This window comes from Phyllostomus discolor, chromosome 2, assembly GCF_004126475.2.
Source record: "Phyllostomus discolor isolate MPI-MPIP mPhyDis1 chromosome 2, mPhyDis1.pri.v3, whole genome shotgun sequence".
In the NCBI taxonomy this organism is placed as follows: Eukaryota; Metazoa; Chordata; class Mammalia; order Chiroptera; family Phyllostomidae; genus Phyllostomus; species Phyllostomus discolor.
The window spans coordinates 201,610,811-201,675,197 of NC_040904.2; the positions used below are offsets into that span (position 1 = coordinate 201,610,811).

Sequence of the window (64,387 nt, forward strand, 5' to 3'; positions counted from 1 at the left end):
AAAAAAAAAATAGAATGGAAGAATAGATGAAGTGCTTCCCAGATAAGGTCAAGTTAAAGGAGTTCATCCTCACCAAGTCCTTATTATATGAAATGTTAAAGGGATTATTCTAAGATGATCAAAACTATGAACAGTAAAATGACAAACTCATAACTATCAACAACTGAGCCTAAAAAAAACAAAAACAAAAACAAACTAAGCAAACAACTAGAACAGGAACAGAATTACAGATATGGAGGTCACATGGAAGATGGGAATGGGGGGGAGAATGGGGAAAAAGGTACAGGGAATAAGCAGCATAATTGGTAGGTACAAAATAAGCAGGGGAAGGTTAAGAATAGTATAGGAAATGCAGAAGCCAAAGAACTTATATGTATGACCCATGGATATGAACTAAGGGTGGGGAAATGCTGGTGAGAGGGAGGGTGCAGGGAGGAGGGGAATATAAGCAAAAAAAATGGGACAACCGTAATAACATAATCAATAAAATATACTTAAAAAATAAAACCAGACGAATCAGTAGTAGAGTAGGAAAAAAGAGCAAGGGAAAAGAAGAACAGGGAGGTGTGGTTTTCAGAACTCAGAAACCTAGGTAGAGATGTACAATGAAGCACCATGGATGATAGCTTTTGTGGTGTTATTTTTATTTTCCAATTACAGTTGACATTCAGTATTATTTCATATTAGTTGCAGGTGTACAGTACGGTGATTAGACATTTAATTTTCAAAGTGATCCTCCTCACTTATTCTAGTACCCACCTGGAACCATACATAGTTATTAGCTCTTGTGATTTTTTTAAAGCTTTATTTTAAAGCTTCTGCTTCATTCAATATGATGCTTACTCCCCCCACAGCTACAATGATCTCCTGAAATATGAGTCTATCCAAATTCCTACACTCTCCTTACTTCCAAAAACCAAACAAAACCAAAAACAAAGACACACACACAAAAGTAAATTCTTAGCAGGGCTCTGGTGGCATGGCCTCTCCATTCTCTGCCCTACACTTATTTGAGAGCTTAAAAAAACCTGACACATTTAATTTATTTATTTTTAGAGAGAGGGAAAGGGAGGGAGAGCATAGCCTCTCACAAGTCCTCAACAGGGGACCTGACCCCACAACCCAGGCATATGCCCTGACCAGGAATCGAACTGGCAACTTTTAGGTTTGCCAGAGGATGCCCAAACCACTTAGCCACACCAATCTCGGAAACAAAACCAGCAGTGTCTTAGTCTGTGCATTTTCTCCTGTTTCCTTGGCCCAGAATGCTAGTATCACCTTTCTTTGTGTGGAGAACAATCATTTACTTTAGAAAACTTTAATATCTGTCAGGAAACCTCTGGTTCATCCAGGTACTGGCCCCTGCCTCTCAGCTCTGCCCATATCCTATTTCATTTGATTGTCTTCAATCTGTTATTTTATTTTATTTTATTATTTTATTTCTTTGGACATCTGTTCTCTAACCCCCAAACAACTACTTAATCTTTGTATCCTGTCCTCTCTTAGGGCGTAGTACCCCAAAAATGTTTCTGCAGCGAAAATGACCCATGTTTGGTCATCAATGACCCAATGACCTCCACCAAATAGACCCTGGGCTTAGAATCCCTAAACTGTATCTTAAAATCACCATGCTTGTAGGTGCCTCCAGGACACAAATCCCCTTTGCAGGATTTGAAATGCTCGCCACCATTACTCATCTTACTTCGGTCATGGCTCCAAGTCGGGACTAACCCTGATCCGTGCCTGGAGAGAGGGAAAGGGCATTCTAATTTTTAGGAAACAATTACTCTACGTCCGCTCTGGTGGAAGGCAGAACCGTGGGCGGCACAAAGGCAGTCCAACCTGATTGGAGTTCAGCCCCACCCTGACCCCTACCTGCCGCTACACACTCTGGGTTTTCAGGTAGATACTATCCAGGTGGGTGTCACCTCCCTGCCGCGCGTCCCGGCAAAGACGTCCCGCACCCTTAGCCCGCACCCCGCAGCAGAGGCAGCCGCGCTGCGGGACGGGGTGAAGGTCCTCTCACGCCGTCTACCCTCTCCCCAGCGGCAAGCGGGCGGCGGGACCCAGGAGGGGAAGCCCTGGGTGTTCGAGGCTTCTACCCCGGAAACCCCGAGGGAAGGAGGGGCGGGGAGGAGATCAGTTTCTCCGGAGTTGTGCAAGCGCCGGAGCGGAGGCGGACATTCCCGCGCAGCCCCGGCCGCGCCGACCCCCCGCCGAGTCCTAACCAAAAGCGAAAGGAGCTGCGTCCCCAGCGTGGAGTCCGCAGGGAGGTCGCTGCGTGCCTCTAAGTCGGCCGGGCCACCACTTTGTGACTTCACTCGTTTCGCAACAAGCCCGGACCACTCGCGCCCCACCCACCCTGGCCCGCTGCTTTGCCGTCCGCCGCTTCTTCCGATCCTCTCCCTCCGGGCCCGGCCTGCCTCCGCCTTCGCGGAGACTCCTGTCCCGACGGCAGCGGCTGTCTGCGCCGTGGTCGCCGCCTGGCGGGCTGGCACGTGGCGGCCCCCCGCCCCTCGCAGCAGCCCGGCGCCTGGCCCCCCAGCTGAGTGCAGCGCACTCCTAGCGTCGAGATGCTGTGCTTCCTGAGGGGAATGGCCTTCGTCCCCTTCCTCCTGGTGACCTGGTCCTCCGCCGCCTTCATCATCTCCTACGTGGTCGCTGTGCTCTCCGGGCACGTCAACCCCTTCCTCCCCTACATCAGGTGAGGGACAGAATGGGTGGAGGTGCCGGGACGGGGCAGAGGCACCACAGGGAGCACTGCTGATGCAGAGGGCGGGGAACCAGACCCAGCTGGGGCATCTTGCAGAAAGACTGAGGTCTGACTGGGAGGAGAAGAAAGGCTGCATCCTGACACTTGTGTAGGGAGGCAGGGGCTATGGAGCTGAGCAGTCCTGACTCCACCTTAACCACTGAACAGAGTGCCATCAGAGGGGTTTCGGGATAGACAGAACTACACAGAACTTTCAGACGGTAGGACACAGAATCTCTGCAAGACGCTTCTTTGGCGATGATGGATGCTATTTATTGAGTGCCAAGCTGGAGATCCATCCAGGTGTGCACTAAAACAGCTCATATATTTCACTTCCGCTTCCCAGCATCCTCATGAACTGTGTGTTTGGCTCGTTTTTCATGAAAAGAAACTAAGTTTAAGCAGATGTTGAAATACCATCAGTGTGACACTGATGTCACAAGTAGGAAATGGTGGAAGCAGAATTCACACCCAGATTCGTCCCATGCCAAAAGCAACACTCCAGGTTTTTGGAAGTCGGGCTTAAGCTCTCCTGGATGGAGCTACCCAGGACTCCTCTGGGTTGGGTGCCCCCCGTATGAGACCCCTCAAGTTGTCAACAACTTGTGACATCGGTCGTGTTGTCTGTGCCGTTTAATTTTCCATGAGTTTTGGCCTCCACCTTTAGGGTTACTTCATCATTGCCCGACACATGTCCCGATCCTCTTTGTGTGGCTCCCAGGCCTGTGCCTTTAGAATGATTCACCTTTATCCAAGTGGTGTGACTACGGATCTGTGTTGGCTGGTGCGGCGATAATGAAGTTGGTGACACCTGACGTTTGTAGAGGTGATACAGATTGTAGGGCCTCCCTCTCCTGCAGCCCTTTTGCTTTGTGCCCGGTATTCCATCATTTATTTTATTTGTTTTTGTGGGCGAGGTAGGGGAAATGAAGGTGAGGCAAGAGGAGGCTAGAGTTTAGAGACCTGAGGAAGAGAACATTATGGAGATAGGGCACGTCTGCAGTCCCGGTGGTGGTTGCTCCCATGCAGGAAGAGGTGTCCATGCACCAGACACACATTCCTACCCGGCCTTGCGCCCCTGCAGAGACCTGGCTTGGTGTCTCGTGGCTCATCTCGGTCCCAAGTGCCATTGTCTCACTCCTCTTGATTATGAAGCAAGATAGATCCTCTGAGGCTTGTGTAAAAAGCTTTTCTCCCTACAATGTGTGTGTGTGTGTGTGTGTGTGTGTGTTTTAATTTATAGGAATTCATTTGAGCCAGACTGATGCCAGGGAGCAAGATCTCAAATGCTCCCCTCCCGGCAGTGCTTTTTATTGAGAAAAAGTACCAGTTTTTGTCCCGGATCTGAAGGGACAGATTACAGTAGATACACTTTGGCCAGGTGGCCAGGGGCAGGATTTGAATCTTTGTACAGGTGACTGATGTAGTTGTGATTAATGTCACCAGAAGGTGAACTTGAAATGGAAGATATTCAGAAATAGGGAAATGAGTTGACAAGACGAGCCACTTGTGAGATAATCAAATCACAGACGTGCCAGGGAAGAGGATTTAAATTGAAGTAGGAGAGGAAACCTTTAGGAAAAGCAGAATTACAGGATAAAAAGGCATGAGATTGTTCCCTTGTTGCCCAGAGTTATCAGCCTATAAACAAACAACAGACTCATGGATTGCTTGCCCGCTTGTGCCTGGGGCTTTTAAGTTGTCTAGTCTCTGCCCACAAGAGCAGCTAGAGCTCGGGTTGCCTCAGCCCCTCCTAGAAAACCAAGTCTTTGAGAGAAGGGCAAGATGTAAACAAGAGTTAGACGGCAGGAACTGAGGGCAGTGCCAGATTTATCAGTTTTGCCCAGAAATGTTTAGCTTTATCTTCTAGAACTCATCTCTGCTGTCGGTACCTCCTACTCTTCCTTAACCCCACTTCTTCCACTTCCTCCAGCCACCCTGGCTTCCTTCCTGTGTCTGAAATGTGCCAGGCCTCCCGCATATCCAGTCTCACTGTTCACCATAGCACCCATCACCTCTAGCAATCTGTGTGATTTACTTACTTATTATGTTGACTACCTGTCTCCACCCTGGAGTGTAAGATTCATGAGCTCTTAATATTTGTTGAATTAATATTTCTTTGGCACTCACTGTGGGTATTGTTATTCTTCCCCCTAGGGCAGGGCAGATGGCTTTAGGGAAGACTTGACTAAGTCCTTGGTGATTGGAATGTACAAATGCTCCTTGACTTTGGGGCTATATCCTGATAAACCCATCTTAAGTCAAAAAGGTCTGTGTAAAGGATGTTCAAGCCTATAGAGAATTTTTTTTCTTTTAAAAAATTTTTATCATTGTTTTTCTTATGTTGTAGAGACTTTATAAGAGTTTATTTGAGGCAAATTGACGTGTTGGGAACAAGATCTCACTGCTCCTAAGAATAACTGTTTTGCAGTTTCTTTTTTTAAAAAGATTTTATTTATTTACTTTTTAGGCAGAGGAGAAGGGAGGGAGAGAGGGAGAGGAACATCAATATGTGGTTGCCTCTTGTGTGTCCCCTACTGGGGACCTGTCCCGCAACCCAGGCATGTGCCCTGACTGGGAATTGAACCAGCAACCCTTTGGTTCACAGGCCAGCAGCGCTCAATCCACTGAGCCACATCAGTCAGGGCTGTTTTGCAGTTTCTTTTATGCATTTAAAATTATGGAGAAAACATAAGGAAGATTACATGCAGGTGGGAGGAAGCAATTTGGGATTGGATTACAGGACAATTAACAAGATTGTGTACTCTCTCAAGGGTAGATACCCCCTTTCAAACAGGATTACTTCTGCTATTTCAAAGGTGTGTTAACCTCAATGCAAGGCTGGCTTAAAACCTTTCACTAAAGAAGGTTCATGCTTTTGGCATGACTACGCACCAGGAGCTACCCATTTAGGAATCTATGGTCAGAGCACCCTGGGAAGTTACTTTCCCTAGAACTCCTTTTTTTTTTTTGGTCCAAAATATCTTAAGTTGAAAATGCCTTTAGTGCACCTGGCCTACTGAACACGATAACTTAACCTAGCCTACCTTAAACATGCTCAGAGCATATACATTTGCCCTAGGTGGGCAAAGTCATATTTAAAAAGCCTATTTTATGATAAAGTGTTCAATATTGCATGTAATTTATTGACTACTCTACTGAGAGTGAAAAACAGAATGGTTGTATGGGTACTCACCATGAACCATTAACACAGCTGAAAGCACACTGGGCCTGAAGAATGTTTGAAACATTGAACTAAAACAAAGAATGCTGGCCACATAGTACACTGCAGAGTGTGGTTTGTTTACCCTAGTGATGGATGAGGTGCCTGACTGGGAGTCAGGACATATGGATTTTACAACATTGTAAAGTAAAATAATCAAAAGGAGAACCATCGTAAGTCAGGGGCCATCTGTCTTTAAGATGAACCTCCTTTTACATGATGGCGTTGTTCACCGAATCAGATGTTCCCGAACCCTTTCTGAAGGGAAGGTCTGCTGTCCAGGAGCACCTGGTGCTGAAACCCCTTGAATCTTGCCAGTCCCTGGATCAGGGAGACAGATTTGAGGCCTGCCTCTTATCTCCTGGCCAGTAGACTTCACAATAAAAGCTTTTTTCCTTTAAAACAAATAAACAAACAACAACAAATGATGTGTTTTAATTAAGAGCCAGAACCATGGGAGGACCACTATCCAGTATGACATTCAAAGTAAGTTTCCTTATCAGGTATTTTATTTATTTGATTTATTTTATTTATCTTTAGAGAGGGGAGGGGAGGGAGAAAGGGGGAGGGGAGGGAGAAAGATAGAGGGAGAAACATAGATGTGTGAGAGAAATATTGATTGGTTTTCCCTTGCACACTCCCAACTGAGGACGTGGCCCACAACCCAGGCATGTGCCCTGACCAGGAACCAAAATGACCATTAGGTTTGTGGGACGATGCCCAACCCACTGAGCCACGCCAGCCAGGGCAGCATAGTTTTTAGCAACAAGAGGCTGGAAACCGTACAATTATCCATGAGTAGAGGACTGACTAGATAAATATGCTTTATCTAAAGAAGACCTCAAACAATTAGCTACTAAATTTAACAAGTTGAAATATTTACACAGTACAGTATTTCTGGATATAAGGCTATTAGTGCAAGGATGTCAAAACCAAGGACAAACAAAAGCCAACCTAAAAGTATTAGTTTAGATTTTTACAAGGCTACACCTACATTTTTGAATCCTATCCTGGTTAATTTGTTATACAGGGGTCCCTCAACTATCTCGAGTGTTACGTTCCAGAGACCCCCGCGATAGGTGAAAATCCGCAAAGTAGCGGCATTATATTTATTTTATTATTTATATATATTTTAAGGCTTTATAAACCCTTCCCACACTCCTATAATCTTTTCCCATTCTCTTATTAACCTTTCCCACACTCTTATAAACACTTCATATGCTCTCAAACACTTTCTACACTCTTAAACCTATGTAATCTTCACAACATATAAAATTCTATATGGGTACTCACCAGTGAATTATACAGTCGTCCTCGCTATATCATGGCTCACTTATTGCGATTTCACTGTATTGCTGGCTTTAAAAAGCCCGCGATATAGCGAGGGACGACCGTAGTTTCTTATATTTCATCTAGGTCCAAATCCTTCAGGCTGTCTTGGATTACTAGTTACTTATCAAATCTTCTTAGTTGATAAGCTACTCTCTTTTACATCGTCTTTGGTTTGTGTCTCATAGTTCCAGAATATTCAGTGGCCCTTTAAAATTTTGCCAGTTCTGCATTTTGGTTGCATCCTTTATTAGCCTAGTCTCACTTTTTGCTGAGTGCTGTCTGCTGGATAGTTTGTGGTCTTGGGTCACTCCCATTGTTCCACCTCACGAGCACAGACCCTGCTTGGTGATTGGTGGCTGAAAACTGGGTCTCCTAGAATTAAGCCACTTAAAAGGGGGGACGACATGACATAGTAAACAAAGTAAAGGAGTTGAGTCTTACTTGGTTAACAATCACATGTGGTGATTGTAGGGATCATGGGGGAAGGTGGAAGAGGGTATAGGGAGGATAAATGGTAATAAAACATAACAAGATTTAGGTTATAATCACAATGTGCTAATTCTTATACAAAATTCATTACAGTGAACACTTCTTATAATGAACAAAACAAAATAAATAGCCAAAATTCTTAAAATGGACAAAAATCTTAACATGGTTCAGGTGCTGATTTCTTAAGGAAGGAGTAAGTACTTTTACAACACTGCTTTATGATTGCATGATGCGAAGTCCATGATTTCATCACTTGTCTTTTGAAGGGGGATATGAAGACTGTCATTTTTGCAGGGATGTTTTGACTTCAGTTTTCCCAATATTCATTCTTTTTAAAAAATATTTTATTTATTTATTTTTAGAGAGGGAAGGGAGGGAGGGAGAGAGGGAAACATCAATGTGCGGTTGCTGGGGGCCATCGCCTGCAACCCAGGCACGTGCCCTGACTGGGAATCGAACCTGCGACACTTTGGTTCACAGCCCGCATTCAGTCCACTGAGCTACGCCCACCAGGGCTCCAATATTCATTCTTAATCTATGGATAAAGATTTTGATCTTGTTTATTGTCTGGCTCTCACACAAAAGTTCTATGAAGGTAGCGGTGTAGGGTCTGTTCACTGCTGCTTCCCTAGCGTTTATGACAGTACCAGGCACATAGGAGGTGCTTAGTGAATATTGACTAAATGCTGACTAAGATAATTTACAACATATGGGCATGTTTTATTTATGACTATTTTATTAATCTTCTCGGCTTCTTCAACTGTTAACTGATTCTGTTGATTAACTTTGGTTGTGATTTCAGCACCATTTCTACTGACTTCTAAAATTCTCCATATTTTATAAGACTGGCAACTTCACTTTCTAATCAATTTGAGTATTATCAGCTCCTCCCAGATTGAAAGCCACTCTTGTTTATATCTTCTACTTTGTCTCTGCCTCATGCTTCCAGAATATTCTGAGTCCCTTTACATTTAAAAAATTATTTATTTATTTATTTTTAGGGAAAGGGAGAAGGAGAGAAACATCAATTTTGTTCCACTTATTTATGCTTTCATTGGTCAATTCTTTATTTTTTAAAGATTTTATTTATTTTTAGAGAGAGGGGAAGGGAGGGAGAGAGGCAGATAAACATTGAAGTGCAAGAGAGAACATCAGTCAGTTGCCTCTTGCACACCCCCAACTGGCAACCTGGCCCACAGTCTAGGCACGTGCCCTGACTGGGAATCAAACCTGCATCATTTCAGTTCACAGGACTGCACTCAATCCACTGAGCTACAGCAGCCAGGGCTCATTAGTTGATTCTGGTATGTGCCCTGACTGGGAATGGAACCTGCAATCTTGGCCTATCAGGATGGCAGTCTAACCAACTGAGCTACCTGGCCAGGGCCTGGGTTCCTTTACTTTTAAAGTTTTGCCAGTTCTATATCTTAGTTGCTTTTTAGTAGCCTAGTCCCACTTTTTGTGCAAGTGCTCTTTGCTGGATCGAGTGTGGTCTTTGGTTACTCCCATTGTTTCTCCTTAGGACCGTAAGCCCTCCCTAGTGACTGGTGGCAGAACACTGGGTCACCTATAAGTATTCACTGTGTTGAATATTTACAACATTTGGTAATCATACTGACAGGGAATATAGAGTGTTGGATAAAGGAACAACTTTAGAGCTGACAGTTTTGTTTAGAACACAAGCCCACCATATACCCCAGCTGTGGGACTTTGGACAAGTTGCTTGGCTTCCCTCTGCTTCCCTATGGGTTAATGGCACCACCTCCGTGAATTAACACGTGAGCCCACTTAGAACTCATTAACACCCTGGCCCAAGGACATAATAAATTCTCTGCAAGCAATTCTGCTAGTATTATGAAGGGGCAAGTCCACATTGGTTTGCATAGATGCTGGTTTTAAGTAGGAAAGTGTGTTTAGTCGAGGGCTAATTTTAAGTGATTGGTTTATTTGTGCATTTAACAGCTTTCCTAATTAACCTCCACTTAATGAATTTGCTGGTTTAATTGATAACCTCATTCTCTGAAAGATACACTGGCTAAGACCAGTGGACCCTGAAAACCTTCCCCAGCAGTGGCCACTCAGAGCTCCTTGCTTGTTTCATTCACTGGTTTCTTTGTACACTTATCAAATGCCATCTGTGTTTGTTCCCAGAAGTGTTTATGCCAACTTATTTTTTTATCGTAATGACATTCTTTAACTAAATATACATGAACTGTAAAATTCAAAAAGAGAATTGTAGTTTTTAAGAAAAATTGGTTGACTGTTTTGGACAGATTCAAAAGAGACAAGTCAAAAATTGCAGCCTGTGTAGTAGTGTTTATAACAAATGTAAAGGTTTATAAAAACTGTTAAAATAAAGAAACTATAAAGATTTTGCACTCAAATTGCTTCAGAAATGTCTAAGGTTTTTCTCCAAAGAAACCAAAACTGGAAATGGGGTGGTTCAGAGTAGGTGTGGTCTATACACCGAAAAGACAGACAGTGGATTTGCACTCGTGTTGGCTTAACAGCAGTAGGTGGGCAAGTGACTGTGTTTCTAAGTTTGTGGTGTGTATGTCTCCATCCAATTTCTAATCACTTCCTGCTCAAATCAACTTTTTTTGATTACTAATTACATTGAATTTTAGGCAATGGTGGCATTTGTCTCCCTGTTCCACCATAACAATGGGGTTCGGGACAATAAATAATCAGAGAATGCGGTCAGTGCCCGTAGACTCACGTGTTCTGACACGATGTTAATGACAATGCACTGCAATGGCTATTACTTAGAAAGTGTGTTTCTGGGCCACAATGTCATAAGGATGAAAAGGCACACATGCCATTTGAAACTTTTAGCTAAGAAACATATCATTTTTAATTTAAATTTTTAAAAGTATTCTTTTGAATGATAATTTATAGTTTAATGTTTTCTTCAAGAAAACATGACCCAATTTATTTAATTATAAGAAAAGCAGAATGGCAAAACTGCAGACCCCAGACTTTTACATCTTGAAAATTAATTGAGGTGATGGATGCAGTGTTCGGCTCCTGAGCCAACAGTAAATAAATAATTTCTCTGTTCGATTTAATTTTCCACAACCACTTCATTACATTAAAATCTCCCCCTCTAAATGAAATAAAACTGTGGATGTTTTTCTCCCATTACTCCTACTTTTAAAAAGATAGAGTATTGCTCAAAAGTCTTCACTGATGCAGAGCTGACAACTTTTAAATATAAGGGCTCAAATTCAACTTTAAAAAAACAATGTTCCTCTTAATAGTCCTCTTTGCCTGACAGTAATCACAGTGCACTCCGTGCATGGTGGAGTTATTGCATGCCAAGGACAACTTAGTAACGGCTCCAGAAGGAATAGCTGATGCCAACCTGGTTGTAAATATACAATACTGTATACTCCTATGGAAATACGTGATCATGGAGAGAACTGCAGTGGAGCCCAGCAGAGAAGTATTCTTAAGTCATGTCCATTGAAATTAGACAGCTCTAGATGCAAGCCCTGGCTTCCCCATTAACTGCATATGTGACCTTAAGCAAGTGACTTTTCTAAGGACTCAGTTTCCTGATCTTCAAGGTGGTGATAATGAGTACTTTTTTTTTTTTTATAAATAATGTTGTGAAGACCAAGTGAGATGTGCCAGACTGAGAATAAGCACTGAGGAGATGTTTTTCTTTTGTGATATTAGCAGGTGTAGTCCGAGCAGGATGGTGTCTGGAGACTTCCCTCAACAACCTTCTCGAATTTCACTTCTAATCACCTCTGTCTTTATTACCACTCTGGTACCAGACACTGTCATCTTTTGACAAATACTCAAATCTAATTGAAGCATATTTATGCACCATCCTCCATGTAAATAAGGCACGGTGCTGGGTTTTGTGTGTAATATAGAGATATACTAAACAGTTTGTAAGGGCTGTTTAGAGGCAAAAAAAAAATGTAAAATAAAAGGTGGTCTCAAGCTTGCGTGTTTAGCATTCATTCAAGTTACCCCATCCCCTGCTGGGTCAGGTCATACGATGGCCCTCCCTGATGGTGTCCCTGGTCTACACTTGCCCCTCTGTAATCTTTTCATAATATCCTTTAAAAACATGAAGTTCATGTCACTTCCCTGCTCTCAGCCCTCACCAGCTGCTCAGGATGCTTAAAGTAACATTCAGAGTCCTCACCACAACCACGACCCACAGAGCTGTCTGTGACCCCTATTTGTACACACACATTGTTGCTCACTCCCGACCAGCCACACCCACTCCCTTGCAGTTCCTCTAACATATTGCTGCCCGAAGGTCTTTGACTTCGCTATTCTCTCTGCTGGTCATTTTCCTGGCCCAAGTATTGCACTTTAGTCAAGTACCTTCCTAGAATACCCTGTTTCAGTGGGTGGCTCACTTATTGTCTTCTCTTGTCTCTCTCTTGTCTTCTTTTTTTAAAAATATGTAGTTTTATTGATTGATTTGAGAAAGACAGGGACTTAGACATTGATTCTTGTTCCACTTATTTATACATTCATTGGTTGTTCCATGTATGTGCCCTGACCGGGGATGGAACCTGAAACCTTGGTGTATCAGGACAGTGCTCTAACCACCTGAGCTATTCAGCCAAGAATGTGAGTTCCAGGAAAGAGTGGCTTTTTCTGTTTTATTTACAAGTACATTCTTCATGCCTACCTAGTTGCCTGTTACATAGAAAGCAATCAGTATCTATGTGTTGGGTCAATGAGTCCTTGAATTTTTGTTAGATATTAAGCTTCTTGAAGATAGTAAATTATCTTTTCATCTTCATAGCCCCATCAACTGGCACAATTTCCCACCCTTAGGCAGTGCTTAACAATTCTTAAAAAGTGTTGCATGAGTGAACCAAGAGGAAACTCAGATTGATAGAGGGAACATTGCATGAGGGCAGTGTGTGGAAAGAGCAAGTTCTTTGCATTTATGAACAGGAAATTCTTTTTACATTTAAAAATAGTTGCTATAGCTTTATAGAGCCTTTCATTCTAGAGTAATTGCCACCAAGTAAAACTGCTAAAAAGTCAATAAAATGTAATATCTTCTTATCATGCTTACTCTTTTTAAATAATGTATTTAAATATCATGAAGATAGAGGAAGGAATGGTCTCCTTTTATTAGTGGCATGTTAAGTGTTTCTAGGTTCTAAGTCTTGATTAATCTTCCAAGCAGTGGGCCTAGGATTTTAAGGCAACCAAAAAACCTCAGTCTGGGCATGCAGATAATTTTGCATCTTGTCATTTCAGTGCCACCTAATAAACCATGATTCCAGGCTTTGGAGTAATGGAATCACATGTGTCCAATGATTTAAAGAACAGATTTGACCAAGCTTAGATTGTCATACATGTCTTTGTATTATTTTCATTCTTTTGAGCATCAAAGGCACTGGCTTAAGATCAAAAATACGTTTGGAGAAGGATGTTAGACAAATAACTTGGAATTTTTCATGATGAACTTGTAGAAATGTAAATAAAGGCAATAGAGAAGGAAAGTGATTTCCTAGGCACAACCTACTCTAGAAACTACTGTGTACACATGGCTGCCTCAACAGTGTCTGAGCCACATGCAAATGAACTTACTAGTTCCTATCCCTGTTGCAATTTTCAGAAATGCCTCATTTGCAAGGTGGTAAGTGAGGAGGTAGATGGGACTGAGACAGGCCTGGAACCATATTGCCTAAGCCACGTGGTACAGAATTGGTGGTGGGAGCTGGGTGGGGTAAGAGTCTACTTCTGCTCAGTTGGGAAGGCACTGATTTTGCCTCTCGTTCTCCACTTTCTTGAATCAGGTACTGAAGTGCAGCTATGCCAACCAAAACTAGTACCTCCACCTTTGCACAATGAGATAACTTTTAAAATATATTTTATTGATTATGCTATTACAGTTGTCCCATTTCACAATGAAATAATTTAGTTTGAGCTTAAAAGAGAATAAAACAGAGAGAGGATGCCCACAGGGTCTCTTGGTGCCTCCTTGATGTTATGCTCATCTGGATTCCAACATCAGGCAGAAGATATGATGCGGTGTTTATTTATGATGTAACATGTTAGTGCCTTTTTATTTGCTGCTTGGCAAGGTTTTTTAAAATATTCTTTACAAAATTTCACTGGATGTTGTTAGGAGGTACCGTTTTGTCACTTTAACAAAAATCACAAGCTGACCACTCTTACCTGACAGCATGGGTAATTTGTGTCTCAGAGTGTGTCTAACACATAGTAGGTGTCCCATAAATATTTTGTTGATGCATGGATACATTTTATAGCTATATGTGGGGACAGCTAAATATTTATTTATTTTATAAAGATTTTATTATTTATTTATATTTTTAGGGAGGGGAGGGAGAGAAAAGGAGAGGGAGAGAAGCATTGATTGTACGAGAGAAATTGGTTGACTTTTGCATGACCTGGCCCGCAACCCAGGCATGTGCCCTGGTGGGGAATCGAACTGCGACCTTTTGGTTCGAGGGCTGGTGCTCAATCCACTGAGGCACACTGGCCAGGGCCAGATAAAAAAAATTTAAAAAGATGGTTACATTGAATCAAACAACCCATCATGAATGGATTAACACTTCCCCCAATGTTTTGTTGTCAGCACCGCCTATGTTGCAGCGCCCAGTATAGGAAAGTAGGCCCATTGGCCCACGTGCATTGATGGGAAGTGTTGTAGACTCAAGAATTCTGAAAGAAAATCAGATTTACTATGACAGTGAATATCTGTTAAGACGTTTACAATTAAATGATGACATCTGAAGAGCTTTGAGGCCTTGCCTACTTGACACCTTCCTGGTACACAGCAAAAAGCGTGATGATCCCTTCTCCCTGTCATCACGGTTCATTCCCAGGAGCCAGCTGGTGCGTGCTGCTCGGAGCCGACTGCGTGCATTTCTTCCCAAGTCCATGTTCAGTGACCTACATTTTGGTCGCTTGGGTTTTGAAGTGTTGGGAGTATTTACACCATCGAAATGTGCCACAGTCAGGCTGCCTCTAGAGCAGGTTGTTAAGCATTTACCAGCATATCAGTGTTTGTTCTTCCCCCCCCCCCCCCCACCAGGGTTCTTCTAGTTGCTTTCTTCCTCATTGCTGTTAGAGCACAGTGAAGGCAGGAAAGTGTGGGAGTCAGACATCCGGATTGGAATATAGACCTTGTTATGCAATAGCTCTGTGACCTTGAACAAGTTATGTAAGTGCGCTAATACCCCGTTTTCTCCTTAGTAAAATGAGGTTGATCTAGGACCCACCTCAAGGTTGTGAGGATGACATGAAATGATGTACAGTGAGCATCTAATGGTGCCTGTACATAGTAAATGTTCAATAAGTGGTATCTATTAGGTTTTTTTTTTGCAAGTACTGATAGTCATTCATTCAAAAAATACATATGGAATGACTATTTGCAAAGCATTTTTGATTCTGCCTGTATGGTTTGTTTTTATTTATTTTTTTAAAGATCTGTGTATTTATTTTTAGAGAGGGAGGAGGCAGGGAAAAAGAGAGGGAGAGAGACATCGATGCATGAGGGATGTTGACTCTCGCCCCCAATCAGAGACCTGGCCCACAACCCAAACATGTGCCCTAACCGGGACTCAAACTGGTGGACCTTTGGGTTCACAGGCCGGGGCTCAATCCACTGAGCCACATCAGCCAGGGCTGATTCTGCCTGTGTGATTTTAAATGTACAGATAAACAAGAATAAAACACGGCCCCGAAATTCTGAGCTTTCAGATTGCATGTTTAGTGTCACGTGGACTGCACCTCTGAGCCCTTGACATGGTCTGGGTTTGCTGTGAATGGACAGATAGTCCCTGAGTCTGGTCCCTCATCTCCTGTCAGAACACTGTTGTTCCCCAACTACCCATCCCCTTTGATATCCTCCTTACCCTTCTGTTTTCCCTTTCTCCACAAACAGGCAAACAATTTCTGGCACATGACAGATTATTCTAGACCTGTCCTTATGCATGGTTCACCTGGTAGCGGCTTTCTTATACTCTGAGGTCTAAAATAGAAGGCTTGATTTCCCTGCGAGAATGAATTGTTCTAGCAAAAGTTCTGTCCAAGGACACTGAGCTGTCACTACCTTCTTCCCATTTCTGGTCCCAGCCCCCTCCCCTCGCACGCTAGGCACCCTGTTGTGCTCAGAAGGCCGGCTTCCTCGGACGGCCTTCCCCACCTCAACATCCCTTTAGTGGGAAACATGGTTATTTTGTAGGACACATGGTGATGTTAAATTCTGAACACCTCAGATTAAAGTAATTGACAATAGAGGCATTTATCATAAGGGGGCATATTAACCTTTTTATACTCTTTAAATATATATATTTACATATATGTACATATGTATATGTGTGTATATATAAATATATATATGTTGTACATTGTGTAGCAGTTTACTTAATTATTCCTGTGTCTCTCCTAGTATAGATATCCGGGGCGGGGGCAGGGAATCTGTTCCCAAATCCAAGGCCAGCACCCACAGGGCCTCGGGGTGGGGGCAAGGGCTACTCTAGGGCTGTCTGCCCTGCACCCAGACATTCATGAAGCTTCTTGGCTCTCCCCACCTGGATGGGCATTGGGAGTGACCATGTCAGTAGCCGAGGGACTTGAGACAGGTCTCTCTCCCGTCTGTGTCTCCATCTGTTCCTCTGTAACAGCACCAGGCCCAGGCAGAGTGCAGGGATATCTGACCCCAGCAGCCTCCTGGGCCAGCAAGGTGCCTGCAGGGTTGGTTGCAGGGTGACAGGAAACCACCCCCACTAAGGGGCCCTGAGGGGCCCTGAGGGGCCAAGTGCCAAGTGCTGGGTAGCTAAGGTTGGGGGTGGGGAGTCCAGAGCAGCTTCAGACTCTAGGATGTCCTGTGGTCTGCCCACCACAGGGAGGGGTGGGGACAGTGCTGTGCCAGCTGAGGCTCAGTTATGGCCAGCAAGGAAAGGTCAGGATGTAGGGACCTGAGGTGGGTCCTGGGTCTGAGGCTTAAGGTGGGGAGGAGGTTCAACCTTGGGTTGGGGAGTGATTCAGTAATGGGGTGGGGGCCCAGGAGTGGGGAGTAGGGTGGTCAGGGCATGATGGTCCCCAGCAGCAGCAGCATAAGCAGCCCGGGGCACGGCTGGCTGGGGCTGTCAGGGTGCACGCAGTGTAGGGCTCCAGGCAGGTGGTGAAGGCCATGATGTGTGCCCTGAAGTTGTGTTCCTGCAGAGCTTGTGTGCAACCAGGTGCACCTGCGGGCCAAGCACGAACACTGCCAGGTCCTCACTAGCATGGGTTTCGTAAGATGGGCCAGCCACCTGCCATTGGTACTTGGGGTTGCTGCCTTGGCTGTTGCTGACATTGTTAGACTGGGAGCCCCTGCTGAGTGAGAAACCCAGGTCATTGCCCTAAAGGAGGGAGGTGTAGGTCTTGCCATTTGAGGCCTGCTCTGTAGCCAGCCAGAAAATGGAGCTGCCTCGTAGTGGGTAGCCACCAAAAGTGAAGATGTGAGTGGTCAGCAGTGACCAGGGTCAGTGTGCCCTTCTTGCTTGTGAACTGGCTGGCCATCCCTGTCAACGGCATCCTTGAACCTGGCAGTCTCAGTCAGCATCAGGTAAGCTCTGCCCTCGGGATGGCCATGGTTGATGAGGACCCCCTTAGGAAGGGGTAGAAGCCTCGGGAGTTCCTGCCCAGCAGGCGCAAGGCCACCTCTGTCATCTCCATCCGAGTTGGGTCCTGCTCAGGGCCTCAGTGGGTCTCACACTTCACGTCCTCTGGGTTAGAGAGGCCCATGAGGTATGTTACAGAGGGGTCCCATTCAGTTCCACACACCAGCACCCTGGTGCTTGGCCTGCCACTCCCGAAGCAGGCTCTGCCTGTCCATCCTGACTGTACTCTGTCTGGGATCACCAGGGCACTCTGGGTCTGGGGTTCCCTTGGGAAGCACGTACTTGCGGCCTCTGCCCAGGGTCATGTCGATGTGCATGTTGGAGATGTCCTGACAGCCCTTCTTCGGTCCTGGGGCAGGCACGTCGGCATCGGCACCAGTTTCTGTTCACCGTGAGTGCGTAGGGGCCTGATGGGAAGGTATGCTGCATTCTCTTGGTGGCCACCACACCCACTGACTTCCCTGCCTTCTTGGCCCAGTTCATCATAGAGGTGACCTATTGCCACGTGTTGTGTTGCCCTGGTTAAACCAGGCGGCTGCATTCACACCAATGGTCTGGTAGCTGCTCTTGACCCCACACAGGTAGGCTGTGGCCATGCCTGTGCTGTCTGGCACTTGTCTGTTCACATTGTATGTGTTGGCCAGAGCCATGTATGGGGATTGGTCCATGGTGGGCCTGTGGGGGGGATGGGGGGCGGGTCTCAGGTCCCAGTTTGCATTCATCTGTCCCTTTAGGATCCAAGCTGCTGTCATGGTGGACACCTCCATCCATCCCTCAAGAAGATAATGAGGTTCTTGGCAGCCATCTGGGTGGGCTGTAGCTTCTTGATGGTGTCCAGGGCCTAGGCTGTCTGGTGGGTCCAGTAGGCCAGGTCTTCCTCCTCAGCTGGGATGATGCCCAGGGAGAGCCACTGCAGCAGCAGCAGCATCACCCAGGCTCCCTGCATGCTTGCGGGATGGTGGAAAGGTGCTGGAGCTGGGACTCCAGAGGGGCTGGGACCTGGGAGACTGGAACTTGGGCAAGGCTGAGACACCAGAGTACCAGCCTCAGCGCAAGCTCTGCTCTCCAAATACTGTGTTGATAAAGGCTTCTGCTTTCCGGGCAAACAGGCTTCTTGTGGAATTCTTCAAACACTTCAAAGTGCATCTTCTCACTGTGATCGATCAGTCTTTAATACTTAAATTTCAGGGCTGTTTTAAAACGTGGAAACACTCAAGATGGATACGAGCTGTTTCATATTGAGAAGTCTTTTGCCATCAGTTTTCAACTGTTGCTTCATGCGGGCAGCTTGAAAATGTAAAAATTTAAACCCTGGCATTGATCAGTAGCAGACAGCACCTGTCGAACCCTACTTTCCAGCTCATTAAATGACTGAATTGGTAGGCTGCACCTGAAAAATGTTGTATGGAAATGATTTTTTTGTTAAAATAATTTATCACAATTAATGTATACCCTTAACACACTATTCTTTCCATAAAGTATTGATGTGTATCAATAATACAGTTCAGCTTTTCATGATTACATTTTCAGCACTGTAAACTTGTACACACATCAGATTATTGAAAAAATTTAATGTGTTTATGTATATTTAATATCCCAATTACAGATTTTTCAAATGTGACTTTAGACCACTTTTCCCAAAATAGTCACACTCAGTTCTTCACCACGAATGGGCACATATCAGTCAGGTTTATTGAACTTGACCATTCCAGAAACACCACTGCCATTCACTTTAAGCATTTCCTAGCTTTTTACAATTTTTTTTTTTTTTAGATTTTATTTATTTATTTCTAGAGAGGGAAGGGAGGGAGAAGGAAAGAGAGAGAAACATCAATGTGCAGTTGCTGGGGGCTGTAGCCTGCAACCCAGGCATGTACCCTGACTGGGAATCGAACCTGCGATGCTTTGGTTCGCAGCCCGCGCTCAATCCACTGAGCTACGCCAGCCAGGGCAGCTTTTTACAATTTAAAAAAATGATAGAAAAAAAAGAATTGTGGTTTTTTTCAGAGCCAAAATGAAAACATTTTAGAACAAAATCAGGCCAATTCTTGGGAATTCAAAGTGACTAAACACCCAAAAGAGACACATGATAAAACCTGCCAATGACATGGCTGCTCACAGGTCAGAACTGAATTCCTCTTTAATAATTCAGGCATTTCTTCTCTTTCTCAGCGATACAGGAACAACACCTCCAGAGAGTGGCATTTTTGGATTTATGATAAACTTCTCTGCATTTCTTGGTAAGTACACAACCATTATTATCAATAAATGAAAAATTCACAGTCTTAAAGGAAGGAAAATATGTTTTTTACACTGTATGTATGATTTTTTTATCACTATCTTTTTAGTAGACTTTATTGTTTAGAACAGTTTTAGGCTTGCAGCAAAATGAATTCAAAGGTAGAGATGCCCATAAGGCCCCTGCCCCCTCCCCCAGCCTCCTCGGTTACCAGTATCCCCCACCAGAGTGGTGCATTTGTTGATGAACCTGTGCTGATGCACCAGAACCACCCAAACTCCATAGTTTACATCAAGGTTCATTCTTGGTGTGTATCACTTTAAAAAAATACAGCATATGCAACCAGAATTTTGCTCTACTTTGAGAAACTAATATGAACTGAGATCTAAAGTTATTTTTTTTTTTAAGATTTTGTTTGTTTATTTTTAGAGAGGGAAGGAAGGGAGATAGAAAGAGAGAGAAACATCAATATGCAGTTGCTGGGGGCCGTGGCCTGCAACCCAGGCATGTACCCTGACTGGGAATCTAACCTGCAACACTTTGGTTTGCAGCCCGCACTCAATCCACTGAGCTACGCCAGCCAGGGCTGAGATCTAAAGTTATTTATGCCCTCATAGAACTCCTTTTCAATTCACCTGGCAATTTACCACAAGATTATCAAGTGGATTTTAAATGTAACTTGACTTTTAAAATTGTGGGTTTTATCCAACATATTTGTGTACGCCAAAGACACCTAATGTATAAGCTAATGTTTCTCAGGCTGTGTTCTGAAGGCAACCAATGTAAAGATCACTGGGGTGCTGGTGAAAATGCAGGTCCCAGGGCCACACCGCAGATCTTCTCAATCAGAACCTCTGGGAGTGTGGCCCAAGCACATGCGCTGTGAACCAGCAGTTAAGGGAAGTTGGATACGCACTAAAGCTTGCGAACCACGGACTACGATGTTGTCTCACCTCTTAGAGAGAGGGGAGAGGGGAAGTAGGGGAGTTTGTCTCCAACTCAGGCATGGTGTTTCTTTTCAATTCCTCAAGTGCCCCTGAGATGCAGATGGTAGGACACATCCACAGATGTGAGATAGGGCGCTCTTTCTCTTCGTGCTTTCACGAACCCCTACCCCACAGAAAATTAAGTGTTTGCCCAGGGCCTATTATGTAACCTGCACTTCTGTCCCTCTCTATTGGTTTACTGGAAGCTTTACTTAGTGACTTGGCACCTTTGGAATTTCTTCATCCTACTTGGTAGAGAGAAAGTTTTACCCCATTTGTGGTCTTCTCCTTCCAAAGTTGTGGAGGTGAGCAAGGGGAAGCAGAAATAGTCCATCAGTCCAAGTGCCCTCTCACACTATCCTGGCCCAGCATCCAGATTTAGAAGACAGATCATTTTGTTACCAGCAAGTGATAAATAGATTTTTGCTTCTAGGCAAGGTAGAATCTGACATGAGTATCTTTGTTTAAAAATCTATGATACATGATTAGCTTTTAGCCTGCTTTTTAAAATCCAGCACAAATATTATGACTATCACACTATTTCAATACATAGAAATCTACTTTATCCTTTTAGCACATGCATGTTATCAATTTCACGGGTATATTACATTTCATTTAATCAGTCCCCTGTTGTTAAACATTTAGGCTGTTTCTGATTTTGGAATTTGCAATGCTAGAGTGAATATCTTTTTAAACATATCTTTGCATATGTACGTGAGTTTCTCTATAAGGTAAATTCACATTTGTGTGAAAAGGATAACAGCTAAAAGGGTGTGCATGAGTGTGTGTACCCATCATACTGGGGAGGGAGCAAGATGGGGTGAGGAAGGACCGGGGGGTGGTGAGTGGGAAGACTATTGTGATTAGGAAATTGAAGACACGCACTTTAAGAAAAAGCAATACAAAACTGTTCCTGTGTTTTTCACTCTAAACAGTCAAATAATACAAATTCACTACTGTACCTTTCTTTTTCAGGTGCAGCCACGATGTACACAAGATACAAAATAGTGGAAAAGCAGAATCAAACCAGCTATTTCAGCACTCCTGTTTTTAACTTGGTGTCCTTAGTTCTGGGATTGGTGGGATGTGTCGGAATGGGCATTGTCGCCAATTTTCAGGTATGACCTGAAATTTTTTTTGTTGTTGTTATTGGGGGTGATGGAGTTTGTGTGTCTGGAGGAGAGAGGCAAGAACACAAGAGCCATGCCTGTGCCAGTGTAGCTATCAAATAGTTGATGGGTTTATAACAACTGGGGTAATTTGCTTTTTAGAAACAAATACCATTTGAAAGTCAGTCCTGCCTGGTACTTGGGAGTGATAGGGTGCACCTGTGCGTGATCATGCATGATCGTGACAGAGAGTGTGCTTTGAATGATGCTATGGGCTTTGCACCACTCCGTGTTCTTATCAACGTGGTTGATGTGTTGGAAGAGCTACTTCAGCCACTGTAATGATTTCACTAAGAGTGTGAGATATCTGTGTATGAGTGTGTGTGTATGTGTGTATACTGATTCTATGGTTTAACCCCTGGTGTTCAATTCAAACAACGGCACCTCCTCCCTTCTTCTCTTGGATGAGGATATAGGCCCATGGAAGTGAAATAATTTGCTCAGGGTCCCTCAGCTAATTAGTTGCTGAGCCAAAATGTGGCCCCTCCGGGAGCCAACTATCTTACATGATGACGACTTCGGAGTCTGCTCAATAGAGACTTACTGTGTCAAGTGTTTGAAAAAAAACCCTACTTGTTTTATTCTAATTTGTGGATTCCTGTCATCCCGAAGTCTCTTTTCAGAAAGATGGCATCTATTTGTCTATGGAGACAATGTTTAATATTAAAAAAAAAAACATTTGTTGTGGGAATTGCCAGGATTGGCTGAGATAACGTACCGGGACCAGTGGTCTGCACTCGGTGGCTGTCACGGTCACCGCAGGTTCCTCATTATAGGCTAACACTAGAGTGGACCTGTTCTCTCTGTCACCCATCGCTGTTGTGTCCCGTGGTGGCAGAAAGGAAGTTACTCGGGATGACTTCTTGTTCGGCCCAGGGGCACGCCTTTAACTTTTCTCCCACCAGAAGTGGGTTGATCCTCTGTGCTGCTTATTTTAACAAAACCATGTCCGCCTTCACTGCTAACCCACTACTGATGTACATGTCCTCACACTGACGCAACAGCCCGGGGAGGGGGGTGGTGCTACACCCCAGTATTGATCTGTGAGGATAATAAATAACCACAGACCGTTCCCTGCACCATCCACTTTTCATTCATTTGCTAATGTCTGTTCCTCCATGAAGATGGACCGTTGTCACAGAGTCCTCTGTCTTATCTACCCCATGTGGGGCCTCAGAGAACCACCTTTTCGGCACTGCTCATAAGAATGCCATCTGTTATTGGAGGGGGAGGGGACATTATAATCAAGTGCTCAGGGAAACTCCGTGCTGTGGCGTGAGGGCTAAGGGGAAGGCACACTTCCTCGGGTTACACGGTGTCTTCAGGACTGCCTATGGGCTGGGACATCCTGTCAGTTCTCAGGCTCAATTAGTGTCCATTTGTGGGTATTACTAACCTGTAATTGTTAGTGACTTTGTTCACATGGGGAGCTAGAAAGGTAAGAGCCAAACTTGTAGCCTCCCTGAAACCAGTGTAGAGGGCTTCATGGAAGGCATTTTGTGAACTAAATTTGCTTCTGGCTCCATTTCACTTTCCCACCCTTGTGCTTTTTTTACAAAGAAGAAAATAGTTTAATGGTGAATTGGCCAAAACTGAGACAGGGAGCTTATGCTCTAAACAAACCAACTCCCCGATGGTGTGTAGGTTACAGATTCTGTAAGGTAAAACCACAAGGCAAGCATGGGTTAAGGGTCTGGGTTGTGCTGAGAGCTGATTGGAGGTGAGGTGAAGGTCATGAATCATTTCTTGAAGACAGTTCTGAGGTCTATTCCAGGGTCCTTCTGTCTGGTCTCATGGGAAAGTAGCCAGGGGGTCTTTCCACTTTAGGCCTCAGGAACTGAAACATAACTTAGGTCAAGATGTTATCTTTCACCAGCCAGAGGTCTGTGCTGTGTGAATATTAGATTTAGCTGCTGTCTTCTGCTGCCTCTGGCATTGCAGACTGTCGGGGACAGGCTAGGTCTCTATGGTATAGAGCAGCGATTTTCAACCTTTTGCATCTCATGGCAGACAGAAACTAATTATTAAAATTCTGCAGTACAAAAAAAATAAATGTAATTTTGATTCATTCACATGGGAAGGCTTTCATTGCGTTAGCTCTTGTCATTTTTTTAATTGGACAATATAAGGGAAAAGAGGTCAGTGCTCCTGAGTAAACAGTCAGGTATTGCATATTTTAAAAATTGTTGTGGCGTACCTGTGCAGCACACCAGTTGCAAATAGCTGGTGTAGAGAGAGAGTGGGCAGGAGGAAAGAGAGAGAGCTCACTCTCCTACCTTATTGGCCCTACATGGTGACATCAGATACACCATGTTGCAATGCATGGTTGCATGTGACATTTGCCACATAGCAGAGACTCTGTGACATTTCTTTATATTTTACGCCTGTATGCATTTTGTTTTTCATAACATATATTAGAAACTTTCTATGTGACAAACTTATGAAAGCATTCAGTGCTTTAACTCTATGATTCTAAGAACAACCTTAGAAGATAGTAGTACAATTTTTCTCGTTTTTGATGGCAATGTGGAAGCCCAGGGAAGTTAATACTTACCCAAGATCATATGAGCAGCAAAGGCAGAAGTGGCCTTTGTGGCAAAGCAGTCTGTCCAGAGCCTGTAGAAAAGAATTAACCTCAATGCTACAATGGAGAAATCTCTGGGAGGAAGAAGCATGCCACAATCTAGAGTTCTAGCATCAGAAAGCACAATTAAAAAAAAAAAAGGAGTGGAGAGACCTGGAATGATATCATTTGTCTAGTAGAAGGTGGATATGAATTGTTCAGTGGGTGATAGCACGCACTATCCGATGTCCTAATCACTTTCTTCTGCAAATCACTCAGTTTCATGACACACCTGTCAATTTTTAAGCCACAAAGAGTAGACTTTCAGAAGGAAACTTGAATGGTTAGATAATTGAACTCTTGGTTCTCTTTGAGGTTTCCATGACGTGATTACATTTTCACAAAACCCAGAAATAGAGTCAGTAACTTTCCTGAGAGCGAAGTGTTTGCCTCGTCATTGTTCCCATAAATAGCTTTACAACTTCCTTGTTTGATATCCTGTAATTCATTTTCACCGTGCTATGAGCAGACCAACTTGAGCTGTTACCTTGAGAAGAGTTAGAGATCTGTGGGTGAGAGAGAGCATTGCTTCTGGTGGTTTTCCTGAGTAGGAAGTAAATTGTATTCATCAAAAGTTCATGGATAGCTCCCTTTCCTGAGCTGGTGGGTGGGGTGGCTACTCTTTGGTATGTCCTCACCAATTTCTGTCCATGCTGTAATTTTCCTCGAGAAGTTTCCATTTTTGAAAAGTCAAGGTTCCCAAAGCTTAACACTCTATTTTCACTCTCTTTTCAATTAACAAAGGCATTTTGAAAAAGTGATTCAAAATGGGCACCAAGTATTCATCTTATCTTTTATCCAAGATTCATGTCTGCTCTCAGAATCATCTGCTTTCAAAAGGCATCTTTGATGACAGAGTATACACTCCACAGTGAAAAAGGCACATTACAAATACAACTCCCCTTCAGTCAAAGGCCTTAAAAAGAATTTTATTTCCTCATCTGAGACTTTTTTCATTGCTCGGAGAGAGAGAGGAAGGGGGGTGTGAAAGAGAGAGAGAGAGAGAGAGAGAGAGAGAGAAAGAGAGAAAGAGAGAGAGAGAGAAGCATCGATTAGTTGCCTTCCATGTGTGCCTGAAACGGGGATCTTTGTCCCCAGACCGGGGATTGAACCCACAACTTAGGTATGTGCCCTAACTGGGAGTTGAACCCCAACCTTTCAGTTATGGGACAACACTCCAACCAACTGAGCCACACCAGCCAGGGCTCTAGGACCGTTTGATCTGATACTGGCAGCGTTAATGTGGGGGCCTGCCAGGTAGCCGATTAATTTTCTAAAGGATATGTTGACTTGGGCTGAGCTGAAGAAACAAATTCCCTGACAGTGCTGGGAGGAAAAACAGCATGTAAATTCAGAATGTTGACTTACTTAGCATGAAAAAATGGACCGTGGAAAGAACTAGGATTCTCAGACGAGTATGCTTGAAAATGACTCAGCAGTTTATGCCTTGCTTTTTGTTTATTTTCCCTTGACCAAATGTGTCTAACATTCAAGGGGTAGAAAGGATTTGTTTTCCTAAATTTTTTTTACTGTTTTTTTAAACATTTTTTATGTTTGTAATTTTTTTAGTGTTGTTCAATTACAGTTGTCCCCCCCCCCCCCAATTGCCCCTGCCTTACCCACATCCCCCTCCCACATTCAATCCTACCCCCACGTTGTCCTTGTGCGTGGGTCCTTTATATACATGTTCCTTGACTTGACTCTTCCCCTTGTTTCCCCTGTTATCCCCTCCCCCCTCCCCTCTGCTCACTGTCAGCTTGTTCTTTATTTCCATGTCTCTGGTTCTGTTTTGCTTGCTTGTTTGTTTTGTTGATTGGATTCCACTTATAGGTGAGATCATATGGTATTTGCCTTTTACCACCTGACTCGTTTCACTTAGCATAATGCTCTCCAGTTCCATCCATGATGTTGTGAAGGGTAGGAGTTCCTCCTTTCTTTCTGCTGTGTAGTATTCCATTGTGCAAATGCACTAGTTTTTTGATCCACTCATTTACTGATGGGCATTTAGGCTGTTTCCAGCACTTGGCTATTGTAAATAGTGCTGCTGTGAATATTGGGGTGCATAGGTTCTTTTGAATTGGTATTTCAGGATTCTCAGCGGTGGAACCGCTGGGTTAGAAGGCAGTTCCATTTTTAGTTTTTTGAGGGAATTCCATACTGTTTTCCACAGAGGCCACACCAGTCTGCATTCCCACCAACAGTGCACTAGGGTTCCCTTTTCCACATCCTCACCAACACCTGTTGTTTGTTGATTTGTTTATGATGGCCATTCTGACCAGTGTGAAGTGGTATGTCATTGTAGTTTTAATTTGCATCTCTCTGATGGCTAGTGATGTTGAGTATCCTTTCATATGCCTATGGGTCCTCCTTGGAGAACTGTTTGTTCAGGTCCTTTGCTCATTTTTTAATTGGATTGTTTGTCTTCCTGGTGTGGGGTCATGTGAATTCTTTACATATTTTTGACATCAAACCCTTGTCCAAAGTATCATTGGCAAATATTTTTTCCCATATGGTTGGTTCCCTTTTCATTTTGCTGATGTTTTCTTTAGCTGTGCAGAAGCTTTTTAACTTGATGTAGTCCCATTTGTTTATTCTTCTAGGGGACATATGGGTAAACATTTTGCTGGATGGGATATCTGAAATTTTCCTGCCTATGTTCTCCTGTAGGACTCTCATGGTGTCACAACTTATATTTAAGTCTTTTATCTATCTCGAGTTTATTTTTGTGTGTGGTGTAAATTGGTGGTCAAGTTTCATTTTTTTGCATGTGTCTTGTCTAGATCTCCCAGCACCATTTATTGAAGAGGCTATTTTTACTCTATTTTATGCTTCTGCTCCCTTTGTTGAATATTAATTGACCATAGAGTCATAGGTTTATTTCTGGGCTTTCTATTCTGTTCCATTGATCTATGTGTCTGTTCTTATGCCAGTACCAGACTGTTTTGATTACTCTGGCCTTGTAATATAGTTTGATATCAGGTATTGTGATCCCTCCTATTTTGTTCTTCTTTTTCAAAATTGCTGAAGCTATTCGAAGTCATTTATGGTTCCATATAAATTTTTAAAATGTTTGTTTTATGTTTGTGAAATATATCATTGGTATTTTAATAGAGATTGCATCGAATCTATAATTGCTTTGGGTAGTATGGATATTTTAATGATGTTAATTCTTCTAATCCATGAACACATTATATGCTTCCACTTGTTTGTGTCTTCGTTAATTTCTTTATTCAGTGTTCTGTAGTTTCCTGAGTACAGGTTTTTTATCTCCTTGGTTAAGTTTTTTACTGTTTTTTTAAAAAAATAATATTGTATTACTCCAATGTGTGTAACAGTGGTTTCATATATGTATGTATTGTGAAATGATCAACACAGTAAATTTAGTTACATAAATCATCTCCCATATTTACCATTTTTTTCTTGTGATGAGCACTTTTAAGATGGTCTCTCTCAAAATAAAAGAAAAAAGGTTTACTCTCTTAGCAACTTTCAAAAATGTACCTTTATTCAATATAGTCAGCATGCTATACATTATATATAACTGAAAAGTTTTACCCTTTAACAGGAAGTTTTCACTTTTTGGCCACCTTTATCCATTTTCCCCACTCTTCTACTCCCCACCTCTGGCAACCACTAATCTGTTTTCTGTATCTATGAGTTCAGTTTTCTTTTAAAGATTTTGCTTATAAGTGAGATCATACAGCATTTGTCTTTCTCTCTCTGCCTTATTTCACTTAGTATAATGCCCTCAGAGAGATCCATCCTTGTTGTTATAAATGGCAAGATTTTTCTTTTCTACGGCTGAATAATATTCCATGGTAGACTATGTGTGTGTGTGTCTATATAATGGACACTTAGGTTGTCTCCATGTTTTGACTATTATAAATAATGCTGCACTGATCATGGGGGGAAAGATGTTTTTGAGATAGTGATTTCATTTCCTTTTGATTATTATTAGTTTTTAATTGTGGTAACATACCTATAATATCAAATTTACCATCTGAACCATTTTTAAGTATACAATTTAATACAGTTAAAAATATTCCTTTATTCTTCAAGTACTTAAAGGTATGCATACATTTTAAAAGGCGTAGAATGTATTTTATTTTTCACATATAACTTCCCTAAACCTATACATGCCCTATCTATATAGAATATACCTAACAAGTGAAAAATTGATGTCCTGTTGTAAAATGTTTATGCACTTTTATTTGACTATAACACAAATCAAGTGGTGGATTTTTCCCTATATTTCTAGCTTTGATACCTGAAAAATAAAATTTTAAAAAATTATTTCTTTCGCCCTGACTGGTGTAGCTCAGTGGATTGAGCGCGGGCTGCGAACCAAAGTGTCGAAGGTTCAATTCCCAGTCAGGCCACATGCCTGGGTTGCAGGCCATGACCCCCAGCAACCCCACATTGATGTTTCTCTCTCTCTCTTTCTCCCTCCCTTTCCTCTCTAAAAATAAAAATAAAATAAAATCTTTAAAAAATTATTTCTTTTCCATTTGGAGAATAAAGATAAAAAAAAAGAGGCCACTGAGCCAAAATTGATTCAGATTAGGCTGTATCAAAATAGGGAATCAGTGTTTAACATGTTTTTTCGTGAACAGTCTGGACAGAGAACATGGTAGGTCTGTGGAAACCTGGGTGGTCAAAGAGAAGTAGGAAAACAGGTGTGGACAGGGAGTTGGGGCCCAAACCAGGCTCTCTTGGACAATACTTTAACTTTCCCTTTTGAAAAACTCAAATTTTTAAGTTCAAGTAGAGACTCAGTCATTCCGTCTAAACATCATTGTTATTCTGGAAGGTGGGTGCTTCCACCTTCCAGTTGAACAGTTGAAAAGGGCCAAACGTGAGCCTGTTGGTCAGTCAGTTACGACCACACTTGGGGTCAACAGCCAACTTTCTGCCTAGACCGGGTATAGGGCTGCCTTCCTGTTGAAATGGCTAGGGTGGCAGGGGCAGGACTTGATTTGAAGTTGTTGTTGCATTGCAGTGTTTTTACTTAGATCTGTGTGTTCATTTGGGGTGGCTTGGGAGGGACAAGGAGATTATTGAGGAGCAAGGAACCTAAAAACCCAAGCCACCCTTGGTCCCTTTATGTACTTTTGTATGCACTTGGTCAAATAACTTGCACTGCAAACCTGCACAACAGACCTTATTATGTTCATTCTACAGATCAGAAATTGAGGTTTTAAACTAAGGTCACAGACTCCAGTGGTGGAGTCAAGATATTTTTTTTATCCAGGTCAGCCAGACTCCAAAGCCCACTAAACACCACACTGCCACCTCTAAGGTAGATGTTCCTCTGTCCTTGTCCTGCATGCCCAAGTTTGCTGTGGGACATTTACATCATCATGGTGGAAGGCTTTTCCCTTGATAATTGTGTAAAAGCTGCCGCATTTTCGAAAGAGGGGGTGGGTACATCTGTGACAACAGATGGCTTAGAATGGCTGGGAGTGCGTGAGTGCTTGGACGATGGTGTGGACAGGCTTATGTGGAGTAACACACACGTGTGACTTTCTCTCTAGGAATTAGCTGTCCCCGTGGTCCACGACAGCGGTGCCTTATTGGCTTTTGTCTGCGGTGTGATGTACACGCTCCTGCAGTCCGTCATCTCTTACAAGTCGTGTCCTCAGTGGAACAGCCCCTCCACGTGCCACATACGGATGGCCATCTCTGCCATTTCCTGTGCGGCTGTCATCCCCAGTATCCTTTCCACATCCGTCAGTGTCCTCACAAGCTTGACACCTTCTTCTACCCTGCCCCCACAAAAAAAAAAAAAAAAAAAAAAAGCATGAAAAAAGCAAAGGTTATCAGCCAAGTTTCCATATGCTTCAGAAGAACCACTGGGAGAAAAGTGTAAATCATTAAGAAAAATGTCTCAACAGGGTCAGGTTAGATCAAAAGAATCTTCAGGGAAAAGAATGTTATGAAAGGAGGATGGAAAAAATGTCGGAAAACTTCAGTCTTTATTTACTTTCCTTCCAACAGGGTCGGCTTCCCCAGCCATGGGAAAATATTTATTTTTCTTTGGAGTGCTTGGCGAAAGACACCAAATATTGGTATTGTACTTAAAGTAATAGCCCTGTGAAGTCCCAAGAGGCCAGACTCCCCGCTCTCCCTGCACGGAGGTGACTAGATGGCTTGACTTCCTCATCCACATTAAGAAGTTTCTAAAAGCTCTATATTATTTACTTCTAAGTCAGTTAAAACACACAGAGCCTTTCCCTTTTATTACTGATTTCATTTTCAAAATTTCATTTTGTTTCCTAACGCAGCAATGTGAGAAAAAAAATATGTTTATCAGACTTGTATGTTCTGATTTAGAGGAAATGAAAGTTCTCTCTCTTTCTCTCCCTCTTGGGATTTAACACATAGTATAAAAAAGCTCTGGTCTGCGAGGGGTGGAAAATTCCCCATCTTTCGAAATACCATCTGCACTCATATTAGAGAAAGATGCAGGGCCATTAAACTGGTAATTATGCTCATGTTACAGGAAAATGGGAACTCTTCTAGTAGCCATTTTGTTAGTCTGGGTTGGATGATAGTGTCAAGTGTGAGCTCGTGTGAGCTCGTGGGATAGCATCCCACGTGCCCTCGATATTGAGCTTTGCATCGCGCTCTGCAAATAGCAGCTATACAAAATGTGAAGTCTGTGTACGGTTTGGGGTTTGGTTTTGTTTCCATCTTAGGGAAGGAAGTTTTCAATGACAAACTTTCTAAGCGCAGAGGAAAATAAATCCTAGTGCTGAGAAATTAAACAACAAAATAATTACCCTGGTTCCTTGTATGGCTCTTTCTGAGTTTTCTTGTCATGTTTGTGGGTTGACGACATTCACACCTTCTCTTTGAATATATTTCCGTCAGGCCTTTAGCTTGTTTTAGTTGTAAAATTCAGAGCCGAGGTGTTTGTAGTGTCAAAGGCAAAGTTTGGTATGGTAGGAAACCTTTTCTCGCTTCCAAATCTGGAGACGGGTCTTTACATATTAAACTCAGAGAGAGTGTTAGTACAATAAGCATTTCAGGCCTCAGAGTTTCACATACTATGAGTTCCCATTTCTAGAGGGTTCTTATGGGCCTTGCCAAGGGGTCGCAGTCCTATACAGAAACAGGGTATGTCCCTGTGTCACATTAATTCATTCATATGAAAACATCTTTTTCCTTAAACATTAGCATAGGATTTATATTTACTTGCAAATACTTCAAAACATCTTGAAAACACTTGTGCTTCTCTTTACTGTAATATTTCTGTGTAATGGCCTCATTTAAAGGCTGAAGAAACTGAGGCACATTAGAATTAGGCTTCTAAGCCCTTCCTGGTAAACTGTCTGTCTTGCACCAGTTCCGACAGCATTACCTTCACAAAATAACAGCACAAAGTCCAGGTCCTTTGGCTTGAGACACAGGCTCCCAGCCCCCCAAGACTTGGCTGTTTCCTGTCCTCTGCTTGTACCCTCTGACCTTCTCCTGGCTGAGTACTGCCTTCCACCTTTTCTTTCCAGCCAATACGGTAGCCACAGGCCACACGTGGTTATTGTGCACTTGAAACGTGGCTGGTTTGCATGGAGACATGCTGTGGTGTAAAATATCTCATTAATAATTCTTTATATTATTACATGCTGAAATGATACCATTTTTGATCTTTTGTATGAAAGGAACTATATTATTTAAATGATTTTTTTTTAGTTTTCTTAAAATGTGGCTGTTAGTGGCAAAATGGCACCGGGATGTTACCAGCAATTAGATCCCAGTTCAGCAACACCTCAGTACTTGAGTTCTGGCTAAGTAAGAATTCAGAGCCGCCCTGGCTGGCGTAGCTCAGTGGATTGAGCGCAGGCTGCGAACCAAAGTGTCACAGGTTTGATTCTCAGTCAGGCCACATGCCTGGGTTGCAGGCCACGGCCCCCAGCAACTGCACATTGATGTTTCTCTTTCTTTCTCCCTCCCTTCCCTCTCTAAAAAGAAATAAATAAAATCTTAAAAAAAAAAAGAATTCAGAGCCAAGACTCAAGTACAAGCAAAAGCTTGTTTAGAAAGTCATAGAGGTAGAAGTGAGCTGTAGAAGAAGGGAGCCAGCTGGGCTGAGTGGGCTCAGGAAACAAGTTATGGAGGCAAAAGAAATGTCCCTTGGAGCTTAGGAAAAAGAAAGACAGAGAGAACTCACCTGGAGAAAGGAGAGGTGGAAAGGCATGGCGCTCTGGAAGGGGAGAGGAAGGGATGGAAGGAGGAAGGTTGGAGGGGAGGGAGAGACAGAGAGAGAGAGAGAGAGAGCGCCGGATCCTCTGTTCTAAGAGGTTTTATCCTTTCTAAAAGCAAAGATCTTAGGGGAGACCCCAGGGGAGGATTTCAATAGAATACTCCTCAGCTCTTCTAGGTATGTCCTGTCGGGGCTGTGGCCTTTACTGATTGGTCAGTGCTATGATAGGGGATCGTTAGTCCTCATAGCTCGTCCTCCATGCCCCTGCTGGCCTTGCTGCTTCTCTGGGCCTGGAGCTGAAACACAGCTGAGACCTAGATGTTATTTCTAGTTTGACCAAAACTCTGTCTTTGTGGTTAACACATCCCAGGCTATGCTTCCACGATCATTTGATGTGGGTCAGCCTCTCATTGTCCTAAGGACATAATGCTTAAGGGAGTGGCCGTGCAAGGGACCACTTGTTTGCCGGTCCCCTTGTTCCTCCTCTGAGGGGGTCCTACCCTGCATGACGAGTGACATGTCAGGGGAGGCAAGGTCAGAGGGGGTCCAAACTGCATGACCAGTGATAGGAAAGGTCAGAGGGTCTAAACCACAAGGCCAACAATACACTAGGGGAGGAAAGGTCACCCTGAGGGTGAGGTCCTTGTTTTCCCAGTTTTCCCTGTTGCCAGGTGCCTGGCGCTTTCCACCCTGGTGACCGCCCGTTCCTGGCCTATTGTTCCTCCTCTGCTCATGACTAACTGCTCACTACACAGCTACTATTGTAGGAAACTTAACTTTACACAGGACTGCATTACATTTCTGACAGCTTTGCTCTAGAGGACTCCTCCAACGTCATAACTCAGATTAAGTTCCACTCCGTGAAGGCCCCCAGACACCCCAAACCCCATTCCACTCGGAATGAATACTTTTTCCTCTGCCACATCCCCGTGCCCTGTTCTTCCCTCTCACATGGACAGTCCTGGGCTTCCTCCAGCAAGATTGGGATGTTTCTGTGAGCTGGGACCAAGTGTGTTTGGCCAGGGTTTCCCCTGCCTCTGCCTTCTGCCGTTGTAACGTGGTCCCTGGTCCCCAGAACATGGAACTAAAGAGTAAATTAATGAAAGAATGAAAAGACTTTAAAGCTGTTAGAAACAGAAGCATGACCATGAAAGGACCAGAGAATCTGCTACACGCGCTACTTCCTTTATTCTGAAAAAGTGAGAAGTGTTAAGCCCTGAAGAATATGGGGTTGGGGGGCAGGGAGAGGAGATGCTGACTCCAGCTTCCCAGGAGGCTGTAAACTTGGCATTGATGCCACACTTGGAATTTCTAAATTTTTGTAAAACCTTTTTTAGAGCATCTCCTTTCTTCCTAACTTTCTCTTTTGCCTTCAGTCCAAGTGGATGATGCTATGGCCTTTGTTCAGACAGTCCCATCCACGGGGGCGACAGACTCAAGGCCATGGCATTGCTAGGCTGGCCCCAAGGTCAGATGTAGGACGTGTCTCTTCGATTTGTAAAAAACCCTTTGGGCTTGGGAGGAAGGGCTTAACTTATACCCAGTTACTTGATAGACATCTGTTTTTTAATTTCTGTAGCTTGTTTTTTGTATGTCAGCCACAGTACTTTATAACATTTTGGTACTTTGAAATGTTAATTTTTCCCTAAAGCTATTGCCTTGAAGATAGTATTTTAGGAAAAAAGTATTTTTATTCAATATTTTTATCCAGGAAAAGCAGTATTTTGGGAGAAAGGTGCTCAAAAAGTACCCATCTTGGACTGCTGTGTCCATCCTTTTGACCAAATTTGAACAAGAAGTGTAACTGGGCACACCACCGAGAAACGTGCAGGCTTGAGCAAAATGTGGCCACAGATTAAAATTTCGCTGTACATAACTGAAGAAGTATTTGCTAAGAAATAACTGTATTTCCATGTTGTAGTGTAACTGCTGTGATAATTGAATTTAAGGTTTGAGATTATAAGCAGCTGATATAGCTTGTTTTGATTGTAGGTTTTAATGTTGGTATTGACTTTTTTATCATGTTTAAGTACACAACATAAAACTTACCACCTTGATCCCTTTTTAGTGTGTGGTCCAGTGGTTGTGCAACCACGAGCACACCATTCCATAATTTGTTCATCTTATAAAACAAAGTCTATACTTACTCAACAGCCACTCCCAATTGTCCCCTCCCCCAGTGTCTGGAACCACTGTTCTGCTGTCTTTATGGTTTCGACTACTCTAAGTACCTCTTGTAGATAGAATCACATAGTTCTTGTGTTTTCATAACTGGCGTATTACACTCAGCATAATGTGCTCAAGATTCATCTGTGTTGTAGCATACTGCAGAATTCCCGCCCTTTTTAAGGCCGAATAATAGTCCGCTGTGTGCACGTGCATACCACATTTCGCTTATCCATTCATCTGTCAGCAGGCACTTGGGTTGCTTCCAAGTTTTAGCTATTGTGAGTAATGCTGCTGTGAACACGGATACACAAATATCTGTTTGAAACTCTGCTTTCAATTCTTCTGGGCGTATACCCCAAGGTGGAATTGCTGGGTCACCTGGTGGTTCTATTTTTCATTTGTTGAGGAACCTCTGTACTGTTTTCCACGGTGGCTGCCCATTGTACGTCCCCACTAGCAGGGCACAGGGATTTCAGCGCCTTCACATCCTCACCAATACTTTTTTCCTGTTTTCTCAATAGTAGCCATTCTAATGGGTGTGAGGTGAAACAATTTTAACACTGTAATTACCATATTATTGGGTGAATAATGTAGTTTTCACATTGAAGGACTTATTTTCTTCTGTACTCTCCTTGACAAATTTCCCTTTTTTAGTGATTGTCTGTGCTTCCCTAATTTCCATAACCAAGCTGGAGTGGAATCCGAAAGAAAAGGTAAGATTTAAGTCACTTTCGGTATGATTGTCGAACCTGGTTACATGAGGTTGTGGCTGGGTGAACTTCTTAGAAAGGATTACTGTCATTTCTTTGAACAAGTTGCAAAATAGGAAGTAAAATGTGGCATATAATTAACTTACTGTCCAATTATTTGCCAATTCATGTGTCATAATTAGCTATTGGGTTGTCCCAAATGGTTCCTGGGATTAGTCTCCAAATTTTGAATTCCTATTCTCTCTTAAACATTCCCTTTATGATGAGTAAAAGACAAGGGGCGGAGGGAGCAATGTGAATGAAGATGTGGGAGCCACGGGCAGCGTGGGCTGTGAACCAGAGGAGACCAGCTTCCGTGTAAGTGGATAGCTCGTTTCAGGATGGAATGAGATACAGATAAGAGTCAGGGATACATTTTCGGGGAGTAGTTTGCTCAAGGCTTTAAGAGGTTGACAGAGGGGTTCATGCTTGAGTTCGGTGACCAGAGTAAGCCTCTGAGGGCTTTTGAACAAACTGAACAGGGAAATAAACTGAAAGAATATTAGCAGATGAATATTTGTTAGAAGTAACACCTGGGATTGCTCTGGCTGGTGTGGCTCTGTGGAGTGAGGGCAGGCCTGCAAACCGAAAGGTTGCTGGTTCGATTCCCAGTCAGGGCACATGCCTGGGTTGCAGGCCAGGTCCCAGTTGGGGGCATGAGAGAGGCAACCACACATTGATGTTTCTCTCCCTCTCCTTCTACCCGCATTCCCCTCTCTCTAAAAATAAATAAGTAAAGAAGAAGCAGCACTGGCTGGGATGGATGAAAGAGGAGAGAGCCCAGAGTTAGGATGGCAGAGTGCAAGCAGTTCAGATTGCAAACCAAGATCAGCCTCGACTGATTGGAAGTAAGAGGGAGAAAATGTTTGCTGAGCACTGGCAAGTGACTAATACGAGAATGAAAGGACATGATAAACAAAAGATGACATTTTAGGTGAACCAAAGAATTTGTCCTCATTAACAGGGAGAAATAAGTTCCCTAACAGGGCTAAATTATTTCATGGAGGGGGAGGTGTGGATGGGTTTGATTTTAGAATTGTTGAATCTGGGACTAGAGTAAAACATCAAGGAGTCATGTCCAGTTGGACACGTGGGGCTAGACCTCTGGCGGACTGAGAGCAATCAGAGCATAGCGTGTGTGGTCCTTTCCAGGTCACACACCACACAACACCTGGGACTGCCTGCCTGGGTTTGAGTGGACTCCTTGAGTGGACTCCGTGAGATCATTATAGCGGTTTGTCTAGACTCCATGCAGAGAATGGATGATTCCTCCAGAAAGAAGAGTTAGGGAGAGAACAAGAAGGAGTGTTTTTTTCTTTTTTTAAGATTTTATTTATTTATTTTGAGAAAGGGAAGGGAGGGAGAAAGAGAGAGAGAGAAACATCAATGTGTGGTTGCTGGGGGTCATGGCCTGCAACCCAGGCATATACCCTGACTGGGATTCGAACCTGCGACACTTTGGTTCGCAGCCCGCGCTCAATCCACTGAGCTACGCCAGCCAGGGCTTTTTTTTTTTTTCCTCTTTCTTTTTTTAAGGAATGTTTTTTCAAGGGGCAGGTGAGCTTAATGGTGGTGTTCATAAAGCCGTTTCAGTAAGAAATGTTGGAATTAAAAGCCAGTTGCCGGGGGTTAACAAAATGGTAAGAGGAGTGGTTCATTCATTCAGCGGTCAATGAATGTTTGGAAGTGAGAGGAAGAGGAGACATAAGCTGAAGGCTACAGGCGACAGCGTGGTCAGAGAAGGATTCTGACACATGCGCCTACAGGAGACAAGGGAGAGATTGAAAATGTTGAGGAAGAGGATGATTCAGGCAGAAGTTCAAAGAAAGTGCTTCCTGAAAGTGAGACCACATGGCAGAGCGGCCCCGGGTGTATTTTGCTTTCCCACCACTGTGGGGCGACCTTTCCCCACAAATCAAACAAAAATCAGCTGCTGAGAAGGATTCATCAAAGCGTGTCCCTAGGCAATTAAAACCTTTTTTTATTTTCCATTTCATTTTTAATCTTAAAAATCTGAAAAGTACCTGGTTTTCTATTACTTCATAAATTACCATGCCACTCTTGGATTACCTTGTGCTCCCAATATCAAGAAATGCAAAGATAAAACTTTTGCATTAATTCACTAAATGAAATAAGAATTTTAAGGTACTGCCTCAAACTACTGACTGCTGCTTTAGAGCTTTCATGATGCAGTCATGTGCATTGATGGACTTGGTAGGGAGGGCGAGAATTACAATGTCATTGTCTCAATTTATGTAGCAAGGAGATTAGAGCTTTGCCTGCATTCACGCATGGGCAGTGGAGGACTCTGTGCTTCAGGTTCCGTGCACTTTCATTAACACCATGCTAAAGAAATTTCTGCCAGAATTTTATAATTGTCCCTGGGATGATAAGGGGATGGGGCAGATCCCCTGGTGTTGTCACCAGAAGGAAGCAACTTCTGTTCTCTATCCCCTAATCTAAGTAGGTCAGGTTCTCCCCAGCGGGACCTGAAGGAGAAGAGCAGATGGGTGGTGACATCCATGGTGGAAGTGACGAGAGGTGTCTCAGAGTTTGATGTGCTTCAGTAAATCTTTGCAGATGAAACTTGGATCAAAGAGGACAACTGTCCCCATAAAACTAACTGACTTGCAATCCAGCACATTTGTTTATTCACTCTTGTGGTCTGTAGCAGAGCGGAAAGCAAAGCAGGGAAAAAAACCCCAAACAGGTCATCATTTGAAACCAGACCTGACAGTCCACAGGCCTAATTTGGCAAGTGCTTAACGTCAAAACACAGGCATTAGTTTTTACTTACATGGTATTTAAAAGTCGTTTCCAGCATTTAAAAATCAGGTGGATGTGTGTACACACACACACACATTTTGGTTTTACTTTGCAAAAAACAACAGTGGTATCATATTTTCCCACTTGGTAAAAATAGAACTGAGCTATAAATGTGGGCCCCCCATTTCCCTCTCTTTTTGCAACGTCCAGTTTCATGGATTTTTATGAATCTCCTGGACTCCATAGGCAGCTGACTTTGGAACTCTAATGAAAGCATTCTCATTCTTGAAGTCCATTTGCTACTTCCTGCCTCCAAGAAGATAGTCAGTGAACGTGTGTAGATGTCTCGTAACATTTGCTTCGTAGCTATGTTTACATAAAATGTTAAGCAGAACTATTTGCTGAGTTGACATTTTCTGTAGCAGCAGATAACACAGAACCCAGTGGTGACAGTTAGCCTATTTCCTCTAGATACATATACTCAGTCTTTGGCAAAACTGCACAATCCCTGAATGCCTTTCAACTTGGGGGTTCGAAGTCTCTGGAGAGCAAGTCCTGCTTTGTATGAAAGTTCTGTCTTCTGTTGGGTACATATTTGCTTCCTAGTCCTACCTGTTTTGAGGTCCTTAGTCTGCTTTTTGAAACTATATAGACATGTCTTTTTTCTAAGATTTCATTTATCTATTTTTAGATAGAGGGGAAGGGAGGGAGAAAGAGGAGAGAAACATCAGTGTGAGAAAGAAAACATTGATTGGTTGCCTCTCCAACACTCCCTGATCAATAATCAAATGGGTAACTTTTCACTTTGCAGGGCGGTGTCCCACCAACTGCACCACACCGGTCAGGGCTATAGACAAGTCCTAAAGCCAGAGCATGTGAAAGCTAGACAGTGCCTTTGGATTAATGGCATCCACGTTCTCATTGGGCTGGTGCCTTGCTTCCTGCTGTATTTCCTCAAGGGGTTGACTGATGCTCACCAGACAGCTTTTTCCTCTGGTCTGACCTTCTCATCGTTATTTCAGTCACTAAGGTGAATCAATTGAGGCTAAATTCTTATTCTTTCTGGTTGCCATTAGGATTATGCATATCACGTGGTGAGCGCGATCTGTGAGTGGACAGTGGCCTTTGGTTTTATTTTCTACTTCCTAACATTCATCCATGATTTCCAGGTAGGTATTTATCAGTTTAAAGGCTATATGTTGCTGACAATTTCAATTAGAAAAATCCATGGGAAATTTCTTGCATAAAAAAAACAAGAGCCCAATTTTTCTTTCTTTTTACCATTTATGTGCTTGAAAAAAATGTGTATTGTGCAACTTAGTTCATTCCCAAAGGCAAACAGCTTAAACAGCTCTTCAGCCAGTGACATGTTCCTATGTGCTCTGCCATGTGATGCCTAGAGCTATACATCCTGGTTATTTTCTTTTTGAGGAGGTCTCACTTACTAGTTTCAAATAATAGGAAATACATCTTTTTAAAAAATAAACATTTACACAATGGAATACTATGCAGCAGAGAGAAAGAAGGAGCTCCTACCCTTTGTGGCAGCATGGATGGAACTGGGGAGCATTACGCTAAGTGAAATAAGCCAGGTGGTGAGGGTCAAATACCATATGATCTCACCTTTAACCAGAATATAATCAACAAAAGAAAAAAGCGAACAAAATATAACCAGAGACATTGAAATTAAGAACAGTCCAACAATAACTAGAGGGGAGGGGGAAGGGGACAATGGGGGGGAAGGTTTTCAGGAACTACTGTAAAGGACACGTGGACAAAACCAAGGGGGAGGGTGGAAGCAAAGGAGGGAGGTGGGTTTGGCTGGGATGTGGGGGAGCGCTGGGGGGGGAAATGCAGACAACTGTAATTGAATAACAATAAAACAATTTTAAAAGTAATAATAAAAAATAAAAGTGTGTTGTTGAAAAAAATGTCCCCAAAGCCAAGAGACGGTGGGACCTTATCAGATTTGGCTACAGGTAAAATCTTACGTTTTGAAACAAATGAATTGGGATTAACTAAAAAAAAAGATATAGAAAGCCAAGACAGTTCTTGAGGCCCCGACTTGAACTCAGCACAAACCATAGTGACACGGTCCTGTCTTAGGCGTGGCACAGCTTTTGGGAGTTTCATAGCTGGTACTGGAATTGTTTACCTTGGTTTAAACCTTTCTTTTTTAACAGAGTGTCACCCTAAGGATTTCCACAGAAATCAACGATGACATTTGAAGAGAGAAGAGTTATATTTTAGTCATTGAAAGGCGCAGACGATTTCTAGAAGCGGCACGGGGGACGTGCAGGGCTTGAATGCAGCTGCCCTGTAGCGGGCATCTGCAGCACCTCCGGGACTTGAATTTCATTAAGAATTCCCAGTAGTTGTACTAGTTCCAAAGGTATGTTTTCCTAGAGAATGTAGAGTACTTATGGCATTGTAGCAATGTTTTTACAATTTTCTAAACTGACACTTTTTCATATTCACACATTCATTGCACAAAAGATAAGATGTTAAGGAAAAATGGAGAGCTCTTATTTTTCTACAGATTCTGTTCTGTTGTTTCTTCGTGTGTGAGTCGTTTCTGGAAATACACTAAATGAGAAATTTATTAACAAGTGAAATCAGGATATTTTTCAAGTCCATTTTAAGAGAATGAACTGTATAATTTTATATCATGAGGGCATTTGTAAAATTCAATTTATAGTGACCATCAAGACTTGGTTAATAAATTAACACTAACTGTGACAGTCTGATTTTTAGATGAACTAGGCAAAATGCTTCTATTGAAAAGCCTTAATATCACTATACACATTAACTCTAAGTGAGCGTGGCAGACCTCAGTTTTGAACTTCTGTCCTGCTCGCAGAGCTGGAGGTTTTTCCTCGGCTGCTGATTAGCAGTTTGTCATGGGCATTTGTGGAAGGAGACTTTCACTTAATTACTAAACTTCTGCAAAGCCAACCTGTGAAAAATCATTAAAAACACCATTTATAAAACCACCCTGTATTGTCAGTGGCATAACTTGATATACAGTTAGGCTCAGGAGCTTGCACTCTCATCTTGAATTCATGTTTTGCTGGTAAACATGTTGAAGAGAGCATAGGACCCAGAGAGAGGAGAAAGGAGAAAGGAGAGGCCACCGAGAGCAGTTTATTTGCTGCTCCTTTAATGCCCGTGGCTAGATGTTTGCCCACCATATGGAATGTGAGTCAGGCCCTTTGTTACCCAGCAAGACCTACACATTCCACCTTTTTTGCCCAAATCACGGATGACAAATGAAAAGCAAGCTCTTCCAGTGGAAGACGCATGCCGTGCAATGTTAATGCTTGCATTGAAAAATTAGACAAGGAACTCTCCTTCCTGGACCCTGCAGACACAAACCTGTGTCCAAACCTCGAGGGCTCATGCCAAGAGCAGAGCAGCCCACCTGGACAGCCTTGGAGGGAACCTGGGGGTGGTGAGCCTGTGATGGCTCCCCAGTAACTACTTGTTGAGTGAGTGAAGGGTGAGACTCAGCAGCTTTTAGCCACCTCTGCGGTGACAAACTATGTGTCCCCCAAGTGCTCAGCAGAGGGAACCTGATAACCATCTCTGGGTCTGTTGTAACTTGTCGAAATGCTGTGGATCCCCGTGGTCACACTGGAACTGAAACACTGATCAAAGCCATGGCAAGCGGTTGTTATTCTGAAGCGGAGGAGAATGCCAGATCCTTTTACTGCAGGGACTGTAGTAGAATGCACTCCTGGTTGGCCTCACTTGGAACAGACTTGTTACCTGCACTTCCCATAATGCACTGTTGCTCTCATTTCCACATCTCTCTGAGAGATGTAAGATTAGGAGCTCTTTGATGACAGAGTATGTGCCTTCATCTTTATCTTTATAACTCCAGTATTTAACCGGGTATCTCCTGGTACACAGAAGGTGCTTAACCAATACTCATGGAATGCAGGAATGAATGAGTGAATAAATAAAGGAATGACTTGGGATATTTGTAGTGCTGACTAGTGAGATTTACTCTGATTTATTAGTTCAGTGATACACCAATATTTCTTGACTGTTTTGCTCTGTGTGCTGTAAATGTTTCAGTTGTTTGAGCTTCACCATTCTCTGACAACTCTCTTCAAGCTGGACAGTTACCACAGAAATTGTTACATGGGCTAGACAAACATGGGACTCCTGGCTTGGCAAACTGAGAAGGCCAGAATTCACCTCAGATAGTCACATTCTGCTGATTTCATAACTTCTAACGCTGGTCTGATTCACATTTGGGTCGTTTCTAATTTCCAAGAACTTGCATTTCCTTGGACCTCATGGCTGAAAGAGTAAAATAAAATGAAATATTTCTGTATTTTAGTAATTTGTGTCTTTGTTAAATTATGTGTCACCTGGGTACAATGATGATGGGTGTTTACCAGGGAAACAATTCTAGGCTCTATTAGATTTTGTAAAGGTATAGTTTAAACCTTACATTTTCTTAATTCATGTAGCTTTGCATGCGGGCACAATAGTTCATGTTTGTAGAGATTCATTTTATTATATTATTGTTTTTTATTTTAATTACAGCTCATATTCCATATTATTTTGTGTTAGCTTCAGGTGCACACCACGATGGTTAGACAATTATATAATTTATGAAGCAATCCCCACTATCATTCTAGTACCCACCTGGCACCTTTGTAGAGATACTTGAACATTAGTATACACCAGCCAAGACTCTCATCATTGAAATACAACTCAAATTAGTTAAAGGACAGGGGGCATCTATTCACTCAAGTAACAGAAGTCCAAGGATGGAGCTGGCTCTAGGGATGGTTGGATTTGTCGCAAGTGCCACCAGGACTCCATTTACTCTCTGGCATCACCTCTGCTTTTCTCTCCGTTGGCATCATTCTCAGGCAGGCTTTCCCCTGGTCAGAATGAGATTCCAGGCCTACCACGTGTCCGACCTGTCCGGTGGAAAGGGAGAACTTCTCAGTAGTTCCAACAACAGCCAGTGAGTTGAAACTCATTGCCTGTGATTGGCTGGCTTCAGTCACATGCCCTTCCTGTAGCCCCGAGGGTAGGATGCTCTGAGTAGTCAGACCTGGGTCACATGTCCACCTCTGGAGAAGGAGGGGTCAACACTGCCCAAACTACTAGGCTGATGGTAGATGAAAGTTGTTTCTCAGAAGAAAAGTTTGGGAAATAGATATTGGAAAATACAAAGCAAGACTCAACAGTGTAATTAAAGCCTCCCCGCCCCACCCCCATACATCAGAAAAGCCCACCTAATTTCCTTCAGTGTAAACCAAAGTATACTTGCTAATAACCCTTTTAGGTTAAAAGAAAATGTCAGCCATGTAGGTAATAAGCATGCCTTCAGTTCACTTCAAAGTTATGTTTATACTTTCTCAAACCTCTTGTGTTTTTATTTAACCTCTGTAGGGTTGGTCAGGCTCTGAATGATCACATGTTTCAGATGAGGAAGGCAAAGAGAAGTTCAATGACCTGCAAGAGAGTCTACTGCCAGATGGCAACAGCTTCCAGTTGGGGAATCGTTTTCCTGATTTCTAATCATGCGGGTCATTTTTTCTTTAAACACTCACAGAGAGGATTTCACAGAAATTATGTTTCATAAACCAAATTAAGTGCATCAGCCCTGTGCTGTGTTTGGGGTTCCTAACCTGTGGCATTGTCCCAGGTTCCCATTTTTTAGTCAAGTGGAGACACACTGGTCTGGTGTCTGGGCTGGAGTGAGGAAGGAGGAGTGGGAGGGCGATAAGTGGTATCCCATTCCCTCCCACCCCTCGATTCTGGCAACCAGCAAGCGCCGCCGTCTCCCCACACACATACTCTTGGTCTGACTCTGAGTGCCCCACATTCTCCAGGCCAGAGTGTCATGCATCTGTATCTTGTTTGTTGCACAAGAGAGCAACCACAGCCTCAAGCCCTGGAGGAGAAGCTTCTGGCTCCCCTGGGCCACCCCTAGCAGATTCATTTTCTAAAATGAGGGGCAGTACGATGCCAAGCTCATATCGGAGGTGAGGTGGCAGTGACTTCCACAACTCAGTGCTTGGAAAACGCTGAAGAAGATAATGACGACATACAAATACAGTGAACTCTTGCTATCTGGACTCACTGTGATGGGGTGGAAAGAAAATTTCTAGACAAGTGGGGACTCAACTGCTCCCATTTACCCTACTCTCTGAACCATTTGTTCTTATTTAAAATTTTCAAATCAGTAATATTCACACAATTCAAAAAAATCAAGACAATACAAAGGAAGATTCTGCGAAAAACCTTTGTATTTTTCTATACCCACATTTTCTCAACTCACTCCTCTCCTTACAGATACCCACTTTTTATGAAAATATAAGCAGAGCCTGCCTGGTGTGACTCAGTGGGTTGAACACTGGCCTGCAAACTGAAAGGTTGCCAGTTTGATTCCCAGTCAGGGCACATGACTGGGTTGCGAGCCAGGTCCCCAGTAGGGAGTGCACAAGAGGCAACCACACATTGATGTTTCTGTCCCTCTCTTCCCCTCTCCCTCCCCCTCTCTAAAAATAAGTAAGTAAAACCTTTAAAAAATACAAGCAGAAACACATTTAAAAATGTTTCCCCTTTAACTTCTACCCTTAAAGTGGCATACTGTCGTTTTCAGCCTTTTTTTTTTGACTGAGCAAGATATCTTAGAGATGCTTCCCCGTCAATGCAGAGAGCATCCTCATTTCTTAGTTCTGTTTTGCAGTATTCCATTGCAAGACTGTGCCCTCATTTATTGATGTGTAAAAGCACAATGTTCTCAGAAAGATAAGGGTGTGTAAGTGATGTGTAGCCTTTCAAAGAGATACCCCAAAGAGAAAGTGGGTAGAAAAAGAACAAGATTTCAAAAGGTAGGGACAAAAGTATGAGATCACAATGAAAAGCCCAGGAGAGCTGGGCTTTTATTGCAGAAATCTTTCCAACTATTTCACACTTTCTTCTAAACTGAGGATGCTGGCTGTAAGTTCGCTTTTCCTTGGTGACACTACTCGATGAACAATCTTGTGGTTTCCAAACTTTTGCAATTACAAGTGGATGGATGACCTTGTACGTACATCATCGCGCACGTGCAAGGAAATCTGTGGGAGACATTCCCATAAGTGGGAACGCAGGGACAAACGGGAACTGTATCTCTAATCTGACCACTGCTGTCTGTCACCTTTAGAATCTTTTTACTTGAGTATTTTTTTATTGGAAAATCTCTCCAACTATTTCACACTGTCTTCTAAACTGAGAGTGCCAACTATATGTTCACTTTTCCTTGGTGACTCATTGATTCATCTGAGTCAATTGTGCTGTAGATGGTGTGGGACAGAGGCCAGCTGACTTTGTCACCGTTCTAAACACTCTCCCTCTCATGCTCCCTTTATTTAAACACCTGGGGCAGGGAGGGCAAGGCTGTTCACTCCCCTTTCTGCAGACAGCAGAATGCTACTGTTTTCTTTCTTTTTTTTTTTAATCAAAGATTTTATTTATTTTTAGAGAGGGAAGGGAGAGAGAGAGAGAGAGGGAGAGAAACATCAATGTGCGGTTGCTGGGGGTCATGGCCTGCAACCCAGGCATGTACCCTGACTGGGAATCGAACCTGTGACACTGGTTTGCAGCCCGAACTCAATCCACTGAGCTACACCAGCCAGGGCTGCTACTGTTTTCTATCTCCACCCTCTGGCTCCTTTTCATGGTCAAGAGTGTCTCCAGCTCTCCTGGGCTTTTTATTATAATCTCATATTTTGGCCTTACCTTTTCTAATTTTGTCCCCTTTCTATGCACTTTCTCTTGGGGGAGCTCTTTGAAGGGCTGGCACATCACTTACACATCCTTATCTTTCTGAGAACATTGTGCTTTTACAGACATCGCCATTGACCAGAATATTCCGTTTTCTTGCAAACGGAACATTTCTCGCAAACGTGTCATTATAGAACACCTGGGGGAATCCACAGACCGTTTGGCCCTCCCTGACCTTGTAGGTGGGTGGTCTGTGCAGAACAACCCTGTGAGTGGGAGACACCAGCCAGCAGTGCAGCATACACACAGAGAAAGAGGAAACTCCAGCTTTCAGAAACTTAAAACATTTAGAAATCATAGACTTTAATTTTGTTTAGATGTACCTTTTATGTAATTTTTTAAAATTAATAAATTCGACCCTTTAGAGCAGTTTTAGATTCAGAGTAAAACTGAACGAAATCCTGACCGATGTGGCTGAGTTGGTTGGACGTCACCCTGCAAAGCGAAAGGTCGCCAGTTTGAATCCTGGTCAGAGCACAGGCCTGGGTCACGGGATTGGTCCCCTGTCAAGGCTCGTATGAGAGGCATGGATGTTTCTCTCATCGATGTTTCTCTCCCTCCCTCCCTTCTCTCTCTAAAAGTAAATAAAAATCTTTTTAAGAAACTGAGGGAAAAGCACAGAATTCCCCCACATCCCCTGCCAGCCCACATTTACAGCCTCCCCAAATACCCCCATCTCCCACCAGAGTGGTGCCTTTGCTGTAATTGGTGAACCTACATCGATACATTGTCATCACCCACAGTCCATAGTTTACATTATGAGGGTTTATTCTTGGTGTTGTACATTCTATAGGCTTGGACAAATGTATAATGACATGTATCCACTATTGTGGTATCATACAGAGTAGTTTCATTATCCTAAAAACAAATCCTCTTATTACCCTGAAAAAGAAAACATTATTTGGAATGACCTATGGGGAAGCATCCTAAGTTTTTCAGTACCAGCTATTCAGGACTTCAGTTTAGCCACCAAGGACATTTGTCTACCTGCTTACATTATCACTCAGGTTCTGTTAACACTGAACATCTACCATACTGAAGGCACATTGTTGTAGTTACTAAGGAAATTCAGGTGCAGTGAGGTGGCCACCGAGTGCCAAGTGTTGGGCCTAGGACTGGAGCCAGAGCTGTGACTCCTACAGCCAACCTTTTCCAAGAGGACCATGGAACCATCAACAATCATTACGTGATTATGGATTCATTTGCCAGCTTTTCTGGGGTCATAGAATACAAGGCACTGAGGAGTGAAATTCCTAAGCGGGTAAGTTGAGAAAAATGGGTGAAATGTTTGGGTTGTTGCTTCAAAAGGGCAGGTCCTAGTTGAGCTCTGTGCATCTGAGACTAGGGGCCAGAGGGTAGGTGGTGGGTATCAGGGGTAGAAGCATTGTAGGGAAGCATTGAGGGAGGGCTGCCTGCCACACACAGGCTTTGATGGGAGTTTGTGGTTAGCTCTCCAGCACTCATGCACAACTCCCGAGGAGGAGCACTGAAAGCCCAAGGCTTCCACTGGGCACCGAGGCTGTGGAGCGGGGGCTTATATCTGATGAAGGCAGCTGAGAGGTGTGCTTTCTTCGGACTCAACTTGTAGTGTCCTTTACTTCTGCTTGGTGCATTGAGACAAACTCCGGGCTGTCCTCTGTTTGGAAAGAAAGATCTGCTCTTTGCTCCCCAAGGGGAACGTCAAAGTGGGGCTCAAAGGAAAGACGGCTTTGGCTGCTCCCAGGATGGGTATGGGACGTCCTCGGGGTTCACACCTGTAGATGTCTGGGTCCGGCATGAGAGCTCCGCCAGGAGATGCGGAGTTATCTGAGCCTCCCGCAGCAGCGGGAAGCGGAGAAGGCCTCAGGACTAGGAGTCCTGGGTTCCAGCTCTCCCGTTCCTCAGGCTAAATTAGCACTACTGATAGGAATGCCCCGAAGACCCATTTCACCTTCTTGAACAAGCCTTTTGCTCAGGGTCAGCCCAGAGGAGCGAGGTCTGGGTACCACCCAAGACACATGATGTAAGGCGCGGAGTGATGTATTTAGAGCTGGCCGGTGATTTGACAGCCGCTAACGTAACCTTTAACACGTGAATTAGAATGAATACTGAGCTCAGTTCAGTCTGTCATTTCCTCTTAATACTTGAAAAGCCACAGTCGTGTTTGAAAGTTCCCTCAAAAGGCTCTAGCGGGTGAATTTATTCTTCCGCTTGACCGCACTTGGAACCCTTAGGTAAGAGCCACCTTGTAACTGAGACTGGGAAAATCCCAGGTCTCTCTGGCCAAGAGAAGCAGCAAAGGTATGTTCCGAGGCTTATTAAATAATTACCTAGTTGTTGACATGTGGTGGGGGGAGGAAAAAAGCCGAGGTGCTGGCAAGTATGAAGAGAGATTAGTAAGAATTTGGGGTCATGTGGCTTATAAATGAGGTAGAACGTTCCAGTGTTCCCTGACCTTTGGCTCCGGTTGAACCAGCGGATGGATGCTCTCCTGACTCAGTTAACCAAGCCTTGGCAGGTGTGCCATTATTCTGGCCGCCTAAATGGCCGCGGTCAACTGTGATCCAGTTAATCCTGCAGATACGAGTCGTTAGTTGTTGGAAGCAGACACACCAGTTGAGTTGGAGGGGAGAAAACGGGGAGTGAGGAAACCCAGAATTAATGGGCCGTGTTGACTTTCAACCTGAAGTCGGTCTGATGGCAGCATAGGGCAGGCTTCCTAATAAATCATTCTAAGACTAATGCAGTTCAGAGCTTCGCAGGGGGTGGGTGGTGGTGGGGAGGATGTTCTCAGTTTGGTGATACCACCTATTGGTGTTCCCCAAATGTCAGCCATGTGTGTGTCTTTGTTGGATTTTTTGTCACGCTATGTACTGAAGTTTACTTAACACTTTTTAATGACTCAGAACTTAAATAGTTTTAAAGGAAAATCTTTTCTCCCACTGGCCCTCCTCTTGGACTGCTTAGCTTGCGGAATGGTGTTACCATCCACTGGGTCACCCAGGGCAGAGACTTGGGAGTCCTGTCCTAGACTCCCTATCCCTACTGCATGTTTTATAAACTTTATCTCCTGTGTACAGGGTGAACAGATACTAGTCATCCCAAACTGGGCATTTGAGGGAATGAGAAAGGCACTATTCAGGAGTGTACCTGGAGTAAACTGAGTTTGGAGCAAATGGAGGTGTGTGGCCAGCCCATCTACATGGTCTTGAACCCTCTTCCTCTCCATTCCACCATCACCACCTTCGGACTTTGTAATTTGCACAGACTAGTGCAGTAGTTCATTATTGTTTTCCTTGATCTCAGTTCTGGTCCTTTCCAATACATCTTACACACTTCACAGACGTATTTCATACATCACCCTCTTCCTTAAAATCTTTCAGTGGCTCCCCATAGCTTCCTGATAAATTTTAGATTCCTTGGTGTGGCTGACGAGGCATTTCATAGACCTGATTCCTTTTCATCTTCCAGCCTGTGAGCTCATTCATGCATTTAATCATTCATTCATTCAACACCTACTGAGCTAATCTGGGTTGACACAATGCTGGGCTCTGGAATATAACAATAATATGTGTTTCTGCCCTCAAAGCAGTTACAGTGGAGTGGAGAAACAGCCAAGGAAACTACAGGAGACATGTCATGGTGAAGCACTGCACTCTGATCTCGCTACTCATAGTGTGGCCCAGGGACCGGTGGCATGAGTGTCACCTGGGAGCTTGATAGAAATGTAGAAGCCTAGGGCCCAGCCCCAGACTCACTAAATGTGAATCTGCATTTTAACAAGATGCCTAGGTGATAGGAGTGAGCATTAGTTTGCAGAGCCCTGGTCCCTGGAGTCAGGCTAGTGGAAGCCCTTAGTTCAGATGCTCGGGGATGGTCATGCTTGGAGAGAGAATTGCAGGAGGAGAAGATGGAGTTTGCTAAATGAAAGGGAGGCAGGAGAAGGCATATATAGTGATGGGAGCTTCATGTGCTGTGGCATAGAAGCAAGAGACAACATGTGCTATTTGGTGGGAATTACACGTTTTTGGTATTGGGGGAGCACAGCAGGGGGCGGGGAGTCAGGTGGGGACCTCACCTAACTCAGAGATACCCTTATACAAGGAAAACATTTGATCAATTCCAGCACCTCCATTTCTTCTGTGAGCCCGATCTGGAAACACAGCGAACAGATACTTTCATGCATAGAGACAGGCAGCAGGATAGTGGGTGCCAGGAGCTGCAGGGAGCGGAGAGCGGGGAACTGCTTCATGGGGACAGAGCCTCTGTTGGGAGGGACGAAAGGTTCTGGAAATGGATAGTGGTGATGGTTGCAATGTTGCAGTTGTACTTAATCCCACGGAATCAAACACTTCAAAATGGTGAAAGTGGTCATTATTATGTTATGTATGCTTTACTACAACGTAAAAAAAAAAAAGAATGAGTGCTTTAGAGCCAAAGAAGACTTGATTTTCAAGTTCCTGCTTTGCCATTTCTTGCAGACCAGGGCTTTGCAAACTAGTGTGCACTTCAGTCACCCAGGCAAGCCAGATAACTTCTTGGAAGCTCAGCGTCTTTATCTGTAAAATGGGAACAGTGGTGGCACCTGCCTCACAGAATTGTTACAAGGATTCACTGGAACATGCTCATAAAGGACCTGGGAGATTGATGGGTTATTCCTACGCCCATGGGAGCCGAAAGAGCTCGACCTTAACACACAGCCTGGCACAGCCACGGCCTCGCGGCTGTTATTACCCCTTCTACCTCCTCGTTAACGGCAACAGTGGTTTTCAACTCTGGCTGCACATTGGCATCACGTGGAGAGCTTGTAAAATCCCACTTCCCAGAGCAATTAAGTCAATTTCAGGAAATGGGCAGAAGTGTCATAATGCGAGGTACTTCTGATGTGCAGCCAAGGCTGAGGAACTCTGGACTGTACTAGTGGTTCACAAATCTTAGTGAGAATCAGAATCACCTGGAGGGCTTGTTAGAACAATTCCTGGGTCCTCTCCGCAGTTTCAAGTTCAGTAGATAAAGAACAGCATCCCCTCCCACCCTCGCCCCATTCCATCTTCTTCTATCTAGTGGCTCTTTCTTTCCTTTGCAATCTGCATCGTTCTACCCACTAACTTACCTCTTGCAGACCCATTGCTCTACTGCAGTATTTCCTGAAAACATTTGCCAGCAGCCTTCTTTGGGCCAATGGTCTCAGAATTGTCCAGCCTATTCTGTCCTCAGACAGTTCACCATGTCTCAAAGTTCTTCTCCTTTGAATTCAGAGCCTCTGCTCTTCAGGTTTTCCTCATTTCCCTTTTCTTCTCCCTCCTGCACTTGGAAGTGGGGGGATTGTCATGTGGGGGGGACTGACCATTTCTTTGGGAATGTACTGCATATAGGTATTTATCCCTTAAAAAAGAACACAGGAGTGAGGTAGATGTGGTTTCACATATTGTACTTGGGCAATTCAGTCAAGCTCTGAGTCTCATTCCCCTAACTGGTGAGTCACAAGTGGTGATAATAAGGCCCCTATGAATAATAATACATCCCTGACACATAATGCTCAACTATTAGCTACTATAGTGATTTACCTTTAAGAACAAGGCGGAATCTTGACCTTGAGGAGAACTCCAGGAATGCAGAAGGCAGGACCAGGGACACAAAAACACAGCACAGAGCAACAAAACTAAGATTTAACAAGAGGCAAGGAAATGGTCTCAACTGAGGATTTTCTAGGAGGCCTGGGAAGACAGGGAGGACAGCGGGGGTCTGACAAAGGAAACTGACCAAGAGATTCCTTATAACTGCATTAAAATGGGAGCCCAGAGGCTGGTCCGTTCACAGGGAGGATATTATTAACATACGGACTATGCAACGGCCCCAGAGGAAACCCACTAGGGGATTCAACCCTATCAGTGTGAAATTTAGTCCCTTTGGCAAGAAACAAAGTGCTAAAGAACCTGCTACAATGTGCCCCATTTATTACAGTCGTGTGCAAAACATGACCGCAAGTGCGACACAGAGCTCTTGTTACAAGATAAGGTCTCTGCGTGCAGCGTCCCTGTTTATTCAGCAGGATGGCTCACATGTTGAAATTCGAAACTCCTTGGGTGAAGAATCCCTCTGCAGGCTGTACCAGATGTTGCTTATGTAGCTTCCCGAGCCCAGAAAGATGAGTTAATCCTTGAAGGAAATTATTCCGAACTTGCATCAAACTCAGAGGCTTTGATCCAACAGGCCGTGGCAATAAAAAACAAGGCTATGAGAAGAGCTGTGGGTGGTAGTCCTGTCTCCGAGAAGGGACAGGGACACTGGCCAACGGCTGCATTCCAGAAGGCCTCCAGATGCACGGAGCCTGGAGCAGAGGGCCTCACCGAGTGCGATGTTGTGAAAACCCTGCACTTTAGACACATGCAGCCACAAACAAGAACTTCCTCACCCTCTAAAGATCCTACAAAAACATTGTCCCCTCCAAGATGCTTCCCCTGAATGTTCCAGGCCTCACGGAACCCACTAGCTTCTACCTTCTTTAACTTTCATCGTCCATAGCACAGTGCTTGCCACTTGCTACTTACGTATACGTACAAACCCGCGTGTCTCATATCCATAGTCGTCTTTCTTTAGTTATGCGGCAAGTTCCTACAGTCCTAAACCAGGCAAGTATATATTTATCTCTGAATGCATAACACTCTAAGAAGCATCATGTGAGTCATCTTTTCATCCCTGAAATCTAGCACAGTTCCTGGCACGTAGCAGGCATTCGATAAGGGAGCAGGTGCTCTCGGAATGAGTGAACTCATTGGCTGATGTCTGAAGTGAGTTGGCATGAAATCCATAAAGAAAGGAAGATGTAACAGGCACCTCTTGTTTTGTTTGCCCAGCCCCTCTCCCTCCTATGCCCAGAAGTTGCCTCTCCCTCGGCCCCACCCTCGTGGTGCCCCCAGGGGCTACCATATTGTTTTGTCCATGGGGCTTGACCTGACTTGAACTGCTTCAGTGAGTCCTTCACTGGGATTTTTTGTCTTGGAAGCAGAGGGAATGCTGAGATAGTGGCTTTCCTGTGGCCAAAGCTAGGTAGACTTACTGGTAAATTTGGGAGCTATTGAAGCCAGATGTTTCACCTGTTGCGGAAAGCTGATCGCTAGCTAGAATGAAGAATGAAACTAATGAAGAGAGTGACTAGAGGCACTGGGACAAGATGAATCAGAGTCCTGGATGGTCCTTAAATTCCTGGGTTCAGGCATTCGCATGCCCCAGGCATGTTCTTGTCTTTGGGTCTCAAAGACATCGTGTTAATTCTTATAATAACCTCCTCTTTTGCTTAAATAAGTTTGAGTTAGGTCTCTGGCACTTACCACCTCACAAGTCCTAAATGAATTGTCTGCTTTGTGATACTCAATGAAAAAGAATGGATGAATAAAATCTCATTATGCCAAGTTATGAAGCCTGGTGACTAGTTTTTCATAACATCCCATCCTTATTTGTGGTTTTAATAAATAGCTCTTTGAAATCTGCCCCCAGAGTGAGCACAGTACTGATTAGAGAGAAGGCACAAGGGATACAGGGGTGTTTCTGGTAGGTCGATTCTTCATTTTTCATTTTCAATGACTTTTTATCCACGTGTGCATTTGTTGAAAAACTCAGGTGCTTGGAGCTGCAAGATTTCCATCTTGTGCAGGATGGAAATCATTTGTAAGGACTTTCTAATGTGCACAGGGAGTGAGTGATAAGCCTTGACTAGCAGCCACAGGTGGAACCCCAAAGGGTGGTCTTCAAAAACAGGGGCAATGGGAAAAAGCCTTTGAATAGCTCCATGATGGAGAAGGTGGTTATAAAGACTTCCTGGTGTCCACGTTTTCTGAACTTCACATCTAGGCACATGGTCCAGTGCACACGAGGAAATTTATGGGCACAATGGGATAACTTATTTGATGTTGCACAGCCAGCATTCCTGTTTACCACATTGTAGAGCTCATCTTTAGCCACAAACTGTTCTCTAGACAGGCTGGTCTACATATTGCCACCCAGATGGACCGTGTGGGTTTTATCCTTCCCATATTCGCTCACAGAACTCCTTGTGCCACTTATCCCTCCCTGCCTTACTTCAACCTTTCCTTTCATATTAAGCCTGTCCTCCAATTCCAGCTTATCCTGCCTCCTCCAGAGATGGCTGCTTTGGCTAATCTGCCACGCTTGGAATTTCCTTTCCTTTGAAGAATGGCAAGTACCTGCCATACACCCTTGCATCCACACTCCCTATTTCCATGAAAAACATCCATAATTGACATTGTTGCTCCTTCCCATCAACACTGGTCGGAAGCTCAGAATTCTCAACATAGCCCTTGAGGGGGCCACCAAGTGCTCGCTGGAGTTGGCAAGAGACACGGACCTTGTTGCTCTCTTTGATCCGTTGCCTTCATTGTTATTTGAAGTTTCCAGGTGTGTTTGCCTTCTTTCTCCAGCAGGGCTCTTAAGTCCTTGAGGGCAGGGACCATAATCATAACTGATGTCAAGAATCCTAGCAACGACAATAACAGCAGCAGCAAACAGTTATTGAATACTTGCCTATGCAGGCACTGGCCTGACCATTTTGCATGTGCTTACTAATTTAATCCTCAGCACAATTCTTTGAAGGAGGTATTAGTGCTATTCTTATTTAACAGGTAGTAAGTCTTTTACTTATTAATTTGATTTTTTAAATACAAATTTTATATATTTAAGGGTTAAACAGGATTTGATACACATATACCTAGTGAAATGTTACTATATTCAAGCTAATTAACATATCATCTCTTATAGTTACTATTCTTTCATTGTGATGAGAGCATCTTAAATTGACTCTCTTAGCACATTTCCAGTATTCGATACAGTAGTAGTAACTTATAGTCATGATGTTGTACATTAGATCTGGAGGCAGATTCATCCCACATAATTGCAACTTTGTACCTTTTGACCAGCATTTCCCCACCTCCCTACCCTCTTGTAACTACCATTCTGCTGTTTACTTCTATGTATTCAACTTTTTAAGATCCACATATAAGTGAGGTCTTGCAGATATTTCCTTTCCGTGTCTGGCTTATTTCACTTAGCATAAAGTTTTCCAGGTGCATCCACGTTGTTGCAAATGGTAGGATTTCCTTCTTTTTTTGATGCTGAATAATATTTCATATATAAATTTGTTAGTCCATTCATCTGTCAATGGACAGGCAAGTTGTCCCCTTATCTTGAATCTTAAATATGACAAATAACTAGTCCAAATATACCCAGCCAGATGTGGCAGACCCAGAACTTGACCTCCAAACCTTTGCTCTTACCCAAAGTGCTATATGAACTTGCCCTTGTGTGTGCCATTCAACTAGCACAGAGCTGTATGCCTAAGTATTTGTTGAATTAAGGCCTTTTATGAAACAGTAAAGTCTTCAGAAGAGACAGAGAGCAATTAAATTAAAAATACCAGAAGCAAATTCTTCTCCAAAGAGTTAGAACATGCTTAAAGGGGGTCTACCTCACTTTCCCAACATCCTTGGCTGAAGGTATGCCATCCCCCATTCCCCAAGAGAACACGCTCTGTGGAGACAGAAATACTGAAGACCAGCTGTAAGGGGCACTCTGGGGAAGGAGCAGCTCTGGGAGCGTGGGAGCCTCCTGCCCACGGGTCCCCCCAGTGGCTCCACTGCCGTCTAGTCACTGGCACCCCCCTGGGACTCCATTTCCACATTCGTAGAATGATTCATCTTGATTCTATCAGCACTTCCCAGTGTCTTCTCTACTGGCTCTGCAAGAAGTTCATATAAAAAGTGCTTCTGTTGTCAAGTACTATCGGGAAGTTGCATTTCCCCCTTGGGAGACAACTAAGCCATATGAAAGGCTCTGAAAAGGTCGTCCAAAAAAAAGCCTGATCAATTAACATTTATTTAATGCTTGTTTAACCCCGCATTTCCTACCCCTTTAGTTTCATACAACAACGGCTAATATCTCTCAGAGCTAATACCTGTACTTAGGTTTGAAAAAGCAATTGGCTAAATACTTTCTAAAGATCATTTCTAACATTCTGTATTTAATAATAACTCTATGAAATAATAATGTAATGACTATAAACTGCTTCTATTGAATGCAAGGTGGAATCACTATTTTGAATTTCTGAGATTGCTTCACATCAGAAAAATGGAGAGGGTGCAAAGTTGACTTGGGGTTTTGCAGTGCATGCAGCCCTGGGAGTTTCCCGAAATGGACAATAGGGGGCACCCGTGGACTGCCGTAGGACCGTCTCTCCCCAAAATGGGCAAGAAAAGGCAAACCCGAGATGTAGCAACCAAAGCAATTCCTTTTCCAGCTGAATGGAAAGCTACTGAGAGCCAACTCCTCTCCCTTTTGAATCTCTCTCCCTCTTCTTCCTCTGGAGAAAAAAGTGGGAGAAAATCAGGATGGGTAATACAGCCCTTTTGCCCTTTAGCTTTAGAGATAGGAAATGGTCTCTAAAGCAACTCTTTTCAACTGCTTGCCATTGGTTGTGTTCATGTGGGGCAGCTCCATTTGATGGCAGAAACTCTTATTGGACTAACCACAGAGGCTAGCAGTTAAAAAAGGAATTCTTCGTTCCTTCATTGATTCTCTCATTTTGAAGAAAAAAATTTTTACAGGTGAAGAAAACAACAAACTGTATTAGGATATGTTTTTTTTTTAAGTATATGTTTATATTTATTCCACGCCATATTTCAAAAAGAATATGAGGCACCTTAACATGTATAAACAAGAGACTGTAAATAAGTGTTTACATAACGCAAAGAAAACTAAGGGCTGACAAGTAAAACAGAAGCAGAGACAGGCTGTGTTACCTGACATTTATGCCCAGAGACCCGCACCCCTGCTACAATTCCTGTGCATGACCCCCTTTGCTTCTGAACACCGTCCCACAAAGTGGGAGGGCGGGGCATAACTAACCCAGTTTTACAGGTGAGGCAACTGAGGTACGAAGAGCTTAAATGATCTTCCTAAATTAAGATAGGCAGGGACCAGATCTAAATTTCCTAATTTCTAGCCCAGCTAGCAGTTTCTGGTGACTGGGATGTTGTAGGTGGGGGGAGAGACCCAGGGGACACAGGAATAGCCCACTAAGTGCTTCTTTTGGCCTGGCTTGAGGGTTAAGTGCCCCTGTTGCCTGCTGTCTCCCCAGCGCCCCTGACAGGGCTGGTGCCACCCTCCACTCCTCCCCCTCCCCCTTATATACTGGCTTCTTAAACTGCATAGTCATCTGGTTTACCGGTCCCTCTGGGGCTAATCCTTGGCTAAGTGGCCCGCTGAGGATATACATTTAGGATTGGACATATTTGTATGTTAAGGCATATCATAAACCAAAGGTCCTAATTATGGGAATGACATTTTGGTCTCAATAAAAGAAAGATCCTTCTAATCACAGGGCTGTCTATACCCTGAGTGGGCGGACACATGAGGGGAGGCGCCACCGGGTAGTAGGCCCCATCCCAGCGGCAGCTCTCCTGCAGGATCCGCGCCCACCTGTCAGGGACGGGCGGGCAGGGGCCTCCTTGGCCTCTACTATTGGTTTAGAAGCCTCTGACTCTGCTTCCAAGTCTTCCAGATTTTAGGGGACTCTTTTTTTTTGCGTTTTCTTACAAACTTTTTGCCACGCTTCAATGGAGTAAATATAACATAAATAAATAAATCTTGAGTTTAAAACCAATTAGGCTCTTTCCCTTCGAGATCATATTGTATTTTCCCCTTATTACCAACACAGTTTGGCCCCTGAAGCTGCCTCTCGTGGTAGTAGCTGTCTCTTGCGATAATGTCTTCCTCTCACAGCAGTGGCTGCCTGTTGTGATATGACCCGGCCAGTAGCTGCCTGTCGTGTTGGTGTCCAGCCCTGTGGCCGCATGTCATGAGATGCAGGGGATTCCAAGGGAGTATCCATGGCTGGGCCGCTCTGGCCCGGCCTCACCCTTCTCTGACAACCTTCCACAAGAGCCTTCTGCAGTTAACATCCTCATCAAGAGTGTGACAGCATGCAGGAGACGTCCCCTGGCCTCTTGTGGTGGGGGAGACCTTTCATGCCCTTTGATTTTACCTGAGAGAGGCCACCTAGCCCATACAGCTTTGCTTCCTGGAACAACCTGACTCTTTCTATAGTTCTTTGCAAAGTTTTTCTCTTTAGGTTGCTGTTTAAAGGTTTTCACCAAAATCACGGAGTTGTACTTTTATTTGTAAAAGTCTAAAGGCCTTTCTCAATGAATCTGAATACAGGGAACACTGAACATCAGGCAGCCTTGTACTTTAGTTTCTCCTGATGTCACGGGTTGTCCCCACCTGAGCAACCGCAGTGAGGCTGGTGGTTTTAGGTGTGGTCAACTTGATTTGGTGAAGATGGGCATGCTGGGTAATTGGGAGACTATGGCAGCAGCCGAGATGTGAAAGGCTGGGTCTAAATCATTATCGAGAACCTTAGGCCTCACCCACAAGTTGCATTCCCCACAATGCTGGCCGCCGAGATTATTCCCTCCAAGCAAGACCCTGAGGAATTCTTCTCTTGGGCAGAGATGTTACAACTTTCTCACCTGTGAAAAGGCAGAAAAATGTGCTGATGGAGCTTCAGTGATGAAAGCTGTGGACCGCAGGATCAGGATATAAGTTCATTTTAATTTTTTTCCCTCTAAACTTTGGGTATAAGACACACAGTAAGACTTTTGAATGAGGTGGCAGGCTATAAAAGGCTTGGGGGCAAAAGGACTATATGTAACTTTTTCTCACTTACCACTTCTTTGACATTTTTCTGTGAGGAAGCAGGCAGACCTCCCTACTCAAGTCAACTCAGCAGACTGGAGTGACTGGTTCTAAGGTGACATTGTCATGTTTTCTTACATCCTCCTCATTGTCAACTTTCCCCTCCCCCCATTGTGCCCCTACACATAGCCTCCCACTTAGGAAAGAAACGTTACATAGAATCAAAATTTTTTTTCTTCAAAAGAAAACTAACAGAGGACAGAGGAATCACATTGCTCTGATGGGAATTCTCTACATGGCAGGCTCAGAGGAACTTTGAATGTGGAGGGTCTTCAGCATCAACTGATCTCATCCTCTCATCGTGTACATGAGGATGCCGGGGTCCCCAGGCCATGCGGGGAGGTACCAGCCTGGCCCACGCTTGAGTTTCTAGCTACTTTCCCCTTCCATTGACTTGCCCTGGAGCCCACTCCTAAGCCCTTAGGAGATGTCAGGTGCTCCTCTCCCCAGATATAACACTCACGGGCAATGGTCACGCCCCACCCTGGCTACACGCTGCATGGAGTGTCTGGTTTTTGACATCCCATTGAGAACAGTGGAGGAAAGGGACTGGGAGCAGGGCCACCCGGCCAGCAAGCAAAAGCACCACGCACCTCTCTCAGAGAGGACTGCTGGGTAAGATGCTGGACACTGGAAACGAAGCAGTTTAAGCTCTTTGGAAAGTTTCTAGTACCTTAGGATTCCAGGAAGTGCTGAGACACAGAGTCACAGAAGGGGAAAAGATTTCTGAGAAAAGGATGACATGAACACACAGGGGTGGGCAAAAGTTGGTTTACAGTTGTGAGAACACACAGCGGTTTATTCCTGTGTTATTATTTATTAAGTAGTGTACTATTTATTTGCATTATATAAACTTACTTTGTTCACCCCTGTATGTTGAATACCTCCCGTGTTATTGGATGTGTCATTTTTCAGCCTCACAGTCACTCTCAGAGGTCGGCCCACTGTGATCTCCTTTTCCTAGAGCGGGGACTAGAGGATCAGAGTGTTTGTGGAAATGGACCCGAATTGCTGAACTAGTAAGCTAGGGTTTGAACTCAGGTCTGTTTTGACTACCCATAACCATACACTATTTTTTTTGTTCTTTTTTTTAGAAAATATTTTATTTATTTATTTTTAGAGAGGGAGAAAGAGAGGGAGAGAAACATCAATGTGTGAAAAAAACATCAATCATCTGCCTCTCACACATCCCCAGCTGGGCACCTGGCCCGCAACCCAGGCATATGTCCTGACTGGGAACTGAATTGACAACTTTTCAATTCATGGGCCAGTGCTCAATCCACTGAGCCGCATCAGCCAGGGCCGATGTTCTCACTCTTACTTTTTGTTCTCACTTCCTGTTTCCTACTACAATGATGCTCGAGCCATATCCTTTGTATGTAAAAGATTTTTTACTATACTTTCTTCAAATTTGCCAGGTAATATTCCACAACCATAGCTGTGTCTCTCCCTTTCAAAATCATTAGAGTGAGCGAGTTCTTCCTGGCATCTAACTTAAATCCCTCCAGATGCCACAGACCCTGCCCTCAGGGAACGTGGGAGATGACCACACCACTGCAGTCAGCAGCAGCTTCCCAGCCCTGGTTCCAAACGGCTTCTGTTAAAAGAACTGTCAATTCAAAACACATGCGCTGTCATGAAGCCGCACACCCACCCAGACACGCCGTTCTGGGTCCTGTCTCGGGTGAGCCTGAAATACCTATCACTCAGAACCAAGTCCCATCCTCCATGTGGTCATCAAAACGGATCAAGGCTTTTCTTTCACCCCCATTCCTGAGTTGAGCTCTGATTGGATCCCTTTTCCAAAGTATGTCCTAGGGTTCGTACTGTGTGTGATCAAAGACAGGGCCTATCTACATCTGAGCCATCAGGAACTGGAAAACAGTTTCTTACATGGGGAAATTTGGGTACCCTTTATGATTCTTTACAAATAGAAACACGTAGCCTGGCAATTCTTTTGCAAACATATATGGGTGTAGGGCATGATAGAAAAATATTATAGAACACAGCAGTACACCAACTTGCATGTAGCAACAACTGAAGGTTTTCAGAAAATGTAAAGCATTTGGAGCTAAAAGATCTGAGTGTGAGTCCTATTATAGGCCCCTACTAGCTCTGTGATCTTTGGCACATTGCTTAACATCTCTCTCTGTCTTTGAGGGAGGAAGGAGGGAGAAAGAGAGGGAGAGAAACCTCAGTGTTTGAGAGAGACATGGATCAGCTCTCTCTCACCCCCAGCTGGGGAAGCTGGCCCGCAGCCCAGGCATGTCCCCTGATGGGGAATTGAACTGGGACCTTTTGGTTCACAGGCAGACACTCAGTCCACTGAACAACACCAGCCAGGGTGTAGCCTCTTTTTCTGAAGCTTCCATTTTCTTCTCTGTGGAATGCCAATAGGAATCCATAACTCATACAGTAGTTGAAAAAATTCCTACAAAGTGCTCCATAAAAGTGTAAAGGTACTACTATTAGCACCATTGCTGTTCCCGTAGCACTAAAAATAAAGCCCACTTCTGGGTTGAGAGAATAACCTTCAATCTTCCTCCTTTTGGGTACACTTTTAAAAGATTCTGGGTGTTTACTATGTGCCAGGATTTACACATTTTAAGCTTCATGTATATTAGCTCGTTCCTCATCCTGCAAGGTTGATGTCGTCTTTATCACCCTCATTTCTCAGCTGAGTCAGAGAGGCGAAGCAAATTCCCGAAAGCTGTGAGCTAGTAAAGAATTGAACCTACTTGGTCTAATTCAAGAATCCACATTCCTAAGCACTAGATCAGTTAGTGCTCTTTGGAGGTAACACAATTTTGAAATAACAGTGGCTTACACTAGGTAGAAGTTTGTATCTCTCTTATGTAGAAGTCCAGAGGCTGATGGTTCAAGACCAGACAGGAGGCTCGGCTCCACACGGTGCTCAGAGCTCCAGGCCCCTTCTCTGTGTTAGTGCTACTCACATGTAGTCTCGTCCCCAACAACCAGAATAGGTGCTAGAGCCTTAGCCACTACATCTGCATGACACGCAGCAGGGTGGAGGATGGGACAGGATAGAGAGGGGACAAAACGCACGCCAGTTGTTTGTTGTGAACCGCTCTTAGATGCAGCCATGTGCCTTTTGTGCCTACATCCCACCGATCATATAGTAGCCGCGGGGTGGGAAATGCAGTTGTGATTCTGGGTGGCTTTTTGGCCAGGTGAAGATTGGAGGATTGCCTTACTAAAGGAAGGGGAGAGGCAGTCGGGCTAGGGAGATGTATGGAGGAGAAGTGGGAGATGAAATTGGAGATGGGGGCAAGGCTAGGTGATGAAATTTAACTGAGACAATGAAGTTCACCATTCTAATTTTTGGGTTCACCTCCCATTACAGCAGGTACCCAGGGAAGGCAGAGCTGTTTCCTGAATGCAAACAGTTACAAACATTGACTGTCCCTCTGAAACCTTGTCATAGCCACTCCCAGAATACAGTGCAGGTGTCCACTGGGGTGGTAGACTTGAGGCTGGCTCTAGTCGGAAGCCTATGAGCTCATGGCAAAACAGGGGTGGGGAGGTGGCTTCTGAGTCATGTCCCGAGAGAGTCCAGAGAGAGGATGTGGGGAGGGAGGACACCAGGACAGACCACAGGCTCTGAGTGGCCCTTGGCTGGCTTCTCTGAACCCCCAGAGAGGGAGCCTGGGTGCCACACACTGGACAGTAACTCCACAGCTTACAAAGCCCTCCTGCATATGCTATTTCACTTGAAACAACCACATTAATCATATGGCAGGGATTGCTCTGCTCCCTATTTTGCCAAGGAGGAAATGAAGTCAGTATCGCCCTGTGATACTCGGTAGAACGAGGTGAGGTTTTTGAAAATGCCTTTTCACAAGGGTGCCAGGTGATTCTTAGGTTGAATTAACTTGGAGAAACACCATACTCAGGGTGCTGAGTGAGATGGGAGGGTCACATGGAAGGTGGCAGATGAGCCACAGGATTGTAATGCCATGATGTCTTCATTTTGTCTTTCATCATCACCACCTGGCACATTGTAGATACTCACTAAATATTCAGTGAAAGAATGAATGAAGATTTAGGTGTCCAGCCTTCTTGGGTCCTACTTCCATTGTGCCATGAAATAATCCTAGAATGCGTTCACATTTTCATGTGCTTAGTGCTGACGAGGCAGGAGGTGCATACTATTAATACCTCCGTCCTAGAGACAGAAATGGGTTAGATGAATTGCTGAAGTTTACTCTGATAGTAAACACCTGACCCAGGATTCAAATTCAGGCTCTTAAATATTTTACTGCCTGGTTTTCTAATAGAGAGTAATTATTATTTCTTTCATGTCAGGAGATTTACCATAGCTCGAATCATTCCCCATGACACAGAAAAAGTCTATGCCATAGATAACTAATGTAACAGTTAACTTACTACGTAGATAGCAATCCCGTCACTGGACACCAGTGCTATAGAAAAGCTCCACTCTGCCTCTCAGACGATTTGCTCATATGGAAGTGCCAAACTAGATTGGCAGAGAGGAACATATATTGACCTTGAATGCTTGCTTGTGAACACACATCTGTTTTTGTTAATGGAGATGAGGGCAATCAGTGAGCTCTCAGAAGCAGGCATTCTTGATGTGGCATTCTCCTCGTCTGTGAAGTTTTATCATTCCTTAGGCTGGAGAGCAGGTTGTCCGTTTAGACAGTGGGCTTGTTTGACCCAGAAGCTTCTGGACTCTTCTGTTCTTTCCAAAGATTTGCTTTTTTGGGGGGGGGGGTCAGGGCCTTTCACCGAAGTTGAACTTTAAGGAGATATGAGATTGTGTGGTGGAGTAACTACATGAAGAGGACCACAGGTAGACTTGGAAGAGTAAAACAGCTCTATGGGGGGAGACTAAAACCCCTCTCTATTCCAGCAACACATTCAAAGTCTAAGAGCTGACCCCGTTCCTGATCTGCCTTCTCAGGCAGGGGCCCCTGCTCCTCTGCTCACTCTGCATTCACCGCCCCAGCTCCAGCACGTGTGGGGGAGGGGGATGTTTCCATTTCCTTATTTGCTGACCTTCTTTTGTCATAATACACACAGGCTGCATAGCAAATATTGCCTTGCAACGTGTTAGGCACTAGCAGCCTTCATGCGTTTTCTCACAGGTTCTTCCTTTGCCTTAGATGCAGGCAAGCCGGCCACTGCACTGCTGGCCACTGTAGCACCAGGGAAGGTGGGCCTGTGGGTATGCAGGCTGTGGGTTTCATGAGGATTCGGCTTTTTCACTCAGCTACTTTACCTGAAAGGAGAGTTGAAGACAGGTTTATGTGCTCCTTGGAGATAATCAACTGTGACTGGGTTTTGGAATCCACCCCACCGTCCCAAGTGATGAGAACAGTTGTTGATTCCTTGATTGACTGAACCCCATCCCAGGACATTTGGAAGAAGTAGAACTTTTTCGAGAGTGGGGCATGGAAAAAATAGTGGAGGTGGGGGGTATGAATGCAGAGGAGCTTGATAGTAAGGGTCCATGAAGTGGTGTTCATGAGCTGC

The 64,387-nt window shown here is 43.9% G+C and overlaps 1 protein-coding gene and 1 pseudogene across 1 annotated transcript; one reads left to right on the forward strand and one right to left on the reverse strand.

Moving 5' to 3' along the window:
* Window positions 1-2,121: 2,121 nt before the first annotated feature.
* DRAM1 (DNA damage regulated autophagy modulator 1) lies at window positions 2,122-42,670 on the forward strand. The gene is made up of 7 exons (XM_028532746.2): window positions 2,122-2,704; window positions 19,592-19,659; window positions 21,620-21,762; window positions 29,971-30,148; window positions 35,463-35,521; window positions 39,400-39,492; window positions 40,507-42,670. Exons 1-7 carry the CDS (start codon window positions 2,574-2,576, stop codon window positions 40,549-40,551), a joined length of 717 nt encoding a protein of 238 aa, XP_028388547.1. The 5' UTR covers window positions 2,122-2,573; the 3' UTR covers window positions 40,552-42,670.
* Window positions 16,776-19,175, reverse strand: LOC114512898 (annotated as a pseudogene).
* Window positions 42,671-64,387: the final 21,717 nt, after the last annotated feature.

Bases quoted from the DNA above. Each gene is read 5' to 3' on its own strand.
- DRAM1 (XM_028532746.2), top strand. From the start codon at position 2,574: ATGCTGTGCTTCCTGAGGGGAATGGCCTTCGTCCCCTTCCTCCTGGTG. The intron at 30,149-35,462 runs GTATCCTTTCCA...TCCCTTTTTTAG, and splicing joins CTGTGCGGCTGTCATCCCCA to TGATTGTCTGTGCTTCCCTA. The intron at 39,493-40,506 runs GTAGGTATTTAT...CTTTTTTAACAG, and splicing joins CATTCATCCATGATTTCCAG to AGTGTCACCCTAAGGATTTC.